Source organism: Ailuropoda melanoleuca, chromosome 20 (genome assembly GCF_002007445.2).
Source record: "Ailuropoda melanoleuca isolate Jingjing chromosome 20, ASM200744v2, whole genome shotgun sequence".
NCBI lineage: Eukaryota > Metazoa > Chordata > Mammalia > Carnivora > Ursidae > Ailuropoda > Ailuropoda melanoleuca.
This window is the reverse complement of record NC_048237.1, coordinates 16372291-16426814: the sequence shown is the minus strand read 5'-3', so window position 1 is coordinate 16426814 and position 54524 is coordinate 16372291. Positions and strand designations below refer to the sequence as shown.

Here is a 54524-nt window from a genome sequence, read left to right as displayed (position 1 = left end):
AAAAAAATGGAAATCTTTGGATAAAATCTTGTAGACTGCTGGGCAGCACAAATCCTTATATTCTTTCGACATATACAGTAGTTTCTTTACCCCAAAATTGTCCCTGGAAAAATCCTAATACACCTAAAAGGACTCACAATCCACTCCAAAATAAATAAACAAAAAGTTCCCCACTCTATCCAAAAGAAAATAAACTTACGATATTTTTCCTTTGTTCAGCTAAAAGCCTTTTGAAGGTCTTCTAGCTACAACAGAGCTACAATAGTTACCGTTTGGACTAGACAATTAGAATGTTGTGTAATCTACTCTGAGGAGTGAACAAATATATTTTGGCTATTTCAAAAGGATAGACAAGCAGAAAAATAAAAGCAATTGTGTTTGGCTAGTGATCTGGGTAGGAGGAGGTTGGGAGAAAAAAGCGGAACACTGCAAACTACAGCATTAGACACCTACCACAAAGTACATTCTCCATCACACAGCTTAAAGATTCTCAAAATCAAATCTATTTTCTGCAAAATCTTCCTAAAACACCTCACAGAACTGCAACACTCATTCTGGAGGCAAGTGGTCTAACAATAGAGAAACAAAAAAGGTAAACGGAACAACTCCTAGAAGAAAACACAGGGGAAAAGCTCCTTGATATTGGTCTGGGAAATGATTTTATATGACACCAGAAGTACCAGCAGCAAAAAGAAAAATAAATAAGTGGGACAATTTCAAACTAAAAATTTATGCACAGCAAAAGAAATGATCAACAAAATAAAAAGGCAACCTACAGAATGCAAGAAAATATTGGTAATGGGTTACTATCCAATATACACTTAAGGAATTCATACAACTCAACAGCAAAAAAAATCCAATTTAAAAAATGGGCAGAGGAGTGCCTGAGTGGCACAGTCGTTAAGCGTCTGCCTTCGGCTCAGGGCGTGATCCCAACGTTCTGGGATCGGGCCCCACATCAGGCTCCTCCGCTAGGAGCCTGCTTCTTCCTCTCCCACTCCCCCTGCTTGTGTTCCCTCTCTTGCTGGCTGTCTCTCTCTGTCAAATTAGTAAATAAAATCTTAAAAAAAAAAAAAAATGGGCAGAGGACCTTAACAGAAATTTTTTTCCAAAGAAGAATAACAAAATGGCCAACAGGTATACGAACAGATTCTCAACATCACTAATCAAGAGGGAAATGCAAATCAAAACCATAATGAGATAACACCTCACACCTGTTAGAATGGCTAGTAACAAAAATACAAATAACAATTTTGGCAAGGATGTGGAGAAAAGGGAAGCCTTGCACACTGTGATAATGTAAATCGGGTGGCGACCCTGGAAAACAGCATGAAAGTTCCTCAAAAAATTTAAAATAGAAATATCATACAATCTAGCAACTCCACTTCTGGCCATTTATCTGAAGAAAACAAGAACACTAATTTGAAAAGATATATACACACCTATGTTTACTGTGGCATTGTTTACAACAATAAAAATATGGAAGCAACCTAAGCGTCCATCAAAGATGAATGGATAAAGAAGATGTGGTAAATATACATATACAAGGGAATATTACTCAGCATAAAAAAAGAATGAAATCTTGCCATTTGTGACAACATGGATGGACCTAGAGGGTATTACACTAAGTGAAATAAGTCAGACAGAGAAAGGCAAATAACACATGATTTCACTTATATGTAGAATCTCAAAAAAGGGGGGGGGGCAACAAACAAAACAGAAAGAGACTCATAAATACAGAGAACTGGGGGTGGCCAAACTGGAGGGATGTAGGGAATTGGCAAACAGATGAAGGAGATCAAAAGATACAAACTTCCAGTTATAAAATAAGCCACAGAGATGAAAAGTACAGCATATGGAGTGTAGTCATTAATATTTTAATAATGTTGTATGGTGATAGATGGTGACTACACTTACTGTGAGCATTGAGTAACGTATATAAATATTGAATCACTACTGCTTCCTGAAACTACTATTGTATATGTTATACATATACAACATATGTATATGTATATACATGTATACACATACAATTACACATATATATACACACATATATATATGCACATACACGCACAAACACACACATACACAACGGAATATTATTCAGCCATGAAAAGGAAATCCTGTCATTTACTATAACACGGATGGATCTTGAGGACTTTATATGAAATGATGTAAGTCAGACAGAGAAAGACAAATACTATATAATCTCACTTATATATGGTATTTGAAAAAAGCCAAGCTAATAGAAACAGAGTAGAACGGTGGTTGGCAAGTGCCGTAAGGGGCTGCAACGCGGGAGAAATGGGAAGATGTTGGTCAAAGGTACAAACTTCAGTTATTAGATGAGTAAGTTCTGATGATCTAATGTACAGTATGGTGACTATAGTTAAAAATACTGTATTATATATTTGAAAACCACTACAAGAATGTATCTTAAGGGGCACCTGGGTGGCTCAGTCAGTTAACCATCTACCTTCAGCTCAGGTCATGATCCCAGGAACCTGGGACTGACCCCACACTGGGCTCCCTGCTTGGCGAGGAGTCGTCTTCTTCTCTCTCTGCCCCTCCCCTCCACTCATGCACACATGCACGCTCTCTCAAACAAATAAAATCTTTTTAAAAAATGAATAGATCTTAAATGTTCTCACCACATAGACACAAAAATAGTGATTATGTGAGGTGATAAAGTTGTTAACTAACCCTACTGTGGTAGTCATTTCACAATATATATCTGTATCAAATCATCACATTGTACACCTTAACCTTACACAATGTTATATGTCAACTGTATCTCAATGAAGTGGGGACAAAAAGAAAATGATTAACAGAAAAACAGATGTCTATAACACACAAATAATAAGCAATTAAAAATGTCCATTAATTTTGTAAATTTATCCACCTGTGTTAAACCTGTTTGCCTTCACTGACTAAACATTAATTTAGAAGAATATCATCTTGACTGTAGGTTAAATGTGTAAATTCAAAACCATGCCATATTAGAAATTATCTGGCCATCCCACCATATATATATATGTCCAGATTATTATGCTAATGTGGTAGCAGCAGGGGAAAAAAAAGGATGAACTGCAGAGTACTTAGAAAGTAAAACTGACAGGACTTGGCTTTGCACAACATACAGGGAATGAAGGTGATGGAGCTCTCAGACAGACAGTTGACCTTTAAACAACATGGTTTGAACTTCACGAGTTCCACCTACATTCTGTTTTTTTTTTTTACAGTACAGTAATATGAATGTATTTTCCTTCCCTTATGATTTTCTTAATAACATTTTCTTTCCTCTACCTTACTGTGTCATAATATAGTATATAATACATATAATATACAAAATATGTGTTAATCAACTGTTTATGTTACCAGTAAGGCTTCCAGTCAACAGTAGGCTATTAGTAAAGTTTTGGGAGAGTCAAAAGTTATATGCAGATTTTCAACTGTTCAGGGTCAGCACCTCTAACCCCCACATTGTTCAAGGGTCAACTGTATACACTTTATATAGATACATACATACATACATACACACACACACACACACACACACACACACACACACAAACTGTAAAACTTTATTTTCAAAAGTAAAAAAAAAATTTAAATATATAGTGTAATATATCAATTACCTAGAAAGTATGGCTGAACATAATTCTCTACCTCTCTTTGAATTAAGACCCTTTGCAATATGACTTCATAGCTCTTCCCATCAAAAGGTATAGTCTATTCCCTTATTCCCTGAATCTGAGCTGGCTTTTTCACTTGTTTTGCCAAGAATCCAACAGAAGTGACACTGTAAGTTCTAAGCCAGTTTTAAGTCTGTACTTCAAAATTCCTTGCAATTCTGCTCCCTTGCTTAGATCCCTGAAACTGTCATGTAAATCAGTCTAGGTTAGCCTGCTGCAGGATGAGAGAGACACAAGGCCCAACTGCCCCCAATGCCTCAGCCAAGAGCTCATCACCCTCATAAACACAGCTATCTAGTTATACAGCTGAACACAAATGCATCAGGGAGCCAAACTGACACCAAAACCATCCAGTTGATCCCAGCCTAATCTCCCGATCCACAAGATGGTGAGCTAAGTAAATGGTTGCTGTTTTAAGCCACTAACTTTGTTAAAGCTTAGGAAGTTTCCTATACAACAAAAGACTCCCAAAAAATCTATCTAAACTTTTCAGAGATTTATACTGTCCAGCTAGCTAGATTTAGTGATTGACTGAGTAATAATAACCAGACTAAAGTCAAACAGCAATGAAGGAATACCAGAGAGCAGCCAGGCTTCTGCCTATACATTCTAGAGTAAAGCTTTCCAGTTGATATAATTCACTCACAGAGACAGAGATCTCAGTCAGGCTTCCACTCAGAAAAGAAACCTATCAGAAGTATATCTATTTATTTAATAACAGAAAACTCATGTCAACTTCCAGTAATCATCAACGTATCCTCTATTCTTAAAAACAAGTTTAAAGAATTTCCAAACATTTGAAGAAAACTGGGAGCAGGGAAGAGAAAGAAAGAAAAGAAAAGAAAGAAACAAAAGAAAGAAAGGAAGGAAGGAAGGAAGAAAAGAAGAGAAAAGAAAAAAGAAAAGAAAAGAAAAGAAAGAAAAAGAAAATAAGAAAAATAAACTAATTTCAGAGATCATTCCCGAAGATTGTTAGTGCCAAAGAATATTCAGGGAGGAGACAATGTAAAAAAAAAAAAAAAAAAAAAAAAAAAAAAAGAAGAAGAAGAATTCTAACTAGTATCTTTACAGAATTTTAAGATAATGTATCTATATACTATGAACAGGATGCCAATAGAAACAAAGAACACTAAAGGAACAGAGTTCTTTGAAAATAAATATGACTGCTGAAAACATTTTTCAAAAGAAGGACGAAAAATAAAGACAAGGACATTTCCGAGAACACAGAGCTAAAAAAAGAGAAAAACAAAGGAGAACAAATGATACAAGAAATGGAGAATAAATCTAAGAGGTTCAACATCAGACTATGAGAAGTTCCAGAGAAAGAAAACCAAGAAAATATAGAGGAAATAATCAATGTGAGACAGGAAACCAACAAAACCTAGAGGAGAACACAGGCAGCAATCTCTTTGACCTTGGCCACAGCAGCTTCTTACTAGACACATCTCCAGAAGCAAGGGAAACAAAAGCAAAAGTGAACTACTGGGACTTCATCAAGATAAAAAGCTTTTGCACACCAAAGGAAACAATCAACAAAACTAAAAGGCAAACTACAGAATGGGAGAAAATACTTGCAAATGACATATCAGATAAAGGGCTAATTTCCAAAATCTATAAAGAACATATCAAACTCAACCCCAAAAAACAAAAAATTCAGTCAAGAAATGGGCAGAAGACATGAACAGACATTTCTCCAAAGAAGACATATAAATGGCTAACAGGCATATGAAAAAAATAAGGTCAATATCTAGACATATTCTTTAGATTTCTGAGCATGAGTTGTACAAGGAAAATATCTTAAAACCTCCCAGAAAGGCAAGAAATAAGCAGGCATCAAGCTTCTCAGAAACAGCACAAAATTCTAGAAGACAATATGGCATGTCTTCAAAGTTCTGAAGGAAAAATGTTTTGAACTTAAAATTCTATATCCACAGGTCCATCAAATATAAGAAACAAACAAAAACATTTTCAGACACTTAAGAACCACAAAATTTGTTATCAGGCTATGTTCTGAAGATACTGAAAATGTTATTCAGTAAAATGAAGTGAATACAAAAACACTGGATCTAAGAAATAGAAGATCTACCCAGGATCACAGAAAAGGAAAAAAAGAAAATCCAAAATGACAAATATATAGCAGTCAAACTAGAGAGTAACAGATCCGAAGTGGATCAGAAAGACAAAAGGCTCTTAAGGAACTGTCGCCAAGAAGAATGTAGATTTTAATAACCCAGTATGACAGAAAAGGCAGATAATTTTCAAAATGAAAGTATCTTATTCTTTTGTTAATCAGAAGAAAAAAACAGTTAAGTCATAACTCTAAAAGGAAAAACAATACATAAAGTCAAGGTTCAACTATAAAGAAAATTAAAATATTACATAATTTTGAGAAATTTATGTAGTAGAAGAAAAAATAATCCATTTTGCCTTGATCCCAGAAGCATTATCCTTAGGGTGATGACTCTGGACATACACAAAGAAATATAATCACAATATGTACTATTTGGTTCTATATTATATAATCATAATAAGTTAAATAGTTAAATGTTTACTGGTTTCAACTTTTTGAATAAATTGAAAGCATGGAAAGTTAACTATGATTACAGAAAAATTATAACACTAATAGAAATTATTCATATATTACTTATCATGTACCAAGTCCTGTTTTAAATGCTTTACATATATTAAACTATTTAAGCATTATAATCATCTTGTGAAATCCACAATGTTATATTGCCTTCTTTAAATAGAATATAACTATTATCAACTGATAATTTTAAAGTATACAGATATCTGACAGAAGTTAAAAGGCAGAAAGGAGGTAAGAGAGTTGAAATAAAGGGTATAAGTGATAATATTCTCACTTATAAAATGAGAAATAAGAGATACTGCTAAGGGGCGCCTGGGTGGCACAGCGGTTAAGTGTCTGCCTTCGGCTCAGGGCGTGATCCTGGCGTTGTGGGATCGAGCCCCACATCAGGCTCCTCTGCTATGAGCCTGCTTCTTCCTCTCCCACTCCCCCTGCTTGTGTTCCCTCTCTCACTGGCTGTCTCTATCTCTGTTGAATAAATAAATAAAATCTTAAAAAAAAAAGAGAGAGATACTGCTAAAAGTTAAAGGAATATGAAACAGAGGTTTAGGTATACTGGAATTGCAAAGATAGAGGAAATAACATCAATAATATATAAATATATAAAATCTGAAGTAGCTCAAGAGTACCATAAACGAACTAAATCTCATCTTTAATGGCAGGTCATCAATAGTTATTGTCTTAGATGATGAATCAAGAAACAGTGATATAAGTATACTAATTTAAATTATAGAGACATCCATTAGAGGACAAAAATAATTAAAATCTGCTTGCAGCATTTCAGATAGACTAGTATAGTACAGCATTTAAAAGTGTAAGCTCAGGATGCCTGGGTGGCTCAGTCAGTTAAGTGTCTGCCTTCAGCTCAGGTCATGATCCCAGGGTCCTGTAGAGCCCCACCTTGGAGCCTGCTTCTCCCTCTGCCTGCTGCTCCCCCCTGAGCTCACTCACTGTCTCGCTCTCCCTGACAAATAAAATCTTCTAAAAAATTTTTTTCAGTAAAAAATAAAAATAATAATAAAAGTATAAGCTCTGCTGGTGCCTGGGTGGCTCAGGTGCTTAAACACCTGCCTTTGGCTCAGGTCATGATCCCAGGGTCCAGGGATCGACCCGCATCGGGTCACCTGTTCACGGGGCAGTCTGCTCTCTCTCCCCCTCTGCCCTTGCTTGTGCTCACTCGTCTGCACACGCCCTCTCTCTCTAATAAATAGAAAAATAAATAAAATCTTTAAAAAAAGGGGCGCCTGGGTGGCACAGCGGTTAAGCATCTGCCTTCGGCTCAGGGCGTGATCCCGGCCTTGTGGGATCGAGCCCCACATCAGGCTCCTCTGCTAATGAGCCTGCTTCTTCCTCTCCCACTCCCCCTGCTTGTTCCCTCTCTCGCTGGCTGTCTCTATCTCTGTCAAATAAATAAATAAAATCTTAAAAAAAAAAAAAATCTTAAAAAAAAAAGTATAAGCTCTGGATCAAAACTTCCTGGGATCTAAAACCCAACTCCTCTACTTAGGATTAATAGCATTACTGAAGGTTACTCACTCTTCTCAATTTCCTTATCTGAAAATGGCTACTTTATTTGGATATTATGATTAAAAGAGTTAATACTTGTAGAACATTAGAACTGTGACTAGCCCATGTAAGTAAGCCCTAAATAAAGGTTAGGTATCAGATATGAATCAGAGGAAAGAACACAACACATGAACGAACATATACATTCAAACAAGTTTACATTTATTTAGTTCCTGGTTTACTTAGCCAAGTATCCAAAATATCTCACTGTCAGCAGTGAGACTGACACTCAGAGCAAGAACAGATGTGGAATATCTCAGCACTGCTTCCACTGGCCTCTAGAGTCCTGCACTGCCAGCAAGAGGGCAAGGTAGGGTCTAGCAGTATTTGACAAGCCGAATTGCTATGGTTCTACTTCTCTTTCATGCTCAGGGCTTACATCACCATTTTGGGAAGTACCACCCCTAACAAGCCATACCCTTTAATGGGAAGAAATTACAAACATCTGGGTTCCTGCTGGTTCTCGAGCCAAACCCAGTGCCAGTAAGGCCGCAACTTTTTCTAAGAGGAGAAAATAGAATCAATATCCAGATGTTCCCAAACATCCTTGCTTCCTCCAAGTTTCTAGTGTTTGGAAAAACTGTTTCTCCACAGATTGCCTCTGAGGAGTAGAACTGAGGTTCTAATCCCCGTAGAAAACATTGAAAATCATGGCCCCTGTGATACATCTCATTAGCTCACTAGGAAAAAAGGAAACATACAAAAATATGACGAACTATACAACACAGACAAGATAAAGGGAATGGAATAAAAGAAAATTTTGCAAAATAAGTAAAGAGAAGTCAAAGCATTCTAAGTAAAAGGAATACAATGAGCAAAAATAGGAAAGCAACAATGCAAAAGGAGAGCTTAGGCAGCATAAGTACTTCAGTTTGACTGAAAGAAAAGATTTATATGAAACTACAATGTGAAAGGCCATGGAGAACCTGCAGCCTTTGGGCACATGCAACAAGCAGAGATATGAAGGAGTAAGGTATTTCAAAAAGTTTAATCTTTCTTTCTACACTTAACTCTCTAGATGACTCAAATGGTCTCGTAATCTTAAATATTATCTCCATGTAGATAACTTCCCGACCTCCCTCCTGAACTTGGTCTAGTATACCCACATGAACCTAGATGGTCTTGCTCAGCATGTCAAGCAGGCATCACAAACTTAGCACACGTCAAGCTTAACTCCTGAAAATCCCCTGCCAAACCTGCTCCTCTCAGAGGCACCTACATTCACAATTAATGGCAATTCCTTCCTTTAGCGGCTCAGGCCAAAGACCTTCAAATGATCTTTGACTCTTCTTTTCCTTTCATACCTCACATTCAATCCATCAGAAAATTCTATTGGCTCTACTTCAAATATTCCCAAACCAGAATACCTCTCACTACTACGCTATCCCTGAGGTCTGAGCCACCATTATCTCTGACTGGGATTGATGTCAAAGATCCTAACTGATCTCCCTACTTCCCCTTGCTCCTCAATATGGGTACCACAGCGATTCTGTTAACATGTGAGTCAGATCATTTCACTTGTATGTTTCATTCAGAGTAAAACCACACTAATTGTGACCTACAATCTGTGTCCTCCCACTCAAATCTCTCCCCTTGATTCCTACTACTAATCTTCCAGCTCACTCTGCTCATCCCCAGTATTCACACATGCCAGGCACACCGGCACCTTGAGGTCCTTTGCACCTGCTGTTCCGTTTCCCTGGAACACTCCTCCCCCAGATATTCCTTCCCAACTTGACTCTTTATTCAAATGCCACCTTTACAGAAGGGTCTTCCTGACCACTTTATCCAAAATGTCAACCTTTCACCCTTGATACTCCCTTCATACTCCATCAATTTTTTTTTTTATCCTTTGCACTTATCACCATTTAACACACTACGTATTTTGCTTGTCATTCCTCTATCCTTACTAGATCAGGAGTCATACATATCTGTTTGTTTTGTTTGTTGATTACTATATCCTTAGTACCTAAAAGAGTCCCTGACACATAATAAGCATTCAATAAATGTTTGTTAAATGAATGGAAGAACACAACAATACTGTATAAAATACATTAGAAGGAGAAGAAGTTATAGATAGAATACCATACTTTCAAAAACATTTGTTGACTACCAACCATGATGCAAGTCTTTTGCAGGATTCAAAGATGAAAGAGACGATGAGAAAGAGACACAATTAACTATAATCCAAAATAGCTGTTCACAACTTTCATGTGTAAGTTACAGAGAAAGTGGTATAAAAAGTCAAGAGAAAATTCTATTGCTAGGAGACTACTGCACTAACATGGGCATCAGGTGATCAGGCCACTATACTGGGTGAAGTGCAGTAACAATGGGAAGGGTCAGATGTGATAATGATCATAAAAACAGAACAGAAATAGTAGGATTTGGTGACAAGTTAAATAGGGAAAGACATGACCACTAAGTGTCAAATTTAGATAATAAAAAGAATAGAGGTGCCATTTAGAAAGAAGAAAGGAAAGGAAAGGAAAGGAAAGGAAAGGAAAGGAAAGGAAAGGAAAGGAAAGGAAAGGAAAGGAAAGGAAAGAAAGGAGGGAAGGGGTAGGGGGAAGGAAGGGAGAGGGAAAGAAAGGAAAGGAAAGGAAAGGAAAAGAGAAAAAAGAGGAGTAGGTTTAAAGTGGATGGAAAAATGAAAAGTCCAACATTAGACACATTTCGTTTGAGGTAATAGCAGACCATACAAGAGAAAATTTCAGAACACCGTTCTAGATTCAGGGCTGTGACTCAGGGTTAAGAAACATAGACTTAAAAGTTATTTTCCCAGAGAGAGATAACTGAACTGAAAAAGGTAAGATTTCTAAGCAAAAGACTAAAGGCAAAAGCCATGGGAAACAGGCAAACTTATAGGCAGTGGGAGGAAGAGGTACAAATGAACATGACAGAGAGAAACTTGAGAGGAAGAAATAAAACCAGGACACCTCACTGTGTGTGTGTGTGTGTGTGTGTGTGTGTGTGTGTGTATTAGCCACAGCTATAAAAAGTTATCCTGGCTTTTAAAAAATAACAATTACCATCTATTTTCATATTTAATAATTTTGCAAATATGTTCGTTAGGTACCTAAAATCTAAGATGGACATCAAAGCAATATTTCAGTTCAATCTTGTCTTATAATTGTCAGACTGGTGCAATGAGACATTTTCCTGGTAACCTTTGAAACAAACAAGCAAAAAAAACCAAACAAACAAAACAAAAAAAAAAACAAAAAAAAAGCTGTACTTTTACAAATGTAATGGAGTGTGGATGTAAGATAAAGAATATGATACAAGACTGTCACCTAGGAAACTACTTAATATCATGGCAAATTGCTCAGCTTTATAATGTAATTCAACCTTACTCTGCATCTGTCCCAGTTCTATATATAAGAAGTACTCGATATATATTCATTTATACTGCAAACAGGATAAGTAACAAAACGTAGAAATAGGTAAATTTCAAATAACTAGTTAAGGGGAGAGAAGGGCAATGGCAAGCCACTGTTTAATGGTCACAGAGTTTCAGTTTGGAAAAATGAAAAAGTTCTAGAGATGGGCGGTGGTGACAGTTGTACAATGTGAATATACTTACTGCCACTAAACTGTACACCTACTAAAATGGTAAATTTTATATTTTTCTACAATTAAAAAAATAACTAGTTCAGGGGTGCCTGGGTGGCACAGCGGTTAAGCATCTGCCTTCGGCTCAGGGCGTGATTCCGGCGTTACGGGATCGAGCCCCACATCAGGCTCCTCTGCTGTGAGCCTGCTTCTTCCTCTCCCACTCCCCCTGCTTGTGTTCCCTCTCTCGCTGGCTGTCTCTATCTCTGTCAAATAAATAAATAAAATCTTTTAAAAAAAAATAATAATTACTAGTTCAGCTCATATTTTGTGCTATAAGTTAAATGTTAATTCTCCAGGAGAATGTCGTTATATCAATATTTTTTCAATCCTACGTCTCTGAATTCATAACTATAATTCAGCAATGAGGAGAAAAAGCTTTGATCCAAGATGAAACTGATAAAGGAAAATAGAGAACAAGATGAAAACAGGGGTTTTTTCCAGCATTTTTACTTTTTTTCCTTTTTTAAGTAACCTCTACATACGCTGTGGGGCTTGAACTGAAGACCTCAAGATCAAAAGTTGCATGCTCCACTGAATGTGCCACCCAGGCACCCAAAAAACAGGTTTTTTTTAATTCAAAATAATTTTTATGAATTACTCTTCCTTAGTTTATTTTGCCTACTTAGCGTCATATTAAAGCTAGAATAAATTTAGCAACGACATACCAATAAGCCCACCATCTAAGTTCTTAAAGGCTGAATTTAAAAATGTTTCAAAGAGGCAAAATTTTAAATGTACTCACTGCTACTAGTGCCATGAGAAATCAGCAACAGACATCAACAGCTCAAGCAGTCACCAAATAAAGAAGAAATGTTCATGTTATCTAGTATCTCTTCAGCTCTCTGTGCACTTGATTTTTAACTCTGCCAGGGCTCTTCTCTCTGGTACCTCCTCGGTGGTACAAAACGTATTAGCACATCTCCGTTTGTAGTCCAAAACCTGGAAGTGATACAGTGCTTCACAACCATCCAAATCCTATTCACCCTTCAAGAAGAGATCTCATGTTCTTCACGAAATCTTCTACCAGTCCAAATTACACTGATCTCTTCATTTCTAAATTCTCATATCCTTTGTAGTCTAAATTAGTGCTTCCTGAACTATCTGTAGTGATAAGACATTTTTTAAAATTTTCTAATCCATTTTGGACTGGTATTTTCATAAAATGAAATTACCATGAATTTTTTAAACATGTGAAATAGAAGTAACATTTTTTATTATAAATTCAACAGACAAAAAATTACTGTCAAATTTCTTTTTTTGAAGATTTTATTTATTTAGCAAGATAGAGTATGCATACACACAAGTGGAAGGATGGGCGGAGGGAGGGAAAGAAAGAGAAGGAACCTAAAGCAGACTCCACGCTGAGTGTGGAACCAGATGCAGGGCTCAATCCCAGGACCTAAGATCATGACCTGAGGAGAAATCAAGAGTCACTTAACCAACTGAGTCACCAACACTCCCACTGTCAAATTTCCATAAAAGTTTCTAAAGCTAATGCTCAACTTCCATACTTACATTCCAGCACAGTGGTAACAGTTAGTGCACCAGCATTACTCTCAGTCTGCACTTCGAGTAGCACTGATTTAAACAACTCAGGGCTTCAGTCAATGAATTTTTATTATAGACTTAGCATAAACTCTTCACTATGCTAGATACTGGAGGGTAATCAAAGAGGTACATACCACAGGCTTTTTCTCCAAAACCATAAGTTTTCCTCTATTTTGTGGGAAAGAACAAGTGTGAAACAATGATAAATAATACACATAAATTAGCTTTGTTTCTGTTCAAAGGAAAAAGATCACTAAGTCTAGAGTAGTGAAGACAGTACACTTAAAAAAAGTGAAATCTTAAATCAGCATCTGTATTTAATTAGGACTCAGATATTAAAGTTGGTAACTCCGGAGAGTGGAGATTACATGTACAAAGGCACAGAAGTGAGAATCAACACTGTATGTTGATAACACAATAAACTGAACAGCTCTCACTAGAAAGTTAGGCATTGATAGGCAGCGAACTGAAAGCCAGGCAGAGTTTACATAGGGAAAAACAAGCAATGCATCAAAGTTTCTCAAGAAGTACCCAAAGAATTAGTGTTCTAGAAAGGTAAGCCAGTAGTGGTATCAAAGGTGGAGTAGAGCAGGTAGAAATTCTTCACTTGCAGGGATCATACATTATACTTTTTTACATATCCTACAGGACCTAGAGAAGTGCTCAGCCCATGGCGTATAGTAAATGCATCTTCCTTAAGCAGCATGTATTAAAAAATTATTAAAATTCTATTGGAAGTACTAATTGGATATTCTATCTTTACTTCACCTGACTCCTGAAGATTAAAAGAAAAAACAATGTACAGATACTTAAGCCTGTGTAAGAGTAAAGAGAACTTAGCTTGGGAAGAGTTGGTCATTGGCCAGCAAGAGATTTCAACAAATTTCTAAGGGACAAAAAGTAGACAGGAGTATACTGACAACTTAAACAGAACACAACATACTAGGAGAAAGTTGCAACAGGGGTGATAGCTGACCTGCTCACTGGAAGCCCAGTGAGATTCCAAGCTCAGAGATACCTTGTTCCCTAAGAAGTATTAGGAAAGGGGTGAGAAAAATGGCGAAAAACAGAGATTAATTGAAGATCTCAATATAGAAAAACTGTACCAATCAAATATACCACCTACCCTCCTCTTCCACCTCCACCCACAAAGCATACAAGAAGCCTAATATTTACCCCCAGCCAAAAACATTAGAGTGTAATTCTCCTTTGCAGCAAAGATGGCCATCTGTTAACCAAAATTCATACACCTCCTCCTACAGTACAAAGTTGTCCCTAAGAAGTAACTGCTTAGCCAAAAACAGCATCTCTCAGACCCTCCTACATGCAGGCAGGCACATGTGACTAATTTACGCCAATGGAATATAAGGAGAAATAATGTCATTTCCTTACCAAGGCAATCAAGTGCCTTCTCCATTCTTTCCCCCCTTCCACTAGGAGGAGACCAAGAATCACAAGACATTTTAAGGATGGCAGAACTTCAAGACGGAAGGAATTCTCAGCAGGCAGAGAAAAGATGCCTGCTGAAAGGAAGGCCCCTACTGGACCATTAAACAAATGAAAAACTATTTTATTAAAACATGGAAATTTTCAGGTTTATTTGTTTCAGCAACTAGCAGCCTTGTTAATTAGAACCCTTCTCTTAAAAGGAAAAAATGGGAGGGAGGAGAAATCACCATAAAAACTAACTTTACACTACAGTTTTAGTGACTCAGAGTCAGGCGTTCCTCTTTGTGGCATTTGGAAGACCAGCAGCCTGACAGCTTTCTGTCCACCTACACTAAAGGAAAGACTGCCATCTGGCACGTTCCACCATACATACATATTAAGATGACAAACTAGGCAATTGGAATGGGAGTGACATGAATAATTAGGACAAAGAGGTCAGACGTGGTAGACTGAATTGTTCGGGCAACTAGCTCATGCTTTCAACATTCTGCCTTGAAATTTCCTTGCCCAATACTAATTTCATTAGTTACATCTGCTATCTTCTATGTAACTACAGACAACAGTTTTATCAAATCCTTTGCTACTACATAATTCAGTTTAACATTTTTTCCAGCCTTCTATAATAGTTTTCTTGTTGACCAGCACCCAGTCCCAAAACAAATGATGCATATTTTAAATTTGTTACAGCAACACCCTACTTCTAGGTACCCATTTTTATATTAATCGGTTTTTTTATGCAAAACAAGCATGCACAAAATCTCAGTAGAATACATAAAATAAGCATATATTTCTCACTTAGGAATAAATTCTTTAGGTGAATTGAAGCAGCTCTGTTTCACGTTGTTGGTCAAGTTGACATCTTCTCCATGTCTCTCCATTTGGGTGTCAATGGTGGCCAAAAGATGACTGGAACATGTTTTATTATACAAAGGTTGGAAACTCCCTGGGTGGCAAATTAGAAACTCTTAACGTCTCTTAAGGCCTACACTCAACACTGGTGCACTGTCACTTCCCACATTCTCTTAGCCAAAACAAGTTAGTTGTTAAGACCAAGCCCAAAATCACTAATGGGGGTATGGGGGAAATTATACTCTTCCCATGACAGTGGATGAGAGAGAAGTGAGTAACTGCTGAACAGTTATCTAACCTGCCATAATCTACCCTCCTGTGCACAAGACTGTGAAGCTGTGCAGCAAAAGCTGATTAATCTAAGAATCAAGAGAAAAACTAAACTCATAATTAACTATCAAATATTAGTAGGAAGACTGGGAGAGATGGGGGAGTAATTAATTGAACTAAGTCTTCAAGTTTTATAAAAGGAAGTAGACAGGTGATGTTTAATCAATCAAGGAGTACAGGAAAAGCATGTAACTTAAAGTTACCTAAAAAACAAAACACCCAAATAGTTTTAAATGTTTGTTTCTGAGAGTAGGCCTGACAGCGGCAGGCAAGGGATGAGAAACTGTTGTTTTTCATCAAAAGTATTTTGTTGTTGTTGTTACCATATTACTTCAGTTAAGAAAAAAAAATATATATGAATTTTCTACTACAAACTTCTTGCCTGAAGGCTAGATTTTAGATATGTTAAAATCATCCTGTATATAAAGTAAATACCACAGAAGAAACTATCCTTCAAGAGAATGGAAAACGTACTATATTGTCCTTGTGGTATCAAAGTATGAGTTCCCCTCACCCCACTGCTCCCCCTTTAATATTCAATATAACTGAAGAAGTAGTTCGTATTCCTAACGAATCCAGTTAAGAGCTGACAAATGTTTATATTTAGAAATTTATTTGGGGGCGCCTGGGTGGCTCAGTCGTTAAGCGTCTGCCTTTGGCTCAGGGCGTGATCCTGGCGTTGTGAGATAGAGCCCCATGTCAGGCTCTTCCACTGGGAGACTGCTTCTTCCTCTCCCACTCCCCCTGCTTGTGTTCCCTCTTTCGCTGGCTGTCTCTCTCTCTGTCGAATGAATAAATAAAATCTTTGAAAAAAAAAAGAAAGAAAGAAATTTGCTATCATTGTGGTTTTTAAAAATTCTTAATTTGAAAAACGTTACTTATAAAATTTAATACTTACTACTCACAATATAAGGAATTGGCACAAATAGAATCCACTGAAGAATGTATTATACATATAACAAAAGGAAAGTAGAAAACAAGCACTAATATACTATATCATTTAGACAATAATTAACTCAGACTAGGGACAGAAAATATAGGTCATTCAGGTCAAGAATTCCAACCATGGCAGACGTCACAATCAAACGTGGCACTCTTCCCAGTAGAACAAGAGAACAATCTCAAAATCCAAAATCCTTAACACAGTACTCCTCAGCCTCTAAAACTGATTACAGTTGGCCTATCAAGTGAAACCCCTTTGCCCTCGAGCAAACTAAGACTCCAATTAATGTTATTGTATGAAAATATTCACTTCATTTCTCCTTTTCAGCTCCTAATAGGCTTAAGAGATTTTCCCAAAGCATTAAATATTAAATTCTGCAATGAGAATATTGCAGTAATTGAAAATGAAGTATACAGATCTTCATGACAAAGTCTTCACGAGTAGTCTTCAACTAGTATGACCTGGAAAAGTCTGGTGGGTATTCCAGGAGTAAGAAAACTATTTGAAGACCAGTCAATAACTATCTAAAAGATCAGTTATCGACAGAGGCCATTTTTGTTCAATACAGAGTTCATGGCATCTCGAGATAAAGTCACCGAACCATGTTACCCACTGTACTAGACAGATTTCAGAGTGATTGCTGGCCCACACCCTGTTCTGAAGAAAGCTTCCCCTCCTCAACCTTAATACCCACATCCATCCACAGAAAGCATCAGCACACTCCATCCTCCTAAATTCAGCTAACTGGACTAGGGCAGTGTGGGCATTAATTAATGGAAACCTCACTAAAACAGAGTCAGAGGTTCCCTGGAGGACTTCTCATGCCCTACCACTCATCATCAATTGCAAATTCAACAGAAAGAGATGGACCTTGCAGGTGGATATCACCTCATTGCCCCAGCAAGGGGAAAAAAGCCTTTCCTCCTCCATTGGCAACAGCCCAACCAATGAGAAACTGTCACAGCTCAGCCAATGAAAAGTCACTATATTTCAAACTCCCAGTTGATTACAATGGACTTTTTATTTATAACAGCCTTCCCAACTTCCCCTTTCCTCTACAGAGAGTGTTCCTCTCCTTTTTCAGGTCCTGCAATACAGTTTTGCCATAATTTGCTTGTCCTAGATTGCAATTCTCTGCTATTCTTGAATAAACCTATTGTTTGCTGGTAAAATAACTGGCAGTTTTATTTTTAAGGTTAACAACAGGAACACTTCGCTTTAATCAATAGGAATGCCACGAACTTTTTAGTATCCTATCTCCCAAAGATAACCCAGTCAGAGTCTCTCAAGAATTTCAGGTGGAGACAAAGGACAAATTTGCAAATGAAAGTGGATACTTGAAAGAGAAGACCTTGTAGACCAGTAAGGGCCAGGAGTTTGAGGCCCTCGGCAAATGAAAAAGCAAAGGAAGCCTACTGAAAAAAATGAGAGAGACCATCCAACTCAGAGATGAAGAGAGTAAGCTTAGTTCCTGTTTTTATTTCCCCATTCTAGTCCCTGGGAGGCTCAGGTATGCTCTGATATGTGTTTATGAATGTCCTCTAACTCCCTATAGTGCCCATTAAGAAAAAGAAAAAGAAAAAGAAAAAGAAAAAGAAAAAGAAAAAGAAAAAGAAAAAGAAAAAGAAAAAGAAAAAAAAGAAAAAGAAAGAAAGAAGAAAAAGAAAGAAAGAAAAAAGTTCCCCGATTACTTAAGCTACTTAAGCAACCAAAGTAACCCAATTAAAATGATTAGAGTGCTCCTTGAGTAATAGTCCTATGTACCCCATTGTGGGATACTACAATGTAAGCTGTACAACTCCAACTAAAATAATTAAAATCAGCCAGTTACTGATTTTAAAGAGAAGTCAAAGATCTCTATTGGTTGAATCAACTGCATCAAAAACAACAATACTTAATTTTTAACATATTTTTAGCAACAAAGGTACCTCTGAAAACACCCATCCTCTTGAATAAAGGCAAGAAATCAATAATGCTATAAAATACATACAATTAACCTATTTTTTCCCTTTTTTTTCCTTTAAATTCTAAAAGGTATGAATAAAAAAAAAAAAAAAAAAAAAAAAACCCAGCTATGGAAGTGGATTTAAAGCACAGGAATGAGCCAGCAGGCCTGTTATTAGAACACAAAGTGGCTCCAGCCCACATGTTAGGAGAGCTCTTAGGTAAAGAAGTTGTAACCTGGTATCCTAAGGTAACACGGTTTTATTTAGCCCACAGAATATTTCTAACGTGAATGAGCTAGCAATCAGGACATTTTATCTTTTAAAAAAATTAATATTTTAGTGTCTTCTGAAAATCTAGAAACTTTCAACTTTCCCAGTGGGGGGGGAAGCATCCTCTGGTACAGTCCTCTGCACTCACTATCACATTGCTCAGGACCCAATTCTCTCACTGCCTCTGTCTCTTTTAGAATATTATCTATCCTATGAACTCTGGGAAACAAACAGAGGGCTTCAGAGGGGAGGGAGGTGGGGGATTGGGATAGGCCAGTGATGGGTATCAAGGAGGGCACATATTGCATGGAGCACTGGGTATTATACACAAATAATGAATCATGGAACACTACATCAAAAACTAAGGATGTACTGTATGGTGACTAACATAACATAACAAAAATTAATTTAAAAAAAGAATATGATCTATCAATTCCTGCTTTGTTGATATAGATCTTCCAATTCACAAACTTGCTCAACAAACCTGTGAGTGGCTCAGTTAGAATCAGTTCTGATATCGGCAACATGGTGCACCTAGGGAAAAAAAAAAATTGATCCTTTGTCCTGAAGCCAGCTCACCAGGGCAGACTTTCCCTACCCTAAAGATAAATTCCCTTTAATCCTTCATTTCTTTTTCCTGTAATATGACCTCACTAGGAACCATTCCAATCCATCAGACAAGGATGGAAAGGAATCAGGTTCCCAATTCTATTTTCCCAGGAGGCTCCTGTGCCTCCAAGTAAATTTATGGATGCATGCTAAGAGAAAATTGGAAGGAAGTTATGTCATCTCTATTTGCCAACAGTATCTGAAACCCAAATCTTGTTCAGAAAAAAACATTTTTTCAGAAGATGTTTGCATAGGCAATTTGCACATTTATTGGTAATCTTGAGCATCTTTTCACGATGTAGCTAAAATAAAATCTGTCACGGGGTTTTTTCTGTTATAATATTGCAAATGATTAAGCACAATAAAAGTTATATTTTTATAACTACTGTTTGACAACTTGCCAAACAATAATGGATAAAAGGCTACAGGACAAATATATTTAATATCCTAATAACCTAAACAAGAAAAGGCACTAAGCATGGCATGGTAGAAAAGGAAGAATGTAAGAATACTAAATGTTTAATTTCTCTCCAAAAAAGCACATTAATACAAATTAAGATAACTTCATAAAACTTGAATCAATCATAATAAACATAGTAAGAAAAATGGAATAATCACTTGACCAACAACAGATCAGACCATATCAACCCACCAGGGCATATATCTATCTTGATGTTATAGTCTTATCCACCATTCGTTGCCTGGGTTTCAGATCCAAATAAGTATGGGTAGTTGCTATAGTGACAATATGCCACTTTTGGAACCAGGAGCTTAGTACTACTGAGTATTTATGAGCTTTATAACGTCAGTACTTCCTCCCACACTGAATCCTAGTTCAGACATTATAACTTCACAAAATGCAATTTCATTCTGCTGTTTAGAAGCCAATTTTGTTGGTTTATCAAAAAGTTTCTACTTTAGTGTACATAAATGTCAAGAGAAGTAATCTAACTTGTTAAATTAACATGCTAAGAATATACATACTCAATAAATATTTGATTAATGTTAAAGATGTTGGCTTAAGAAAATAAACAAACTGTATCCCATCATTGGAATTTACTGTTTTATTACGGTAACGAGGCAAGAATCATATCTTATTAATTCATGTCTCAGCTTATTTTCATTAATAATAGTATTACTACCATTCATCATTTAACATGAAAGTAAATAAATTTTTAAAAAAACTGAGAAGCTAATTTTTATAGAAGACTGATATATTTTTATTTCCCTTAGGTACAATTTCTAATAATTAAAAACTAAGTATTAGTGGTATCCAAGAAAAATGAAGTTTGTTTCTAGCAAAATGCTAAGAATAAGGAAAAATAACCTCAAATCAATCAGAGGATAACTCAAGATCGTCAAAAAGTCAGAGCCTGGAAACCCTCACCATTGCTTCTGGGAAGAAAAATAATACAATCACTTTGGAAAACAGTTTGACAGTGTCTCAAAAAGTTATACATGGAAGTACCATATAACCTACCACACACTTTCCTAGGTATCTACCCAAGAGAAATGAAAACAAAGTCTACAAAAGACTTGCACATGAATGTTCACAGAAACGTTATGTGTAACAGCCGAAATCTGGGAACTAAACGTCCAACTGGTGAATGGGTAGATTAAAAAAAAAAAAAAAATCTGTAAAATGGAAAACTATTCAGCAATAAAAAGGAATCGATTAATGACACATGCTACATCATGAATGAACCTCAAAAACATTAAGTAAAAGACACAAATCATATATGATTCTATCAATATGAAATGTTCGGAAAAGGCAAATATATAGAAACAGTGCATTAGTGGCTGTCTAAGAGTAAGAGTGGGAATTGGCTATAAATTGGCACAAGGTATCTTATTAAAGGGATGAAAATATTCTAAAACTGATTTACAGGGATGGCTGCACCATTTGGTAAAATTACTAAAAATCACTGACTTGTATACTTGAAATGAGGAATTTTATGATATGTAAAGTATGTCTACATAAGTTTTGTCCTCTCATTTAAGTCAGAGAATATCAGAGCTGCAGGGAACCTTGCCAAAACTCTATTTGTACGGACGGAGAAAATGAGGCCCAAAGATGTTAAGCAAATTGTTTAAATGTCACCTAGCTAGATCATAACAAAAGCAAAAAAGATCAAAATCTAGCCTCACTCTCCAACCCAGTACACAGTACAGTAACATCTACTAAAAATGCTCAAGGAGGGGCTCCTGGATGGCTCAGTCATTAAGCGTGTGCCTTCGGCTCATGCTGTGATCCCAGAGTCCTGGGATTGAGCCCCGCATTGGGCTCCCTGCTCTGCTGGGAGCCTGCTTCTTCCTCTCCCACTCCCCCTGCTTGTGTTCCCTTTCTAGCTGGCTGTCTCTCTGTAAAATAAATAAATAAAATCTTTAAAAAATAAATAAATAAATAATAAAAATGCTCAAGGAATTTTTTTTTTAAGATTTTATTTCTTTATGTGACAGAGAGACAGCCAGCGAGAGTGGGAACACAGCAGGGGAGTGGGAGAGGAAGAAGCAGGCTCCCAGTGGAGGAGCCCGACGTGGGACTCGATCCTGCAACGCCGGGATCACGCCCTGAGCCGAAGGCAGACGCTCAACGACGGTGCCACCCAGGCGCCCCAGGAATTTTTTATTATAATAATAATCACACAGAATTCTTTGAGAGGAGCTCTAGAAGCATCAAATGTGAGAATCAAAAATAACTAGGGGCACCTGGGTGGATCAGCAGATTTAACTTCTGACTCTTGATGTAGGCTCAGGTCCTGATCTCAGGTTTGAGATCAAGCCCCCCAATCGGGTCTGCACTTAGCATGGAGTCTGCTTGAAACTCCTTCCCTCTCCTTTGGCCCCTCCCCCTGCTGGCACTGTCTCTCTCTCTTTGCGTAAATAAATAAAATATTAAAAATAATTAATTAAATTATACCAGAAATCAATGAGTACGTGATATTCAAAAAAAATAAAAGCTAGAAAAACTCATTTGTCACTCTTTGAGGCCCTAAAATTACTTTCAAAATTGGTAATGAAAGAAAAAGAACTAAGCATTTTTTTTCTAACTTTCCAACAGCAGCTGTATTTTGGAGTCACTAAATGTTGCCAGTTTATAAAAGAAAGCTTCTACTATACAGAAGAATGCAAATTAATAAATACAGATGAAGTGAAAGAATTAGAAACTATCATTTTGCAACTCCTAATAAAATTATGATTCAGGCAAGAATTATCAATTATTACTAAGGGCATTAAGTTAGACTTTTTTAGGAAGCCAAATAACACCTTACAGATTACTTTGTTTTAATGAGAAAAACAAAACATAAATTTAGGAGAGAGATCAAGATGTCACCAACTTAATCAAGCCTTTAGCATTAATGTCCAGGTTTATTAGAAATTCAAGGACTAGAGAGATAAGCTAAACACCAAGAGAAAAACAGTCAAACAATTATAGAAGGGGAGATATTTTACAGGATAGTAAGTCTCCTCTCTTTAGCTAATCAGAGAGAAAAAAAAAATGTGTTGGGGGTGACTATTCTAGTTTACAGAGACTTGAAATACATAAACAAAAGCAAGTGTGGTCCTCAACTGGATTCTGGTTTGGATAAAACAGCTGTAAAGATTATTCGGGAGATAAATGGATAAATATGAAGACATAATATTAGATATCAGAATATTAGATAACATTAAGATGTTATTATTTAAAGTGATAATATTTTTGTTATATAGTTAAATATGCTTTTATGGAGATGCATACAGAAGGACTTAGTGGAATATCTAGAGGTCTACAGTTTACTTCAAAACACTTCAGTGAATTTAAGAATTAAAAAATTAAAATCCAAGTCTCAACTTCCTAATTCACTGCTGTTTCCATAAGTGCTCGTTAAAGTATTCATAAGATATAATAATAATTACATAGAACACTTGATGACAGAGGCTCAGAGCAGTGACCTACCATGAATGATACCTTTTTTTTCTTACAGGTACTTAGCTGATGAGAACTCACAGGTAACAACACGATATCGTTGGCCAACATGGTACGTGCAAAGCACCAAAAGCCATCAAAGTAGCATGAACGGTGAGTTTGGCCCTCAAAGAGCTAAAAATATCTAGAACAGCTTCTTGGTGTTTACTAAGAGAACAAGGCTGTTCCAAGATCATAGTTAAGGCTCTGAAGCGGCAGCCTCACTAAAGCAATTCTCAATTATTACATAAAATCACTTATTCCTTTCTGACTTCACCGCCCTTTACAACCAGTTAACTACTTCCCAAGTTGTGATCAAGTTAAGGGACACTGTTTTAAAATCCACCCTTCAAATTACGGGCGCCAAACTAAAGAAAACCTCTACCATAACCGTCAGCTTCTTTTCAACTAATGCCTTAAAATCTCAGAACCGGGAATTCAGAGCCTCCCTCAAATCAACCAGAGATGGAACTCATTTGCCTTTTCTTCCCTCTCTCCCTCAAAATCCAAAGGGTGGCGCTGTCCTCACTCCTTCCCCCCAGACCAGGTGTGCGCAGAGGTCATTTGCGCGGTCCGACCAGTGAAGAAGGTCCCCTTGCGGTCTCGGTCTGTGTTCTCGGCCGCCCGGCACCGCGCTTCTCCTCTCCCGACACAGCCCGTCCGAGTTATCCCGCGCGTCCGCCCTCTCCCTCTCCTTAGTAGCTCTCTTTCACAAACTCTTAACTCTAGGCGGGTGGGTCCGCCCAGAAACACGGTCCATGCTGACACTTTGGCTCTGAGTCCTCGGCCCAGCAACTGAGAAACTTCGAGACCCCTCGCACTGACCCGAGTTCCGCCACTGTCACCGCCTGAACGTCCAAATTAACTGACTTACACTCTTATTGGGACTCAACCGCCACTAGGAGACGGGACGAGCCGCCTAGCGCCGGCACCAACCGGGCTTCCCGCCCCGCCCCGCCGGCCTGCGTGCGTCAAAAGTCACGTGCCGCGTCTCCCTTCCCTACCGGCAACCGGGCGCTCCCCTCTTCCGGAAGTCGCCCTCCTCCTCGCAGGGCTCCTCCCACCATCGGTGACGTCAAACTCAGCTTATACCACTGCTCTGCCTCCGCCTCCAAGCGCGGGGAGGTGTGCTGTTTCTTTGCGATAAATCCTGCCGCTTCCTGGGCGCTAAACATTACCAGCGAGGGTTTTGAAGTTACTAATTATGTACGCCTTGGACTCGCGTGAGTACAGTTTAAGGGGCCAGAAGCTGGCTATCTAGAAGCCACCCCCTCAGAGACCGTCCCCCCCTCTGCAACTTCTGCTGTACTTGGTTCCGCCAAGACCCACGACGGTTCCGCCCCCTTCTTCCTTGTCATTGATGTTGTTGTTCTTGTCAGTGCCGCATCCCCGACCGCCGGGAGCTCGAACCCGAGCGGGGGCCGCCCGGGTGGCGCGGTGGCGGCGGCAGCGGCTGCGGCTGCAGCAGCTGCGACGGCTGGGGCTGCTCCGTGGACTGCGGGGGCGGCCGGGGGCTGGCAGCCGGGGCCGGGGCCGGATGGCTCTGTGCGGGCAGGCGGCAGGCGCCGCGTCGCTGCCCAGCGAGCTGATCGTGCACATCTTCTCTTTCCTGCCCGCGCCCGACCGGCTGCGGGCCTCAGCTTCCTGCTCGCACTGGCGCGAATGCCTCTTCTACCCTGCTCTTTGGCCCCAGCTCCGCATCTGCCTCCGCGTCTCCCCCGCGGAGCAGCCTCGGCTCGAATTCCTCATGCGCAAGTGCGGCTGGTTCGTGCGAGAGCTGCGTGTTGAGTTCGCCGCCGAGAATTACCTGAGCGGTGGCGGCGGCCCGGGCGACGGAGGCGGCGCGGACACAGGGACTGGCGGGGAAGAAGTCGAGGCCCTGCAGCTCTCAACCCGTTGGCTGGAAGTGCTGCGCACCTACTTAGAGCTGGTGCTGTGCGTGCTGGTCAGCATCCGGAACAACAGGTAGGCTCATCATGGACCCTCCATCCATCCTCCTTTCCCCTCTCCCCTTCTCCCGGGGCGCCTTGTTGCTTCCTGCCTCTCACCCCGAAATAGATTCAGTGCGGATACGCCCGGCCGGATTTAGCGTTGCTTTCTTCAGTGACTGCGGGTGTCAGTTCCAATCCGGCGATTTCCTTGAGGCGGGAGGGCATAACGGGACTCATCATAATACTTTATAAATAGTGATGGACTTGGTGTTTTGTCAGACACCACTCCTGGCGCCTTTCAGGCACTGTCTCATTCATCCGCTCTGTGGCCCTGGGATGAAGCTGACAGGCGCTGTCATTCTTCATTTTAGAGATGAGAGAGCTAAAGCTTGGTGGGGTGGGGGGAGGCCTGTGAGTCTTGAGAGAAACAAAACATAACCTGGTTTTTCTGAATCTGAACCTGTCCATTCAGAATAGTTCGTGGTGGGGAAAGAAGTAGGTATGCTACTAGTGTCTCATAGAGTTACAAGACTCTCCTTAAAAGAAATCTTTGACAGCCATTTTCTTACCAGGAATAGTTTTCATTAACTGGGCCAGGCACAAAGAGTAGGAGGAGTGTTTGCTAAAGGGATGGGGGAAGAGCCTGATCATCAGGGTTGGAAGTCCCTCCCCTTGCACCTCCAGACTCAAGTTGTCCCCAGTGATTCGCCTGAAAGTAGCACAGTACAGCTTCGTGTTTGTGTGTGCTGGGGGGAACTGCCCAATGTCTGCAAAGAGTAAACACGTTAACTGTCCTGGTTTTGCATCAGGACTTTATTGTAATTCTGGGACTAACTTCCTATGTTCTGACCTATTATCTTTATCAACATTTTCCTTTATTTATCGTCCTCTCCAAAATCCTATTAAACTTTTTGTATCTGGATGTGCTAACTAACCTTACAATTAAACTGTGAGTCGGAAAAAAGTTCGAAACTTCTAAAAGGAGCAACTTATATGGTAATAATAGTTTAGCAGTTTACAAGTACACTATCTTATTTGATCCTTTCAGTGACCCTGTGAGTTAGGCAAGGCAGCTATTATCCCTATTTTATAGAAAGGAAACTGACACTTAACAGGGTCAAGTGATGTACACGTTGTCATACAGCATCATTTTTCTACAAGAGCAGTGTCCTTCCTTTTGCAATAAATACATTATGATGAACATCATGCATTATATTGAACAGGGTTGAGAGAAGGTACTGATTTAATATAAATTCTGTATCTGAATCAAAAGAGTGAGAGATAAGCACGTAGCTCCAAGTTGTACCTGGAGGACGGCTCCACCATTCCAGTGGCCTGTGTATTTCCCCAACTTTTCACACCAAGCCATTCCATTTTCGTACTTTGCTTGTATGTAGCAAGAGAGGCTGTTTGAAGCTCTAAATTGGAGACTCTCAGAGACTCTCTAGAGGACCAAATAACCCAGAGTTTAAAAGATTCAGAGTCACTGAGCACTTAAAACTACTGATGAGACCAAGAGTGGGAGTGAATTCTGTGAGTACTAATTAGATTTTTCTGTTCTCAGATCAGATGGCACTTCTGAGCAACCATCCAAAAAAAAAAAAAAAAGCTTGCCTTTGGTCCAAGTACAAACAAGCCTTACAGAGTGCCTCGTTCCTTTTAAGTGTTTTAATAACTGCTTGGTTGGTTGGATGGATAACGTTATACAGGCAAAATAGTGGTATATCACCTCTTTCTTTTGTTATTTAATTCTTCTCTTCCTCCTCTCCTTACCCCTACCACTTTTTTTTTTTTAGCTTTATTGAGGTATAAATGACAAATAAAAGTATACCTACCCCTTTTATTAGCATCCCAATCTACCTGTCTATAATGCCACCTTAGGCCTGCGCATTTGGGTCAGCTATCACTTCTATACAAATACAGCACACTGTCATCTCTGATTTTAAGGTTTTCTTGTCATTGACAGTAGGGATGGTACCGTGTTGTGCGGCTTTGGTAGCACATTCATTGTGTGTGTCTGAAATTAAAGTGTAGTATTACTACATGTATTATATGTACTAATGATACTTCAAAGGGTTTTTTAAATAAATTATCTTTATATGTTTGGAAATAAATTAATTTAGCCTTTATTTTTGAAAATGTCTTGAGATATTCTAGTAATATTGAAAGTGCTAGCGTGAATGTTAAAAACATAAATGGGACTAGTTTTTTTTCAATTTTAACAAATTTGAAATGTTTTAGATCAAGTTGTTTATTTGGTAATTTTGTTAAAGCCTATACTTATTTCCTTCTGTAAGCACTTAAACTATAGACTCAGGTTCAGTGAAGAAGAAAACAATTTAATTTAGTGTTTTTTGGGTTTTCCAAAACCATTAAATTTAAAAACTAATGAGAAAAATGAACATTTGATATTGTTCTTTACACTTCCAGGTTAAATTTATAGTAGTTTTGGTTTATGATTTCTGCCATTTTTATAAGTACTCAAGGGGGTATGAAACCTACCTGTTCACAAGCCTGATGCTTCTGGACTTTGTGGTGAATTCCTTTATATAATCTATACAACTCAGATCGTTACTTTGTTGTGTTCCAGATATTTTCATGTCCCCCAGGAAAAGAACTAAAACTATAACCTTGGATTGTGGGAACTTTTCAAGGGTACTCTTCCAAGAGGATAATCAGCATTTTAGTTTTTGCTTGATTCCTAGGTTTCATATGCACATGTACTCCAAGAGTGATTGTAGCCTCTTTATAGTATCTTAGATGTTAGGAACAACTGACGAAGATCAAAGAGGTACAGAAATGCCTCTCAAAGGGCAAAACACAGTCCTCTTCCCTTCCCTATGGGAGTCTATAGTATCTGCCAGTATTGTAAGAAACAAAGTAAGAACAGAAATGCAGTAGGTATTTCTCATTCAACTGTATTGTAAGTTAAATAGGCTGAATTTCTTCTGCAGTTGTTCCGTAAGAAATTGTTCTTAAAAGTTCAAAACAGGGCCGCCTGGGTAGCACAGTCGTTAAGCGTCTGCTTTGGGCTCAGGGCGTGATCCCGGCGTTCCAGGATCGAGTCCCACACCGGGTTCCTTTGCTGGGAGCCTGCTTCTTCCTCTCCCTCTCCCCTGATGTGTTCCCTCTCTCACTGGCTGTCTCTCTGTCACATAAATAAATAAAATCTTTAAAAAAAAAAAAAAAAGTTCCAAACAACACACGTAGATACTCATTTTTAGGATTTAATCTGGTGGTTGAGTACTGCCTATTGAAATGCTGTATTTAGGAAAAATGAGTTCATGGACAGTAAGATTTATGATAATAGCTAATAGACTCAATCACTAAAAATACTTTTTTTTAAGATTTTATTTATATATTTGTCAGAGAGAGAAAGAACAAGGTTGGGGAGCGGTGGCAAGTAGAGGGAGAAGCAGATTCCCCACTGAGCAAGGAGCCCAATGAGGGACTCAGTCCCAGGACCCTGGAATCACGACCTGAGCCAAAGGCAGAGACTTAACCAACTGAGCCACCCAGGGTTCCCTAAACATACTTATTTTTAAACAGCACATATAAGTACAATGTCATCCAGTTTATGCTTTTCTGGACTGCGTAAGTATTTTACAGGAGCTTTTTTGGATTAAATTCTAAATTGGGGGCAATATTTTTATTAAAAATAAATATTGCAGTAGGCCAGAGAGATTTTATGAGGGAGATTTTCTTGTTAAAAATCTGGGCTACAACTCCCAACTACATATATGTACGTTGACCATTTCATGGCTATGTCTGCTTACATAACCTCTCAGTAGGAGAAGTTCTATTAATAATTCTTAAATTTTGTCATGTTGATGGGCAAGTGCAACGAAGAAAAGTCTAACTTTTGTATTTATTTTCTCAACATCAGTCTACCAAGACCCAAAAACGGATAAGGCTGTTTAAAAATGCATCTTAAAATAGGTTAAAATTCTTTGGGCGTTTCGTTTTATTATCTAAGATGGTAAGAAATGCCTTGAAAGTGTTGTGTTCAACAACCTTCAGCCTTATTTTTCTTGAAATGTTTTCCCCTCTCATAGTGTAGTAAATACATGTAATAATAGCATCTTTCTTTTGAGAGCTTTTATTATTTGTGTAAAAAGCCCTTTTGCAAAATAAATATTAAAATATATTGGGACTCTGGGGCACCTGGGTGGCTCAGTCGATTAAGGGCTGCCTTCAGCTCAGGTCACGATCTCAGGATCCTGGGATCGAGGCCCACATCAGGCTCCCCACTGAACGGGGAGTCTGCTTCTCCCTCTCCCTCTGCCCCTTTCTCCGCTCATGCACTCGCTTGCTCTCTCTCAAATAAATAAATAAAATCTTTTAAAAAAATAAAATATACTGGGTCTCTGACCAGTGTATACTGTCCAAGACGTGATTGCCCACAGAGAGGGAAGGTTGCGATGATGCATATCCAACAGACTCCTTACCTTAAAACTGATGATACAAGGTGGTTCCATAGGTCATTGAGAAAGGAAGAGATTCTAACTTGTTAAAGAAACTAGCCTTCTGGGAGGGCTGCTGAGAAGAATTAGCGTTCTCTCTAGTCCATAGGTACATTCTTACAATAACTAAGAACTGATAGATGGAGGATATGAAATAAAACTCAGCAAAAGACTGTTAAAGTAAAATATTATTTTTTCTGTGTTAAATGAAGCTGTGAAGTAAGCTTTTGGGTGAAGTGATTAAATTATTTCCATTTTAATGTGTTAGTTCTGAGGCATTCTTGAAAGGGCTCACCCAACTTGATCAATGTATTTAGGGCCTAAAATGGTAGTTATAAAATACCTGTTTTTTTTCCTCCAAATATTGAGAGCCTACTATGTGCCAAGCAGTGAAGACAAACTTCCCATTCTCATGGAGTCAACATTCTAGAGGGGAAGGAAAGAAACAAGTAAATAAATGAAAGAAAGATTGTTTCAGTTGTGAAAATGAAAGAAGACCGTAATAGTGACTAGGTGGCAACATTAGAGTAGTGAAGGAAAACATGTCTGAAAAGGGCATTTGAGCTGCAATGTGAATGACACAAGTCACTCATCTGAAGAGCTGAGCAAATAGCATTTTAAGCAGGAAAAAAAAAACAAAAACCACTAGCACCAAGACCTTGGGCCAGACAAATTTTTACTCTGTTGGAGCAGTAGAAAAGAAAGTATGGCAGAACCATGAGAATGAAAGTGGGAGGGGTGTCATGATGCTTTGAGATGTAGGAGGAAGGGATGGGATTGGTTATGTGGGTTTGTGGAATGAAGTTTGAGCTAAGCATTCTATTCTATGCTTATTCTAAGCATTGAAGAAATCACTGAAAAATATTTAAGGGCAAGAGTAATGTGATCTAATTTGCATTTTAAGACACTCTGGGTGCTGTGTAACGAATGAATTGTAAGAGGGAAGAAGAGAAGACGCAGGGAAGCTTGGGAAACTGTTAACAATAATCTAGACAGAGATGGTAGCTTAGAGTATGGTGGAGACAGTGGAGATGAAGAAAAGTAGATAGATTTAAAATATATTTTGAAAGTAGAGACAAAGGACTTGATGCTTGGATGTAGTGAAAAGGGAGAATCAAATATTTTTCCATCATTACTCTGTAAGAATCACTCAGTTTTCTTGTCGTTAGTATTGTTAAAATGATCTTTTAATAGCATGTTCGATAATTTTAAATATCAGTCTTATGTAAACTTTTTTTTGTGTAATCTCTGGGAATAGAGGATGATGGTGATCCTTAAAAGGTTATTAAGTGAGTCGTAAACCAAATGCTAGGAGATTTTAGTTACCAGATCCTAATAAGACTAATAAGGAATACCGTGAGAAGCCGATGACCTATTCTGGTCCCTGAAATTGTGCTGTACAATTTGGTAGCCACTAGTCACATATAACTTTTGAATTTTTAATTTCTTAAATAAAATTAAAGATGAGTCAGTCACAGTAGCCACATTTCAAGTGCTCAATAGCCACATGTGGCTGGTGGCTACCATTATTAGACAGCATGGAACAGAATTTTGCCATCATGGCAGAAAGTTCTATTGGACAATATTTCTCTAAAGTGTTTGTTTTTGTTTGTTTCATTTGGCTGTGGTCATTCATTAGCATTTGTGAGAGGAGGAAATACATTATCAAAAGTGTTATGTGGATGTAAACACACTTAGTATTCAACATGGACTAAGAGTAGAATTGACCTGAAAGAATTTCTCGTAATGATGTAGATTATTTTAGCTTTTACCAGCTTAGAAAATGAAAACATTACATTTAATGAGCTCCTTTACAGCACTTGGGAAAGATTTTAACCTTTTTAAGAACATTCTTTTAAAGTAGCCAGTTTTCCTGTATGTAACTTTTCCATAGGTAACTAGACTTGGCTATATGAACTTTAATTCAGGGTGGCTGTGTTTTACAGTTGTCCACTGATACTATTTATTACATCAAAGAAATAATTTTGGATCCTCTGAAATAGAAAGAAACATGCTAAAGTTACTGCCACATTGGGGCACCTGGGTGGCACAGCAGTTAAGCGTCTGCCTTCAGCTCAGGGCATGATCCCGGCGTTGTAGGATCGAGCCCCACATCGGGCTCCTCTGCTATGAGCCTGCTTCTTCCTCTCCCACTCCCCCTGCTTGTGTTCCCTCTCTCGCTGGCTGTCTCTATCTCTGTCAAATAAATAAATAAAATCTTTAAAAAAATAAATAAATAAATAAAGTTACTGCCACAGATAAAGTTCCCCCATTCTGAACCACAAAAGAGAGAACAAGGTCATTATGACCAAGATCACAAACTTTTGGTTCCAGTTATATTAAACAGTCCAGCAGAATCCCAGAAAAAGATGAAAGGTCTTGAGCCTTTTGTAGTTAGAACTTAAGGAATATTTCTTAGGCTCATAGGTGGTTAATATTTTGTTCAAAGAATTGCCCAAACTAACCAGTGAATACCACAGGCATACCTTGTTTTATTGTGCTTTGCTTTATTACACTTGGCACATAAGTTTTTTTGCAAGTTGACATTTTGTGACAACCCTGTATCGAGCGAGTCTGTGGACACCATTTTTCCAACAGTACTTGCTCACTTTGTGTCTCTGTGTCATATGTTGGTAATTCCCACAGTATTTTAAATTTTTTCATTATTATTAGATTTGTATGGTGATCTGTGGTCAGTGATCTTTGATGTTACTACTGTAATGATTTTGGGGTGCCACAAACCATTTCCACATAAGATAGCAAACTTAATCAGTAAGTGTTGTGTTCTGACTGCTCCAGTGAGCGGCCATTCCTTCTCCTCAGGCCTCTCTTAGACCCTGAGACACAAAAATATTGAAATTAGGCCAGTTAATAATTTTGAGATGGACTCAAGTGACAGGAAGAGTCACATGTCTCTCACTTTAAATCAGAAGCTAAAAATTATCAAGCTTAGTGAGGAAGGCATGTCAAAGGCCGAGATAGGCCAAAAGCTAGACTTCCTGTGGCAAATAGCAAAGTTTGTGAATTCAAAAGAAACATTCTTAAAGGAAATTAAAAGTGCTGGGGCATCTCGGTGGCTCAGTCAGTTAAGCATCTGGCTTTGGCTTGGGTCATGATCCCGGGGTCCTGGGATTGAGCCCCCTGGGATTGAGCCCCTTGCTCAGTGGGGAGTCTACTTCCGCCTCTCCCTTAGCTCATGCTCTCTCTGTCATAAATAAATAAATAAATAAATAAATAAATAAATAAATAAAAAGTGCTACCCCAGGGAACACACAGATGATAAGTGGAACAGCCTTATTGCCAATACAGAGAAAGTTTTACCGGTCTGGATAGAAGATCAAACCAGCCACAACATTCCCTTAAGCCAAAGCCTAATCCAGAGCAAGGCCCTAACTCTTTTCAGTTCTGTGAAGGCTGAAAGAGGTGAGGAAGCTACAGAAAAAAGTTTGAAGCTAGCAGAAGTTGGTTCATGAGGTTTAAGGAAAGAAGTCATCTCCATAACATCAAGATACAAGGTGAAGCAGTAATTGCTGGTACAGAAGCTGTAGCAAGTTATCCAAAAGATCTGGCTAAGATAATTAATGAAGATGGCTACACTAAGCAACAGCTTTTCAATATAGACAAAACAGCCTACTGTTGGAAGAAGATGCCATCTAGGACTTTAATAGCTAGGGAGGAGAAGTCAATGCTTCACTTCAAAGCTTCAAAAGACAGGTGGACTCTTTTATTAGGAGCTAATGCAACTGGTGACTTTAAGTTGAAAACAGTGCTCACTGACTATTCCCAAAATCATAGGGCCCTTAAGAATTATGCTAAATCTACTCTGCCTTTGCTCTATAAATGGAACAACAAAGCCTGGATGACAGCACATCCATTTACAACATGGTTTACTGAATATTTTGAGCCTACTGTTTAGACCTACTTACTGCTCAGAAAAAAAAAAAAATCCTTTTAAAATTATAGCTTATGACAATGCACCTGTTCACCCAAGAGCTCCGATGGAGCTGTACAATGACTGCTAGCACAACATCCATTCTGTAACCCTTGGATCGAGGAGTAATTTTGACTTTCAAGTATTATTATTCAAGAAATACATATTGTAAGGCTATCGCTATCATAAATCGTGATTCTTCTGATAATCTGGGCAAAGTAAATTGAAAACCTCTGGAAAAGAATCACCATTCTAGATGTCATTAAGAAGAATCATAGTTCACTTGAAGAAGTCAAAATACCAACATCAAAGGAGTTTGGAAAACTTAACTCCAATCCTCATGGATGATTTTGAGGGGTTCAGGATTTCAGTAGAGATAGTAACTGCAGATATGATGGAAAAATAACAAGAGAACCAGAAGTAGAAATGGAGCTTGAAGATGTGACTGAATTACTGTAATCTCATGATCAAACTTAATGAATGAGGAGCTGCTTCTTACGGATGGGCAAAGAGAGTGGTTTCTTGATATTTAATCTACTCCTAGTGAAGATGCTGTGATGATTATTGAAATGACAACAAAAGATTTGGAATATTACATAAAGTTAGTTGATAAAGCAGCAGGATGGTTTGAGAGGATTGACTCCATTGTGGGTAAAATGCTATCAAACAGCCTTGTATGCTACAGAAAAATATTCCTGAAAGGAAGAGTCAGTTGATGTGGCAAACTTTATTGTCTTATTTTAAGAAATTGCCACCTCACCCCATCCTTCAGCGGCCACCGTTCTGATTAGTCAGCAGCCATCAACATGGAGTTAAGAGCCTCCATGAGTAAAAAATAAAAAAAAATTTTTTTTTAACGGTGAAAGCTCAGATGATGGGTTTTTAGCAATAAAGTATTTTTTAATTCAGTCATGTACACTTAGACATGATGCTGTTGTACACGTGATAGTCTACAACATAGTATAAAAATAACTTGTATATGCACTGACTGGGAAACCAAAAAATTCATTTTGACTTGGCTTTATTACAATAGTAGCTTTATTGTGGTGGTCTAGACCCAGACCCACAGTGCCTGTATATGTATAGGTTTTTATAAAAGGCTATCAAAAGTTGTGATGGTTGTTTAATTCATAGGGAAATTTTTATGCTAAAAGGTAAAAAGATAACTCTTTTCAGTGGAATTTTAATATATTTACAGTGTACATGCTGCACAACATACAACTTAAATATGTATATGAAAATTATATGTATATTGAAACTATTATTGAAAAGATAAGTGCACACAACCCGTTGAGAAAAGTAGGGAGGGAGCAGCCTTCTGTGTCTCTCTGGGAAGTGATTCCTAGAATAAGTAGCAATAAGTGGAGGAGCTCTACTATGGGACTTTGACCAGATGCATGGTTAAGTAAAATAGCAGGAAATGCCTTGGGATGTAGAACACGACCTACTACATAAAGGGGAAGAGGAAGGAGAAATCAGTAGCCCTTTATTAGGCTCTTGTAAGGACTTGACTTTTACTCTGGGTGAGATGCGGAGCCGTGAAAAAGTTGTGAACTGAGGAGTGACAGGATCTAATATTTCGAAAGGAACATTCTAACAGAACAAACTGATGGTTGCCAGAGGGAAGGTGGATGGGGGGGGGATGGACAAAATGGGTAAAGAGGAATAGGAGATACAGACTTCCAGTTACGGAATGAATAAGTCATGGGAATAAAAGGTACAGCATAGGGAATATAGTCAATGATACTGCAATAGCATTGTATGTTGACAGATGGTAGCTACACTCGTGGTGAGCACAACATGATGTATAGAGAAGTTGAATCTGTTTTGTACACCAGAAACTAATGTAACATTGTGTGTTAGCTATACTCAAATTAAAGGATTAAAAAAAAAAAGGAATATTCCAGATGCTGTGTTGGGAAATTTGTAGCAGGACAAGGGAAGAAGCAACAGGCTGGGTCAGGAGGCCTTTGCAGTAATCCAGGCAAGGGATGATGGTGCTGTGGACAAGTGTGGGAGCAGTGAAAGTGATGAGTAGTCTGATTCTGAATTTTTATCTGGAGGCCTTCTAGAAATAGAATGTTAGTATAAAAAATTAGATGTAATCGTTTAATATTACATTGCCCTTTTAATTACTCCCTAAATATGTCTAAAACTATTTTTCCATTGGCTGTTTTTATTCATTGTACTTTCCTTTTGTGTTAATGATTTATACTTTTTTAAAAAAAAGAAAATACCTAGGGTTTGAACAGTTTGTTTTTTTTAAAACATGGCTTATCTTTGCTATTTAGCCCCTTGTACCACAAAGTACTTCAAACAGTGCCCTGTTCATATAAGCCTTATGTAAATTTGGGTCAGTGTTGAATTGCTCCAGAAACTTCCTGGTCTTCCTGCAGTCACTTGGAATATTCCTTTCCCTCTTTTCTCCTCCCTCATTTCCTGCTTCATATAAACCCATTACTTCTATGAATTTGCTTAAGTCTGGCCCTCATATGAGTTACGGGCTCAAGATGGTGGGACTAAGTGGAAAGGAAGAAGCAGGTAGTACTCTGCACAAGGATTCTTTGCCCCAAATTACTGGTCTTGTCATTTGTAACCATAAGCCCAGATAACTCTGTTTTCTTACCCAGACATTCCTCATGTGTTCTCTTCTATTACATCTCTTCAGTGGACAAGGAAAAGGGGAGGAAACAAGGGCAGAACTGAGCTACCTTTTATTCAGATGTTGCTAGTTACTTGAAAAAAGAATCAGAATCTCACTCTTAGAAACCTCAAAAGGACAGTTTTGGTTTCAAGGCTAAGAAGAAGGGTAGTCACCTGAGGCAAGAGACTTTGATCTTCCATAGCTTAGACCCACCTTCTCAAGCCATCACCTTCCTGATACCAAACTCCAGTTAGAGTCACCGCAACAATCATGGGGCTGGGTAAGGTCCACGTGTATTGCCAGCACTGCAGAGAGCTGAGTAGATGTGTTCTTAACAACCCCTAAAATGTTAAACTAGTTTCCCCAAGAAGCAACAGTATTAAACAACAATAAGGGTAGGTGTCATTATTGTTGCTATTTTACCAATGCTGAAACTGAACCACAGAATAGTTAAGTGAACTTGCCAGTTATACGGAGAAATGACTGCCTGGTTTTCTAATTTTTTTAACGAAACTTTTTAACAGATAGAAAAACTAGACACGATGAACCAACCTATCACCCAGATTCAGTAATTTAAGGATTTTGCCACATTTGCACTATTTTATCTTTACTGAAGCATTTTAAAGCAAATCCAAGATATCAATGTCATTTTACACTACACAGTTCAGTATAAAGCTCTGAAAATTATGGACTCTTTAAAATATAAACACAATGCCATTAATACACATTAACAAAGTAATTAATAATTCCTTATTCTCATCCAATGTTTTTTTAAATGAGTCCTCCTAAAACCTCTATTTCTTTTTTTTTTTTAAGATTTTATTCATTTATTTGACAGAGATAAAGACAGCCAGCGAGAGAGGGAACACAAGCAGGGGGAGTGGGAGAGGAAGAAGCAGGCTCCTAGCGGAGAAGCCTGACGTGGGGCTCAATCCCATAACGCCGGGATCACGCCCTGAGCCGAAGGCAGACGCTTAACCGCTGTGCCTCCCAGGCGCCCCTAAAACCTCTATTTCTATGCCAAGAGACTAAACTCATGGACACTGGAAGCTTAACTGCCATAACTCTTCACGTCATTGACACATTATACATATTTTAATAATTGAATGAACAAAGAGTAGGAGAGCAGTCTATAGGCTGAGTTTCTAAGTTGTAAGTACTTAATAATCTGACAGCTCTAGATCTAAAACTGATGGCTTTTTGAAATAGGATTAAAGAAGAATGCAATTAGGTTAAAGAAATTCATTCTCTTTTGGCAGTTAGTATAGCCTATTGCATGGTTCAGGGGATTGATTAGCAAACATTGTTTATGGTTTTGTGCTTTCACAACACATCTAAGATGTGTTGCAGGGGCACCTGGGTGGCTCAGTCAGTTAAACATCTGCCTTCAGTTCAGGTTATAATTCCACGGTCCTGTGATCATCATCGGGCTTCCTGCTCCACAGGCAGTCTGCTTCTCCCTCTTCCCTACCCCTCCCCCTACTCGTGCACGCACTCATGCACACTCTCTTTCCCACTCTTTCAAATAAATAAATAAATCTTAAAAAAAAAAAAAAGAGCTAAGATGTGTTGTAAGGGGGACTGGTAATACTAAGTAGGTTGTATCCTATTAATATTACCTTAGGAACAGAGCTAAACTAATTTGAAGAATTGAGATGAAAGAAAACTTTGTAACCAACTGTAATTTTTTCCCAGTATGTCTTTATTACATGCCTTTTGAGAAAGTGCATGTTATGGACATTGTGCAGGAAAGAACCCTGTTTATTTCTTTAGGTCATTTGCTGATTCAATAACAAATAAATGAATAAATAAACTAAATAAATAAAAGTAGGTCACAGATTTCATATTTAAGTAAAAGGATTATGTGGCACAATTCCCTTGTTACTGGTATTATCTCATGGCCTCAAAATGAGGCATCTGTTTATTGCCATGGTTTAGTATATTCTATTCTAGTGTTGTTGCCAGATGTTCTTTTCAGTCCCATTTTTACCATCTGAAACAGAAGTGAGCCACCTGGAGACTATATGCAGTTTTCTTGGCTTCGCTATATGATCTATAATCTGATTTCAACAGAATATATTTGAAAGCTGCCATTGAGTTGTCAGTGTTTGTTTTTGTGTTTTTCCTGGAGGGAATCAACAGTAGTTTAGAGGTTGCAGAAGAACATATCAGCAATCTGGAAGACAAGATAATAGAAAGCACACAAGCTGAACATCAAAAAGAGGGGAAAAAATAATTTTTAAAATTAAAAAAATTTTTTAAATAGGATAAAGAGATCTCTTAAAATCAAATGAACAAATGTTCACATTATAGGGGTCCCAGAAGAAGAAAAAGAGAAAGGTGTAGAAACTTACTTGAAGAAATAATATCTGAAAACCCCTAACCTAGGGAGAGAAATAGACATCGAAGTCCAAGAAGCAGAGTTCCAAACAAGATGAACTCAAGGAGGTCCACACCACAGCACAAAATAATCAAAATATCAAAGGTTAAAGATAAAGAGAGAGGGGTGCTTGGGTGGCTCAGTCGGTTAAGCATCTGCCTTCAGCTCAAGTCATGATTTCAGGGTCCTGGGTTCGAGCCCTGCGTCAGGCTCCCTGCTCAGTGGGGAGTCTGCTTCTCCCTCTCTCTCACCCTGGCTCTCACTCTCTCTCAAGTAAATCAATAAAATCTTATAAAAAAAAAAAAAAGAAGCTGGAGTAGCAATACTTACATCAGACAAAACAGACTTTAAAACAAAGATTGTAACAAGAGACAAAGAAGGGTATTACATAGTGATGATAAAGGAATCAATCCATCAAGAAGATATAACAATTGTAAATATCTGTGGACCTGATATTGGAGCACCTAAATACATGAAGCAAATATTAATGGACATAAAGAGAGAAAATAACAGTAATACAATAACAGTAGAGGACATTAATACATCAATGGATGGATCATTCAGACAAAATTAATAAGGAAATGTCTGTTTTTGTTTTGATTTAAAGATTTTATGTATTTAGAGACTGCACATGAGCGGGGCGGGGGGAGGTGGGGCAGAGGGAAAGGGAGAGAGAATCTCAAGCAGACTCTGTTGAGCACAGAGCCTTACATGGAGTTTGATCTCATGACCCTGAGATGATGACCTGAGCTGAAACCAAGAATTGAACATTTAACCAACTGTGCCACCCAGGCAACCCTGTAAGGAAGCAATGTCTTTGAATAACATATTGGACCAGCTGGACATAACAGATATACACAGAACATTCCATCCAAAAACAACAGAATACACATCCTTTTCAAGTGTAAATAGAACATTGTCCAGAATAGATCACATATTGGGCCATAAAACAAGTCTCAATAAATTTAAGAAAATTGAAATCATACCAAACATCTTTTCCAACACATGAGTATAAACCTAGCAATGAAGCACAAGGAAAAAAACAGGAAAACCCACAAACATGTGGAGACTAAACAGCATGACACTGAACAGCCAGTGGGTCAATGAAACAATCGAAGAAATCAGAAAATACATGATGACAAATGAAAATGAAAACACAATAGTCCAAAATCTCTGGGACACATCAAAAGCAGTTTTAAGAGGGAAGTATATAGCAATACAGTCCTAAGAAATAAGAAACAAGAAAAAATTCAAATGATTGATCTTATGCCTAAAGGAACTAGAAAGAGAAGAACAAAACCCAAGGTGAGTAGAAGAAAAGAAATAAAGGTCAGGGCAGATGTAAATGACAGAGAGAGAGGAAGGGAGAAAGGAAGGAAGGAAGGAAGGAAGGAAGGAAGGAAGGAAGGAAGGAGAGAAAGAAAAAAGAGAAAAGAAAAGAAAAGGGGGAAGGAAGGAAGGGAAGAAGGAAAGAAAGAAAAGAAAGACTCAAGGAAACCAAGAGTTGGTTCTTGGAAAAGATAAACAAGATTGACCTGTAACCAAACTCATTAAGAAACAAAGAAAAGGACCCAAATAAATAAAATCAGAAATGAGAGAAAAAATTAAAGAAATGAGAGAGGAAAAGTAATAATCATCCCACAGAAACACAAAAGATTATAAGTGAATACTATAAACAGTTATATGCCAACAAATTGGACAGCCTAAAGGAAATGGATAAATTCCTAGAAGCACATAATCTTCCAAAACTGAACCAGAAAGAAATTTAAAAATCTGATAAGCCTGATTACAAGTAATGAAATTTAACCAGTATTCAAAAACAATCAAAGAATAAAAGTCCGGGACCACAAGGATTCACAGGCGAATTCTACCAGGACATTTAAAAAAGAGTTAATACCTATTCTCAGAGTATTAAAAAAAAAAGAAGAGGAAGGAAAATTTCCAAATATATTCTATAATGCCAGCATTAGTCTAATACCAGTCCCAGACAGACAGCACAGAAAAAGGAAACTACAGGCTAGTATCCTTGATGAACCTAGGTGCAGATATCCTCTGCAAAATATTAGCAAACTGCATACAACAGTACATTCAAAAGATCATTCACCACAATCAGGTGAGATTTTTCCCGGGATGCAAAGATGGTTCAGTATTTGCAAATCAATACCATCATATACCACATCACAAAATGAAGGATAAAAGTCATATGATCATTTCAATAGATGCAGAAAAAGCACTTGACAAGATTCAATATCCATTCATGATTAAAAAAAAAAAAAAAACTTTCAACAAAACAGTGTTAGAGGGAACATACCTCAACATAATAAAGGCCATATTTGAAAAGCCTACAGCTAACATCAGCCTCAGTGGTGAAAAACTGGGAGCTTTCCCTCTAAGGTCAGGAACAAGATAAGAGGGTCCACTCTCACCACTTTTCTCCAACATAGTACTAAAAATCCTAGCCATAACAATCAGACAAGAAAAAGAAATGAGGCATTCATATTGGTAAAGAACAAGTTAAACTGTCACTACTTGCAGACAACATGATGCTATACAAAGAAAATCCTAAAGATTCCATCAAAAAACTACTAGAAGTACTAAATGAATTGAGTAAAGTGGCAGGATATAAAATTAATACCCAGAAATTGGTAGCATTTCTATACACTAACAATGAAATTGGAGAAAGAAATTTTAAAAAACAGCGCCATTTACAGTTGCATCAATAAGAATAAAAAGCATAGGAATAAAATTAACCAAAGAAGTGAAAGAGCTATACTCTAAAAACTATAAAACACTGATGAAAGAAATTGAAAATGACTCAAAGAAATGGAAAGGTACTCCAAGCTCATTGATTAGATGAATTAATATTGTCAATATGTTTGTATTACCCAAAGCAATCTACAGGTTAATGCAATCCCTATCAAAACACCAACAGTATTTTTCACAGAACTAGAATAATACTAAAATTTGTATCAAACCACAAAAGACCCTGAATAGCCAAAGCAATCCTGAGAAAGAATAACAAAGTTGGAGGTATCACAATTCCAGAATTCAAGTTATAATACAAAGTAATTATATAATCAAAACAGTATGGTACTGGCACAAAAACAGACACATAGATAATGGAACAGAATAGAAAACCCATAAATAAACCCACCACTATATGCTCAATTAACCTTCAACAAAGCAGGAAAGAATATTCAGTGATAAAAAGATAGTCTTTTCAACAAACGGTGTTGGGAAAACTGGTCATCTACATGCAAAAGAATGAAACTGGACTACTTTGTCACATCATACACAAAAATAAACTCAAAATGAATTAAAGACCTAAATGTGAGACCTGAAACCATAAAAATCTTTTTTTTTGTTTTTTTTTTTTTTTTAAGATTTTATTTATTTATTTGACAGAGATAGAGACAGCCAGCGAGAGAGGGAACACAAGCAGGGGGAGTGGGAGAGGAAGAAGCAGGCTCATAGTGGAGGAGCCTGATGTGGGGCGATCCCATAACACCGGGATCACGCCCTGAGCCGAAGGCAGACGCTTAACCGCTGTGCCACCCAGGCGCCCCTGAAACCATAAAAATCTTAGAAGAGAACACAAGCAGTAATTTCTCTAACATCAGCCATAGCAACATTTTTCTAGATATGTCTCCTAAGGCAAAGGAATAAAGGCAAAAATAAATTATTGGGACTACATCAAAATAAAAAGCTTTGCACAGCAAAGGAAGCCATCAAGAAAACAAAAAGACAACCTACTGAATGAGAGAAGGTGTTTCTACATGATCTATCTGACAAGGGTTTAATATCCAAAATTATATATAAAGAACTTAATACAATTCAACACCAAATTAAAAAAATCCAATTAAAAAGTGGGCAGAGTACCTGAATAGATATTTGTCCAAAGCTATAGAATGTATGACACTAAGAGTGAGCCCTAAGTTGAACTGTGGACTTTGGGTGATTATGATGTGTCAGAGTAAGTTCATCCTTGTTAAAAAGTGTACCATTATGTTGAGTGATGTAGATAATGGGGGAGGTTATTCATGTGTGGGGATAAGGAGTATTTGGGAAATCTGTACTTTTGATCAGTTTTGCTATGAATCTAAATTGTTCTAAAAATAAATTTTAAAAGATAGGTGTATATATATGTTAAAAATTCTGCTTTAAAAGACGATTATATCAATAAAGCATCTTCTGACAATTTGTTTTCAGAGAAGTAAACTCCATAACCGAAAGGATGATTAGCCCTAAAATTGTTTATATTGCAGACACTTTGTGTATTAGACCATAAAAGGAAGAATTAGTTGGTTTTATTTGAAGAAAAAAAAATCGGATTTAAAAATGCCAGGATTTAATTATGACTGTACTCTTAATAAACAACAACAACAACAAAAAATTGTAAGTTTTACATGCTTTCCACCCATTCCCAACTGGAGTCTGAAACAAATGACCCTCAACTTCAGTTGTACTTCTTTGCATTTATCAATATTTTCATAAGCAAAGGGCTCCTAGTCAGAAGCTAAGAAGACTTCTTCACTAAAAAAAAAAAAAAAAGCCAATATTGTTAAAATGTCCATGCTACTGAAAACAATCTACAGGTTAATGCAACCCCTATCAAAACACCAACAGTATTTTTCACAGAATTAGAACAAATACTACTAAAGTTTGTATGGAATCACAAAAGAACCCGAATAGCCAAAGCAATCTTGAGAAAGAATAACAAAGCTGGAAGTATCACAATCCCAGAATTCAAGATATACTACAAAGCTGTAGTAATCCAAACAATATGCTGTTGGCACAAAAAGAGACATGTAGATCAATGGAACAGGACAGAGAGCCCAGAAATAAACCCATGATTTTATGGTCAATTAATCTTCAACAAAGCAGGACAAGAATATACAATGGGGAAAAGATAGTCTCTTCAGCAAATGGTGCTGGGAAAGCTGGACAGCTGCATGAAAAAGAATGGAACTGGATCACTTTCTTAGACCATACACAAAAATATACTCAAAATGGATTTATAAGTGTAAGACCTGAAACCATAAAACTCCTAGAAGAAAATATAGGCAGTAATTTCTTTTCAGCCACAGAAACAATTTTCAAGATACATCTTCTCAGGCAAGGGAAACAAAAAATAAACTATTTTTTGGGACAACACCAAAAAGCTTTTGCATAGTGAAACCAACAGAACAAAAAGGCAGCCTACTGTATGGAAGAAGATATTTTCAAATGATACATTTGATAAGGGGTTAATATTCAAAATATAAAAAGAATTTATTCAACTCAACACCAAAAAAAGCCCAAATAATCTAATTGAAAAATGGGCAGAGGACCTGAATAGACATTTCTCCAAAGAAGACATACAAGTGGCTAACAGATACTAATTGTCAGGGAAATGCAAGTCAAAATCACAATGAGATAATCACCTTGCCCCTGTCAGAAAAGCTAGACTCAAAAGAACAAGAAATAACAAGTGTTGGTGAGCATGTGGAGAAAAAGAAGCATGGAAGTTCCTTTAAAAATTAAAAGTAGAGGGGCGCCTGGGTGGCACAGCGGTTAAGCGTCTGCCTTCGGCTCAGGGCGTGATCCCGGCGTTGTGGGATCGAGCCCCACATCAGGCTCTTCCTCTATGAGCCTGCTTCTTCCTCTCCCACTCCCCCTGCTTGTGTTCCCTCTCTCGCTGGCTGTCTCTATCTCTGTCGAATAAAGAAATTAAAAAAAAAAAAATTAAAAGTAGAATTACCATATGATCCAGTAATTCCACTACTCGGTATTTATCCAAAGAAAATGAAAACACAAATTAAAAAGATACATGCAGCCCTGTGTTTATTGCAGCATTATTTGCAATAACCAAGACATGTAAGCAACTCAAGTGCCCCATTAATAGATGAATGGATAAAGAAGTGATGCACACACACATACTCAGCCATAAAAAAGAATGAGCTCTGCCATTTGCAACATGGAGGGAGCTAGAGGGTATAATGCAAAGTGAAATAAGACAGAAAGACACATACCATGATTTCACCAATATGTGTAATTTAAGAAACAAAACAAATGAACAAAGTAAAAAAGACAAACAAAAAACCCCAGACTCTTAAATACAGAAAACAAACTGGTGGTTGCCAGAGGGCAAGTGAGTAGAGGGATGGGTGAAATAGACAAAGGGGGCTAAGAGCGCACTTATTGTGATGAGCGTACTAAGTAATATATAGAAATGTTGAATTGTTATATTGTATACCTGGAACCCTATAACACTGTATGTTTATTAACGTCAATAAATAAAGTGGTTTTCTCAAATAAAAATAGAAAATACGTAAGACTTCCATTATTAAGTTAATCTTATATACTAAGTTATCTGTGAAAGAACCCAACAAAGTAAATTAAATTTGCCCATTTGCTTAGATTTTTACCTAGGTATTAATGAAGGTTTTACCAAAAAAATACAGCCTGAAAATATAAAAGTAAATTGTCTTTTAAAAATCCTTAGATTATCTTGTGAGCTAATGTGAACAATACCAAAACAACAACAACATAAAAACCATCTTAAAGTGCCAAATTTAAGAGGCCTTATTTTCTTTGAGAGGTTAACTAAGAAGACAGTAGACAATCCAGCATTTTTGTAGAGAAAAGGTGTGCTAGGATTTTTTGAGGATAATAAAACACTGTATATGTGACAAAGTTCTTTAAGAATTTCCAAAGTAAAACATTTTTATTTCCACCAAAAACTAGGAAACTCCATATAACTTAACATTGTGGTGGTGGTGCTGGTGGTGGTGCTGGTGGTTGATAGCTGTGACTTGGGTTGATTGAAAAGTGACATTTTTGATAGAAAAGTCCTTTTCTTAGAATTTGAAAACTTGCCAACAAAATTGACAAATACTCAGCACTCTAGGCCCAAAATAAATTAAGTGTTGGTCCTAACATAAATGTACTTAATTTTGCTTCTCCTTTTACCTACTTTCGTGTGCAAGATTTCAAATGATATGACTAAAGTATCATCATGTTTAGAAAAAAATTAGGTGTTGCTAATGTGATAGGTTTTTGCCTTTTTAAGTAACTTAAAAACTTTTATTTCACAAATAAGAAAACTGCAGTCAGTAGATTTTTTGCATTTTGGACACTTGATTTCTCACTCAGTGCTCTATCAACACCACTTTTATTTCTCCTGAGCAACCCTTTAAAAATTTGGATAACATTATTCTCGCTGATTATAATGTGGTTTATGTTGGTTGTCTCAATAAGTGACACTAAGTATTTCATTCAGACCAGTGTGGATAGTATGTGAAAAAGAATTATAGATACTTAAATATTTGTGCCAAGCAAATGTAATATTTAACGTTTTGGAGCATCATTACTTAACACTGTGAGCTTAGCAATGAGCATTACTTGGTAAATAGATTCCAGCTAGGGAAAGCTATTGGACTGGGGAGGGATAAGTATGATATGGGACTTAAAATGAATGGACAAAATATTTCATATACAATTTTGTAGTGAAATTTTGAAGTTGGTTTTTGGGTAATATTATCTACATTATGTGTACTTTATAATATCTGCAACATACATTAGCAGTGTAATCAAGATGTGTTTGGGGTTGTAGGGGGTTTTTTTTAATTATGGATAACATTTTTTTTAAATTATGGATAACATTTTCAACTACTTTTTTTAAATGAAGCTAACCAAAAAACTAGAATATGCACATTATATTCTTTAGAGCAGCACTGTTCAATAAAAATACAATATAAACCACACATGTAATTTAAATTTTTCTAGTAGCCACATTAAAAAGTAAAAAGAAATGATGAAATTATTTTAAATATATGTAAGCCAGTATATCCAAATATTACCTTATCATTAGTGATCAATATAAAAAATTTAATGAGATTTTATATTTTTTGTATTAAGTCTTCTAAATGTTTTTTTATATTTAGAGCACATCTCAGTTCTGACTACCCACATTTCAAGTATTTTTAGTAGCTATATTTCCTATACTGAATGATGCAGATTTAGAATATGATAGGAAGAATATTACTACTATGATATTAATAACTCAGGTTGGTTCCCATCAATCATGGGCCCCTTTTAAAAAGTCTTTTCATTTGTGAAAAGATTTTTTATCAATATCTTTTAATAAATAATTAAATACTTTCATGGGGGCATCTTGGTAGTAAATTTAGTGAAATGTTTTCTACTCATCTGGTATTTACCACCTTACTATTCTGTGGAAATATATGAAGAAGTGTTTCTAAGCTCTTTGAGGTGCTAACCTTTTACTTAGTCTTTTTTTCCCCTTTAAGGCAGATTTAGTTCTCCATATGATGTGATTATCCAAAATCTATCCCATGCCCACCTCCCCTTATGTATCTATTTCCCGTTGTTTTCATATATATTATGGTCTTGATTAGTTTCTATTTAGGTAACTCTTGAACTTACCTTCCCAAAGTATTCATTTGTTTAACAGATACTCATTGAACGCCTATCTTGTGCCAAAATTGCTAGGTACTTATAAGAAACGGGAGTTTACCCTTCTCATGAGAAAGTTAGGTAACAAATCACAGTAAAGTATATTAGTTTAATAAAAGCATTTTACAAAGTCCCATGGAATCACTAAATCTACAGAGGCTGAGAAAATTGACTCAGAAAAGGCTTTAATAGAGTAGGTGGCATTCAGGTATAGAAGGCTGAATAGAGGTTTACCAGGCAGACCAGGAGAGGGAATGATGTTACATTTAAAAAATAGTAAGTAGGGGCACCTGGGTGGCTCAGTCGGTTAAGTGTCTGCCTTTGGCTCAGGTCATGATCCCAGGGTCCTGGGATCAGTCCCCTCATCGGGCTCTCTTCTCAGTGGGAAGCCTGCTTCTCCCTCTCCCATTCCCCCTGCTTGTGTTCTCTATCTCTCTCCCTCTCTTTCTGTCAAAGAAATAAAAATAAAATCTTAAAAAATAAATAGTAAATAGCCCAGTATAGCTTTTTTTGAACCACATTTTGAAGGATCTCATTTTATCAAGCTAGTCATTTGCCTTTTTCTTATAGCCAGTAGGGATGTAATCCCTTAGGGATTTTTAATCAAGGCAGTACAAAATTCAAGTCTGTGTACACCTGTGACCGAGAAGCATTCCTACTTACCCAGGAACCTGTTGGGAGATACCTAGTTGTGCCCGAGGGCAGACCCACCAACATTGGTCTAAATGGAGCCTGAAGCAGCCCTGTGAACGCATTCCGTCCTCATTCAGCCATGGACTAGGGCAGTCGCACACATCTAGAAACCCAGCAGATGGCATACCTGTCAGTGCCCCCAGAGACAGGCCTACAGAATCTGGTAGCAGCTACGGACCCTGACGCTCAGTTCTGGCCCCTCCCAGCTGCAATCCTGGGCACTCCTGTCCTCCCTGGGACCCACCCAGTGGCAGAACAGGGGCCTTCCTGGGGATCTGGCAGAAACCACTCCTGCCCACACACCTAGTAACGGGCCGGCTGTCTGTGGACCTAATAGCAGACCTTGTCCCGGCACCAGCCCTACTGACCAAGAACTCAGAGGCAATCCTATCCACCAGGAGACCACACAGGATCCACGCCTGCCCAAATGTCTGGTTATGGGGTCCTCAAACCATAGATTCCAGTGCAGGCCCAGCAGCAGCCATGTGACCTGGCCTCAGCCCAACTTGACTGTGGTCCTAGAGGCAATCTCATCAGTCTGGAGACCCAATCGGAAATCTTTAGCTGCAGAAACCTGTCTATAAAAATTGGAAGAGGTGTTTGTTCCTCTAAATGCAGACACCAATTCAAGGCTACATAGATCATTAAAAATCAGGCAAACGTGGAACCACTAAAGGAAACTAATAAAGCTCCAGTAACCAGCCCCAGGGAAATAGAGATCTGTGAATTGCCTGATAAATAATTCAAAGTAATCATGTCAGAGAAGCTCAGTTACACGTAAGAGAACACAGACAACTAAATAAAATCAGGAGAACAATGAATGAACATTTTTCCATGGTCATTAAAATACTGAGTTTCTGAACTAAGCTTTATACTCAGTCCTCATTCTGTAAAGCTTTTGCTATTTCTCCTGTATTATGTTGCTTTTCATTGTATGTAAAAAGCAATCTGAAAGTACTTAATTGGATCTTAAGTGAGTTATAAGGTAGAAACTTTTGTAGATATCCCTTTTACATTTCTATTTTTAATATTTATATGTTTATATATTATTTAGTTAGTTATTTTAAATTACTTTTCTTGCAGGAACCTCCAGAAGTTTAGCCTTTTTGGAGACATAAGTGTTCTACAACAGCAAGGAAGTTTGTCAAATACATACCTCAGCAAGGTGGATCCTGATGGCAAAAAAATTAAACAGTAAGTTATATAGTTAGTGGAAGCGGGCTTATATTAATAATAATTTTAGTTTTTTCTGAGAAATTGTAAATATAATCAGAGTGAGATTTTTTCTAAAAAGAACATGTATGTCCTGTAAATTGAAAATGTTCTAACTATGAAATATGCTGTTCCACATCATAAATCTTTAAGACAAAGAACTTGCTGGGTAATTATTGCTATTTAAAACTGTTACTTCTCTACTTGCCTTCACTGTAACATAAATTGTATGTCATCAATCTTTTCTACCATGCTGGTACAAAATGCTGCTTTCCTTGGGTGAAGAACATATTTTTATATGTTTAATATATCCATGTGTTTAACAGTTTATTCATTATATTTTAATGTGAATTTTAGTGATATTTATGATAATATTACTTGTGGGTTGGATAGAAATTAACTGGGAGAAAATGGATCTCAGCATTGCATGCCATTTCATTGCCCAGTTTCAAAAGTGAGTGTTAAAAGATTAGCACTGAATGTTAACAGGATCATTGTGGCATGTGTTTCCCTTACAGAATTCAGCAGCTGTTTGAAGAAATACTGAGTAATAGTAGGCAACTGAAATGGCTGTCCTGTGGGTTTATGCTGGAAATAGTAACCCCAACATCACTGTCATCTCTCTCAAACTCAATTGCCAACACCATGGAGCACCTGAGCTTGCTGGACAACAATATTCCTGGTAACAGCACCCTTATCACCACAGTTGAACTGGAGCGATTCGTGAATCTGCGCTCACTTGCCCTGGATTTCTGTGACTTTACAGCTGAGATGGCAAGAGTCTTAACCGATAGCAACCATGTGCCTTTGCAGCGACTGTCTCTCCTGGTCCACAATGTTTCCGTGATGCACAAGTCTCTGGAGAACATGCCAAATGACGAGCATTGGAAAGCCTTGTCACGAAAGAGCACCAGCCTTCGGGTCTACATAATGGCCTTTGATATCAAGAGTGAAGATATGTTAAAGATTCTGAAACCCAGTATACCACTAGAGAGGATTCATTTTGACAGCTACATCACTTGTGTTTCAGGAGCAATTGTTGATCTTATATCCAGGCAGTATGATAAGTTCCTCACTCACTTTATATTAATGAATGATGTGATTGACACGTCTGGTTTTCCAGATCTTAGTGACAACCGAAATGAAGATCCGTTGGTTTTATTAGCTTGGAGGTGTACAAAGCTCTCTCTCCTGGCAATTCATGGTAGGTGATTTTTGTTTAGTTTAATTTGTTATTTATATTACATCTAAAACATTTTAAACCAGCAAAAAGATAGCACTGACATCTGTAGTGTTGAGTAATCTTCTAACAGGTTGAAATGCAGGTTTTTATACTTCTTAGTAATTTAAAAGATATACCACTTACAAGTAGAAAGTCATATTTCTACTCTAAGTGTTCTGTTCTGGCTTCCATGTTACTTTTTCTTCAACCGTGGGATTGATGGTATTTCCTGAGAATGGCATTTGAAATTAATTTATCTATCTAAGAAAACATATATATCTACTTGAATAAGATATATTTCTTCCTCTAATCACAAGATCTCTTAAAAACATAATACAGAAGGAAGAGAAAGTATGATTTTTCTTGCTGTCTCATCTTTTAGATTCTAGATATTAACATATTAATTTGTAAATTTTTTTAAATGCTGATTCCATTGGTTGGGTATATGCTTTTTTCTTACTGGTGCCTTTCATCTTAATGTTAACCATTCTCATTTGGAGACAGTTGCTATTCTGACAAATTAGAACATTTTCTTCCTTTTCTGGAACATGTAAGACATTTACAGAATACGAAATAGACTATATGAATGTCTTAAACTCTATTAGTTTTGTTTCTTTATTTTTTAAATTAATTTTTTAGCCTGCATTAGTGCAGGAAAGCGTATGTCTTGCTTTTCAAGTTTTGATTTATAATTTGGCTAGTTATCAGAGGTAACAGCAAAGAAATGCATTTCAGCTTATTAGAAGATTACTCAACACTATATATGAAAGGTTAATTCCAGCCAATCTAAGCTTTTTTTTCTTTTTTTAAGAAATACAAAATAAGATGTTAGAATGTTAGATACAGCTAAAGCCCCTATACCCATTCCCCTTTATTCCTTCCCAGAGGTAATCCATGACTGTTTCATACTTTACATATTTTCTACTGGCAATTAACAGTTTAAAGTGTCACTTCTTAACTGTGGTCTGTGAAGCATCACAGGAGAGGATTTTTTACTCACTAAAAATGTTTCCTATGTATTGTTAATGGATACATATATATATAAAATACAAATTTGTTTTTTATGATACAGCACTATCCAGAGCTATAAAGTTTTACTTTAAATGTCTTCAGTCTCACTACATGTACTGATGGAATAGGATTACAGCACCTCCCAATTCACCAGCCACAGTGATGTTGTTGGAAATAGTATCAGACTTAGTCTTTTTTTTTTTTTTTTTGAGTTAAACAATCATACTTCCTTTTCCAATCTCTGAATATTTTTAAAGGAAAAGGACCAAAGGGGTCAGTGAGATACAAGTTTGCGGAAAAGACTAACTTATCAAATAGACAAAATGCAAGGAAATGACAGTGCTTATCTTTTGTTTATTTTGAAGGTTACACAGTGTGGGCGCACAACCTCATTGCCATTGCTCGTCTTCGTGGCTCTGATCTAAAAGTACTTGAAGTCACTGAAGAAAGCATTGATTTTGACCAAGGTGAACTGGCCGACCAGGATGTGGATCCAGTGCATAACCTTATTGAGCAGGTGTCCCTGGGCCTGGGTCAACCTTGGCACGCGGTCATGGACATCGAATCACTCAGTGTCTTCACTGAACCAAATCGTCATTTTTACAGAGAGATGCAAAGCTTCAGCGAAGACATTTAGCTTTTTTTTAATGTACAATTCCTGTGGTTACATATGCAAGTAGGGTCCTATTATGTTTTTTTTTTCAGTAGTGTGAATTAATCCCTTTGTGCCGTGTTTAATCAGTATTAGCTTTATAGAATTATATATGTATATTCTACTTCTTGATCAAAGAACGTAGTCGGGTATTGGTTTAGAAGTTCAAAGTGACAATGCATAGGGCTTTCACGGTTAATGGACTTGTTATCAAACCTTAAGGACATAGAACCGAAGGTTGTCTGAGGTTGCTGGCTAACTTTTATTTTTCACTGAGTTACTCTGCCTTTTGATGTTTTTATTCTTTGTGTGTCAGAGTTCAGAGCTCAGGAGCCAAAATATTTTTATACATATATAGATATATATCCATAGCCTGTTGGATTTGTATGCAATGCACTGCATTCATGCTTCTGGTAGCATTTCATTAATTTTTATTTGAAACGGAAGAAGGGAGGACAGTATGATCCCAAATGAGTTACCTTTAACAGGAAAGCCAAGACTAACTTTCATTACATATATAATAGTTGATATCACCAATTACCATTCTCAATTTTGTATAATACTAGGTTAGAACACTGCTTAATCCTTTTTTAAAAAAATGCATTTACATAAACATGAATACTCAAATTGTTAGACTTTTTTTTAAACTATATCAATTTTATTCATCAATTACATTATACATTCAAGTTAGCTTTTTAGCCCAGATTTCAAATAGTGGAGGAAGAAACTGTATTCCAGGGTAACACCTCCTTAAAAGAAAATCAAAAAGCAGAGTTGTAAACACACATGCTTGCAAACAAACATTAGTCGTGAAATCCCTAGCAACAAGTCACTGGATTTTTCTCTGTCAGCGCGCGTGTCAGCTGCCAAAGAATAGACTTAACTGAAGAAGTGCCCACATGCTGGCAGGGGCCGGCCCACTCTGGCCAGCCAGATACTGCTAGATTGTAATATTTAAGGTCGAATTTCGACCTGTGGTACACAGCTGTGCTGTGGCTCAGTCAGCAACCTCAGAACTCTGAAAAAACAAAACAAAAAAAAAGAAAAAAAAACCATGCACCTGTTTCACTGTGAATAGTGAATGTAAAGGAAAGAAAGGAAAAACTGAAAGCTTGTTCTATCACAGGTATGAGCTGCTATGATACATGAAGAACATTCCATGAAGTATGTTTTAAAACCTTGTTATATCTGAGAGGCTTTAAAAGCCGACTTAACTGTTTCAGGGCAACCGCGGTACAGACGTGGTCTCTGTGAGACTTCCACCTGACCCCAGTTTTAAGTGGTACGAATGTTGTGCATTTAATGTTAAAGGACAGTCTGCAATAATAAAGTAAGTAGCCAACGTGGGTGCCCAGCAGTGCTGAGACCTGGCTGCTCTATTGTAAGCTTTGGAAACACAATTTATGCAACAGATGTCCAGATATGATTCTATTTATGGAAAAAGTTTATATGTATTTTACAAATGGTTTTACCATCTTATATAAAATGACCTTTTGACAGGTGTGCACTGTTTTGTCTCCAGTGAGCACATACCATGAGGATTTTATATGTACATCAGTAGTGTGAATCCACTGGCACAGTGTGTGTAAATGCCAGATGTGGTGAGATTTTATCTTATAAATGTGATCAGATAAAATAAATCCTGACAGAAACTGTAAGGAAACCAGCTGAATGTTTGACCTGATGACTGATGTTGTATGGTTTATGTTAAATGTATATTCTTTTAATCAATGAATAAAGCATTAAAAAGTGACCATTGTAATATATTTTATTGTATACACAGCATGAAAACTTTTAGTGTTAAACTGTAATAATCCTTATATCATGTATAATCATGTTAGCTACTATTCTAGTCTGGTACAGCAAAGCTTAAATTTGGGAATGTTTCATAAAAAGTCCTAGGTTAGGAGCACCTGGGTGGTACAGTCAGTTAAGCATCTGACTCTTGATTTCGGCTCAGGTCATGATCTCTCAGGGTCATGAGATTGAGCCCCGAGTCGGGTGCCATGCTCAGCGGGGAGTCTGCTTGAGATTCTCTCTCCCTCTCCCTCTGTCCCTCCTCCCCCGTTCATTCACTTGCTCTGTCTCTCTCTCTCAAATACATCTTAAAAAAAAAAAAAGTCTTAGGTTAAGTAGTTTGAAGGGTTTTAATTTTTTTGACTAACTTTGGCAAAGTACAAACTTAAAAGCAAACAATAAACTGGTTAGCACAAAACCCAAGTGTAATATGCATTTAGAACATTACGGTAAAACATAATTTATAGACTAAAAGAACTTTTTACAATTCCTATACTGGATGCAAAATACTTCAGTATGCCAGTTTTCAACAGTTCATAAACTCCTTTATTGCTGTAGTTTGGCTTTGTAATTTCTGTTCTTGGTTGTTGAGAGAAACAGCTATCAGTTATAAGATAAAAAATAGCTCTTTTCCTTCATCTATCTTTCCTTAATCATTCCATACACTGACTCTTCTTCCAGACACTGCCTCCTCACCTTGTAATAATTTGGTGTTCACAAGCAACTGTCATTATACCTAGTGCTTCCTTGTTGCCTAGGCTATCTAACT

General features: G+C 37.5%; 1 protein-coding gene and 1 long non-coding RNA gene across 2 annotated transcripts; one reads left to right on the top strand and one right to left on the bottom strand.

The window, feature by feature from the left end:
• Positions 1-16395: 16395 nt before the first annotated feature.
• Positions 16396-24309, bottom strand: LOC117797259. The gene is made up of 3 exons (XR_004622203.1): positions 24237-24309; positions 19292-19341; positions 16396-16451 (listed from the first exon to the last, which is right to left on the bottom strand). It is a non-coding gene; the product is annotated as an uncharacterized LOC117797259 (long non-coding RNA).
• Positions 24310-24466: 157 nt separating this feature from the next.
• On the top strand, positions 24467-53711 carry FBXO33 (F-box protein 33). Its single transcript, XM_002916459.3, has 4 exons — positions 24467-25327; positions 48945-49055; positions 49592-50277; positions 51672-53711. Exons 1-4 carry the CDS (start codon positions 24723-24725, stop codon positions 51941-51943), a joined length of 1674 nt encoding a protein of 557 aa, XP_002916505.3. The 5' UTR covers positions 24467-24722; the 3' UTR covers positions 51944-53711.
• The last annotated feature ends 813 nt before the right edge of the window (positions 53712-54524 follow it).

Coding starts and splice junctions, on each gene's coding strand:
- FBXO33 (XM_002916459.3), top strand. CDS start 24,723: ATGTTGTTGTTCTTGTCAGTGCCGCATCCCCGACCGCCGGGAGCTCGA. Junction 25,328..48,944: donor GTCAGCATCCGGAACAACAG/GTAGGCTCATCA, acceptor CTTTTCTTGCAG/GAACCTCCAGAAGTTTAGCC. Junction 49,056..49,591: donor GATGGCAAAAAAATTAAACA/GTAAGTTATATA, acceptor TTTCCCTTACAG/AATTCAGCAGCTGTTTGAAG.